The 72,089-nt window shown below is 37.2% G+C and overlaps 1 long non-coding RNA gene and 1 other non-coding gene across 2 annotated transcripts in view; both read left to right on the forward strand.

The window, feature by feature from the left end:
• The first annotated feature begins 23,506 nt into the window (after positions 1–23,506).
• On the forward strand, positions 23,507–23,613 carry LOC145151743 (small nucleolar RNA R71). The gene has a single exon (XR_013732300.1). It is a non-coding gene; the product is annotated as a small nucleolar RNA R71 (small nucleolar RNA).
• Positions 23,614–72,088: 48,475 nt separating this feature from the next.
• Position 72,089, forward strand: part of LOC145161568 (uncharacterized) — a 244-nt gene continuing 243 nt past the window's right edge. Inside the window, exon 1 of the long non-coding RNA XR_013738532.1 lies at position 72,089. This exon is cut by the window's right edge and continues 112 nt beyond it. This is a non-coding gene — a long non-coding RNA (uncharacterized LOC145161568).

Genomic DNA, 72,089 nt, shown 5'->3' on the forward strand with positions numbered 1-72,089 from the left:
TGTATTTATATATGATAATACACACCTTGCTCAGCAAGTTACAAGGTGTAAATGAGTTAATAACAATTTGCTAGTTTTATCCTTTCTGTTCCTGTTCTTGGAATAATTATAGAAAATTCATACGGAGTCAAAAACTGATTCCGTAAATTCTGAGAGTTTAGAAATTGTGTCTAGTTTGTTCATAATTTTTCTCATGATTTTTAGAAGTCTAGAACTGGTGTGAAAACGTTCATATTCATAGACTGGTCCGAAATCGTAGCTACAGTGATAGGCAGTTTTGTAAAAATCACCATAAATTGTAGAAAACAGTCTGTGAAAGTAGTCATTTTAAAGTTATAAACCTGAACTATTTGAACCTAATACAGTTTTGAAAACTAAAATGTTTAAGTTGACCAAAACAGTCCGTGAATGAAGTTAAACTTTTCTGATGAAAGCTGTTGGATGAGTTTAGTTGTGTTCTTGGTGTTTTAACTGGTATTCCTCCCCTTAAAACTTAATAAAAACATGAAAAGATAGGGGTATGAACTCACCTTGAGTGATTTCAGTAGATGGATGATGGAGAAAATAAGTGTTCAGCTCAAGAACACTTGGGAGATGCTTGAAGATTTGAAGATCTAACAACAAATATGACGATATTTGTGTAAGTAATCTATGATTTGGATGAAGGTTAGTAGAATATCTAAGTGTAGGAGGAAGATACTTACCAAATGTGGAGGAAAAACCCAAGACCAGCCTTTGAATCTAGAATTTTTAGAGAGAGAAAGTGGAAGAGAGGTGTTTGTTCTTCTTGAGAAATAGTGAATAAAGTGGGAGGAGAGAGAAGGGTATCTCCAGCTTTTGTTCAAGATTATGGCTGAAAAAGAGTGGGAAAAGGACAATGATTGACTAGGTATGGGTGAATAGTGACTAGGGGTTTTACTATGAAGGTATGGGGAGGTTGCTTGTGTCCTTGTCCAAAGGATAATCAACACTCCACCTAAATATCTCACCAAATAGATTTTATTCTTAGGCAATGATTTTCCTCAAAATATGATTAAAATATGAATATTTAGGGTTTTATATGTCAAAATACGAGTTTGGGTGAGAATCCCACGTTAAAATAATTAAAAACGAGCTTAAAATGGAGTCGTGGTCGAAAACCGGGCAAAAAGGCGAAAATCCAAAATTGGGGCCGAAGGTCGCGAAGGCTCGGTCTTAGCAGCACTAGAACCGAAGGTAGAAGAGGAACCGAGAGTAGGGTTCGGCTGCGCAGGGTCGCCTCTCGGACCGAATGTGGGAAGCGGAGAGCCGAAGGTCAGGTCTCGGTTCGGAATTGTCAGGGGACCGAAATAGACCGAACCCTCGGTCCATTTCGGCTGAGAGGGTTTCGGTTCTGATGCAAGGTTGCGAAAATCCGAAATTGGGGCCGAAGGTCGCGAAGGCTCGGTCTTAGCAGCACTAGAACCGAAGGTAGAAGAGGAACCGAGAGTAGGGTTCGGCTGCGCAGGGTCGCCTCTAGGACCGAATGTGGGAAGGGGAGAGCCGAAGGTCAGGTCTCAGTTCGGAATTGTCAGGGGACCGAAATAGACCGAACCCTCGGTCCATTTCGGCTGAGAGGGTTTCGGTTCTGATGCAAGGTTTCGGCTCCTAAGAAGGTTCGGTTCCTAAGAAGGTTCGGCTCCTTAAGACTGTTTTTCGCGTAGACTTCCGTTTTCGAGCTGTTTTCGTCAAATTCGAGGGTCGGGATGCCCCGAGTGATTATAAAATTTTGAGAGAGATTTGGGAGAGATTTCACATTCTTGGAGAGATTTCTCATACAGAGAGAGATTTGGGAGAGATTTCACATACTTAGAGAGATTTGGGAGAGATTTCACATGGAGAGAGATAGAGTGAAAGAGATCGAGAGAGACTTCGGTTGCGACCTTTTTAAGTGTTTGGCTTCGTAACGCAAGGTTCGTACATCCCGTTAAGTCTCGATATGATTGTTATATGCCCCCGAGGGTTAAGGAATAAGGTTTTATCGAATAGATTCATCACTTGCCCTGATTAGGGTTTAAAATTTCCGAACACGTGAAAACTCTAAGTGATACTTTGTATTAAGATTGCGAGTAGTACAATATGAATCATATTGGAAACCCTAATATACCAGGGTTAAATGAATTAATCGGTTTGACTTGTTGACTTTATTTGACTTTGACTTCACCAGAAATTGACGATTGTCACAGTACGCTTAACTTGTTGAATTGACTGAATTTCTTCTTCCATAAACTTTTCCAACTCTACAAGCTCATTTTCTTCAAACTTCACCTTGAGCACAATTTTTCTGAAATCCATCTTCTACTCCAAGGTAACTTCTGTTGGATTAGGTGTTTAAGCCCATAACTATATTTGGTATGTACTTGACCTGATAGTAGCATGATCCTTTTGGGTTGCCTTCACCAAAGCAACTGGATTGGATGATTAATGGAGAGAGAGTGAGAGGATAATATAGTTTATTAATATATTATAAGATTAATATATTAAAAGAGAAATCATATTAGTTAATTAATATGTTGTTCTAGAATTAATTTAGTGATCAAAAGATATTAATTGAACTTATGGGGACTAGATTGCAATTATTGGATAATTGAATTTTGGGCTGTGAAACCTTAAGGAATAAGGGGGACGAAAATTAGAGGGAGCCCATCTCAATTTTCGTCCAAGGCCTTGATTCTAGAAGGATCATTGGACTGCTTAAGGCCTAAGCTATCCAATTAGGGTTTTGACTGAAACCCTAGCAACACAAGTATATAAGGACCCCTAGTGCTATAGAAATCGGCCACTTGAAACCCTAAGAAGCCTTGGAGCCAATTTTGTGCCTCTCATCCCCTCTCTTCAAGATCATTCTTGCCTTGGGGTTTGTAAGCCATTAGACACATCGCATTTGAGGTGTTAGGTTCTTACAAGCTTTGAAGATTCTTACTACAATCAAAGAGGTAACATTCTTACTTGGTTATTTATGTAGATCTCGAATTTTGTAATATGCTAGTTTAGGGTTTACAAGCTTTGGATGAATTGCATGTATAATAGAGAAACCTAGATCCAAAGCTTTAGGGTTTTGCATGTGCACTTAGGATTGTTCTTTTCTGTATAACCCATCAGTGGTATCAGAGCCTTGATTGGTTTCTATTGTATTTGATGGTTTGTGTGTTCTTCCATTGCTTGAAAAATCAAGATTTTGTCCTTTGCCTGACTGACTCGGCGAGTCAGCTGATGAACTCGGCGAGTCAGCCCAACTCGGCGAGTCCAGTCAGTGACTCGGCGAGTCCAGGGGTCAGACAGAGGGAATTTCGGGATTTTTGCTGATTTTGCTGTGGGATAATTACCAAAATCGATTTTGATTAATAAAATCCCAATTTTATTGATACTATGTGATTATCCTTACCAAAATAAAAGATAATTATCAATTGATTAAATAAATATTGCCTTATAAGATAAACTTTGATTATTTGAATTATTTGATGAATTATCTTGCATGGAATTGGATTAGGTCAAATTTAGATAATCCTAAATTAATTGTTTAATTTAAGTTATTTGCAATTTGATCTTGTATGCTATGAAAAGTTCAAAACTCGCCCTCAAGTTTTGGAAATGTAAATTTTTAATTAAAAGTTTAATTTTGAAATATTTAAATTCTAAACCCTAGAATTTTACAAGTTTAAAATTCATATCTTATACTATTATTATTATAAGATCAATATATATATATATATATATATATATATATATATATATATATATATATATATATATATATATATATATATATATATGTATAAGATTAAGCTAGTCTTACCGTTAGTAGGCCTCATTCACGAAGCCGATCTATAAGGAGGGTATAAAGTTGCTGCCTATAAAATGGCAGTTTAATGGGTGTCCACTCTCACCCACCGCTTCCTTGATTGTTAGAGGGTCGTTAGCCGAACGGGTAGGATAGGGCTACTAATTCCTCATTATAACTATAATGATTATTAAAGTAACAAAATGTTTTTACAAAAATTCTCAATCTTAGTTACTTTAGGAAAAATGTGAAATTGTATGTTATTCTATGAAATTACACTTTGCACCTTGCCAAGTCGTTAGTGCAGCGTGTGTGGCTTACCGGCACACTAACTTGGGACTAGCTTGGGTGGCAAAGGGTGGCTCGATGTTTGTCATATACTAATGGAACGTGTGTGGTTTACTGACACTTTGGTTAGGTGATAAATGACATCGAGAGCACCAAGTACATTTGCATTGTTATTCACACCTTGTTTGTGATCCTCGGTATCCCAGTCACAAACTTGAAGGGCATAACCGAGATTTAAACATGCCATTGAATAGTTCAATGAATCTCAAAAGAATCTAGGAATTTCAATACATTTAAAACTTAAAGTCTTTTTCGTTTTTCATGGTGGAAATTAGTGAATCGCCATTCACCTACCTTCAAATTATTTGCATTTAGATTACGACATCCCTTTTCTAAGTTGTAAATAATGTTGTTGGATCCTAGCCCTAATTTCTCATTTGGGTGTTTAATTGGGGATTTTCATATCTAATCAAAACTTTGTCTCTTTTTCAGATGTCTGCTCAAAACAACGCTTCAAGCTCCAACGCCTCTGGCTCCTTCTCCCTAATTAACCTATATGGGAGAGTGATCTTCAACAGAAACAATTTTAACGATTGGATCTGCAACATAAGGATGGTCATAAGATACAAGGACAAAGAATATGTTCTCGATAAGGAGCTGAAGGAGGTTGATATTGCTACTACTACTCATGAGGAGATTGCTGCCTATAAGGCACATGAGAGAGATGCAATGAAAGTTCATTGCATCATGCTCGCAACCATGACTCCAGAACTCCAGAAGTCCTATGAGGACTTCTATCCATATGAGATGCACCAGGACTTGATGGAAAGGTACCATCAAAGCGCCAGGCAAGAGAGGTATGAGATCATCGTCTCGATGATCACTACCAAGATGAAGGACGGAGAATCTGTCACGACCCACCTACAACAAATGCAGAGGTATGTGGACCACTTGCTGAAGTTAAATGTTAACTTCGATGAGGAGCTGGCGATTGATATCATACTTCACTCTTGCCTCCTTGCTTCAACCAGTTTCGTATGACATACCATATGAACAAGGAGGAGGTCACGTTGAGCAAGCTTCAAGGTCTCTTGCGAACTGCTGAGAGGAGTTTAAAGGACAATTATGTTGCACCAACTCCTACTGCTGCCCCTGTCCTGGCTATTGGGCAAGGAAGAGGAAAGAAGAGGATGGCTCATCACAAGAGCTTCAAGGGCAAGTCCCATGATGGATGCTCTTCGAGTGGGACCAAAGTTGGTCGTGTCACTCCCTCTGCCGATCCCAAGGATGTAGAGTGCTTCCACTGCCACAAGAAAGGGAACTGGAAACGAAGCTTCCCGAAATACTTGTAGGAAATCAAGGATGGGAAGATCAAACCCACCCACGCAGGTATTTATACTATTCAATCTAACAACTCATCACATGCTATTTCTTGGGTTCTTGATACAAGATGTGGTTTTCACATTTGTTCTGATTTGCAGGGCCTAAAAGGAAGTAGGGTTGTGGAGCATGGGAAGATGAACCTAATCATGAGGAATAGAAGAAAGTCGGCTGTGACCAAGATTGGGACTTATTCTTTAGTGCTTAGAAGTGAGTTAGGTTTAGAGTTGAATAACTATTGCTACTCGTCTGAGATGGCGAGAAACATTATTTCATTTCATGGTTTGTATAAACAAGGCTTTAGATCTTTCATTTAATAATGAAACTGGTTCTATTTATGCTTATTTGAATGTTGTTTTCTATTTTTAAGCATTGCTTTGTAATGCTATATATGAAACTGTGATGATTGTTGATAACTTACGAAATAATGTATTGCAAATTGATTCGTCCAATAGTTTGGACAAAGCATGCTTGTGGCATTATCGTCTTGGACATGTCAACAAGAGACGCATAGCCCAACTCCAAAAGGATGGAGTGTTGGAGTCATTCGACCTTAGGGACGATGACGCGTGCGATTCTTGTTTGCTTGGAAAGATGACCAAGTCACCCTTCACTGGCACTTGTGCAAGGGGTGAGGGTTTATTGGATCTCATACATACCGATGTATGTGGGCCCATTAGATCTACCACAAGGGATGCTTGCCGCTTCTATGTGACTTTCACCGATGATTATTGTTGGATATAGTGTCTAAGTCCATAACTTTATTTGGTATGTACTTGACCCGACTCGGCATGGTCCATTTGGGTTGCATGGCATTGCAATACTTGGATAGACTAAATGAGAGAATAAGGCACTTATGATTATTAATATATTATAAGTTCTAATATATTAATAATAGTATTATTTAATTAGTATTGGTCAAGTATTAATCTAGTATTAATTTGGTGATCAAAGTGAGACTAATTAAATATATAGGGTTGATTATGACAATCATCAATTCTTTTATGGTGGATTAATGATCCATGGTTTATGGGTTTGGTTATAACCATATGGAGCTCCATGGATAGTCCATGGGAGTTACAAACCCATGGGTCATGAGAAATCAAGAGTCATGACAATTAAGGGCATTCATGTGTAAACCCTAATTGTGACAACACTATAAAAGGAACCCTATGGCTAGCAAAATCGTGACCTAGTGGACCTAGTGTTACTAGAGAGGGCATAACCGATTTTGAGTGCTAGAAGTATTCTCTCAAGTTATTCCAAGTCTTGTGGTGTTGTGTGAAGCATTTGAGGCACAACATTTGGGGTGCTAGGCTCACAAAGTCTTGAAGGAATCCAAGCAACAACAAGGTATGTATTTCTACTAGTTTTTATGTTTTATGTAATCCCCATGCCATGCTAGTTAGGAAATAACCTTGAAAAAGAAATTTGCATGTATATAGTGAAAACATAGATTCAAGGTTATTAGGGTTGCATGTACACTTAGGAAGTGTTAGAATGCTCAAAACCCATCAGTGGTATCAGAGCCTAGGATTGTTTTCTGTATACTTGATGCAAAACTGCTTGAAAATCGAAAATTCTGCACTCTGACGACTGGACTCGCCGAGTCCATGGGGAGGACTCGCCGAGTCCATGAACAAATTCATTCTACTCGCCGAGTAGAATAGTGCACTCGGCGAGTAGGAGCGTGCTGGGCAGTTTTTTCGAGTTTTGTTGCTGGAAATGGATTAAGATCATTATCCCAATCTGTTTTGGACTTGTAAAATCTGTTTTTCAAAATGATAATGATTATGTTAACCCATTTTACATGACTTTTATCAATTTTCAAGTATTGTATATGTTTATATGATTTCTTGAAATTGCTTGACATGAATTTGTGTTCTTATGAGTTTTTAGAAGATCATAGGAATTATATGTAACCTCCATGTATGTTTAATTCATGATCTTAATGGAAATGATGGTGTCCATAACTTGTCCTCAAGTTATGGATAACCAAAAGTCACTTCTTTAAATTGTGATTAAAGAACTAAAGAAGTTTCATAAAATGAAGAGTCTTCATTTTATGAACCATTAAAACTCATAAGTTACAAATTGAAGAGACTTGGAATAGTTTCAAATCTTGCCCTCAAGTTTTGGAATTTGAAAAGTCTTACACTTTAATACTTTAATTCCAAATTAAACCTTAGATTTTTAAAAAGTTTAAAAATCAACACTTATACTATTATTATAATTTTATTATATAGATATGTATAAGAATATGTCATTCTTACCGTTAGTAGGCCTCATTCACGAAGCCGGTCTATAAGGGGGGTATAAGGTTGTTACCTATAAAATGGTGACTTAATGGGTGTCCACTCTCACCCACCGCTTCCTTGATCGGTGGAGGGTCGTTAGCCGAACGGGTAGGATACGACTTTAAATACTCGTTAAAAGTATAATGAATTATAAAGTAACTATACATTATAAATTCCCAATCTTAGTTACTTTAGGAAAATGTGAAATTGGTGCTAGCCCATAAAATTACACTTTGTACCTTACCAAGTCGTTAGTGGAGCGTGTGTGGTTAACCGGCACACTAACATGGACTAGTAAGAGTCGCAAAGGGTAACTTGACTTTATTATAGATCGGTGGAGCGTGTGTGGTTAACCGGCACATCGATTAGGTAATATTGTTGAGGGTACCAAGTCAATTTGTATGGTTATTCACACCTTGTTTGTGATCCTCGGCATCCCAGTCACAAACTTGAGAGGGCACAATCGAGATTCAAACATGCCATTGAAAAGTTCAATGTATCTCAAAAGATCTAGGAGTTTCAAAACCAATAAAACCTAATAATAAAATATTTCGTTCTTATGGTGGAAATTGGTAAATCGTCATTTACCTACCTTCAAATATTTTATAATATGGATTACGGCATCCCTCTTCCAACTATAAATAGTTTGTTGGATCCTAGCCTTAATATTTCATTTGGGTGAATTATTAAGGATTCCTAATCTAATGAAACTTGTCTTTCTTTCCTTTCAGATGTCTTCCAACAATGCTTCTGGCTCAAACCCAATAGGCTCCTTTTCCCTTATGAACTTGTGTGGTAAGGTCATCTTTGATGGATCCAATTTCAATGAGTGGATCAGAAACATCAGAATGATTACCCGCTATGAGGACAAAGAATATGTCCTCGATAGGGAGCTTAAGGTTGTGAGTGAAGCCACTGCTACTCCTGAAGAGTTTGCGGAGTTTGTTGCACATGAAAAGGATGCTACTAAAGTAGCATGCATCATGATGGCCACCATGACTCCTGAACTTCAAAAATCCTATGAAGATTTCTACCCCTATGAGATGCACCTGGATCTGATGGAAAGGTACCATCAGAGCATGCGTCAGGAGAGGTATGAAATCATCTCCTCCATGATAACCGCATGGATGAAGGATGGTGAACCCATCACCGGTCACTTGCAGAAGATGCAAAGGTTCGTTGACCGGTTGCTGAAGCTAAATGTTGACTTTCCTGAGGAAATGGCGATTGACATCATTCTCCATTCCTTACCTCCAAGTTATGATCAGTTTCGTATGACTTATCATATGAACAAGGAGGAAGTCACACTTAGCAAACTTCAAGGACTCTTAAGGACAGCTGAAAATGGCCTTAAGGGTAAAGCGGTTGCTACTTCTACTCCTTCAACAGCCCCTGTTCTGGCTATTGGGCAGGGAAAGGGTAAGAAGAGGAAAAACCCTTCGAAGGGTACCAAGGGTAAGACTCTTGATGGTTCCTCTTCAAGTGGGACAAAGAAAGGTCCCATTACTCCTTCTTCAAACCCAAAGGAAGCACAGTGCTTCTATTGCCAGGATAAGGGACACTTCAAGCGAAGCTGCCCTAAATATTTGCAAGATGTAAAGGATGGGAAGATTAAACCCACCCATGCAGGTATTTACACAATATTGTCTAATAACTCATCTAATGCTAATTCTTGGGTGCTTGATATAGGTTGTGGTATTCACATCTGTACTGATTTGCAGGCACTAAGAAGAAGTGAGCAAGTGGAGCACGGGAAGATAAACTTAGTCATGGGCAACAGGAAAGCATCACCTGTTACCAAGATAGGAGTTTATTCTTTATTGCTTAATAATGGGTTAATGTTAGATTTGAATAAGTGTTGTTACTCGCCCGAAATGGCGAGAAATATTATTTCTTTTCATGGCTTGTACAAACAAGGTTTTTCATTTTCATTTGATAATAAAAATGGTGCTATTAATGTTTATTACAATGATGTATTTTACTTTAAAGCATTACCTTGTGATGATGTATATGAAGCCGTGAATATTGTAGACAATCTAGGAAATAATGTGTTGTATATTGATTCTTCAGATAGCTTGGATAAAGCATCCTTGTGGCATTGTCATCTTGGACATGTTAACAAGAAGCGCATAGGCCAACTCCAAAAGGCTGGAGTCTTGGAATCATTTGAACTCAAGTCAGATGATAGTTGCGAGTCTTGTTTACTTGGAAAAATGACAAAGTCACCCTTCACAGGTACTTGTGATAGGGGTGAAGGTTTGTTGGACCTTGTACACACGGATGTGTGTGGGCCCTTCAGAGTTGCTACAAGGGATGCTAATCGCTATTATGTGACTTTTACTGATGATTACAGTAGATATGGATATATTTACTTAATCAAGCATAAGTCAGAAACCTTTGAAAAGTTCAAAGAGTTTAAGCAGGAAGTGGAGAATCAATTGGGCAGGAACATCAAGATGCTCCGATCCGATCGAGGAGGAGAGTATCTTAGCATTGAGTTCCTTGACTATCTTAAGGAATGTGGGATTGTCTCACAATTGACACCTCCCAGGACACCACAGTTGAATGGTGTGGCTGAGAGGCGCAATCGAACCTTGTTGGATATGGTTCGTTCCATGATGAGTCGAGCTTCGTTACCAATCTCTTTCTGGGGGTATGCCTTAGAGACTGCCGCCCATATCCTTAATCTAGTCCCTACTAAAAAGGTTGCCAAAACACCTCACGAGATGTGGACTGGGAAAGTTCCCAATTTGGACCACATCAAGATTTGGGGTTGTGAAGCTTTCATGAGGCGTGAGACTCATGATAAGCTTGAACCTCGAAGTGAGAGGTGTATTTTCATCGGCTACCCACAGAGATCCTTTGGTTACCTCTTCTACAGACCCAGTGATAATGTGGTTTTTGTAGCAAGAAGAGGAGTCTTTCGTGAGAGAGAATTCATAAGCCAAGGGGACAGTTGGAGGCAAATTGACCTTGAAGAGCTTCAAGAGTCAAGTGGTGAAGGAACCTCAAATGCTATCGACCAACCTGAGGAGGAAACTCCTGTTGATCCGATAGATGAGTCTGTACCTCCAAGACGTTCCACTAGGGTGAGGAACACACCTGATTTTTATTATGGTTATCACATCACCACTGAAGGTGATACGTTTATTAGTGATAGTACACTAATAGATTTGGATGAACCTAATAACTACAGGGAAGCCATGGCAGGCCCTGAGTCTGCTAAATGGAAGGAGGCTATGGACAACGAGATTCAGTCCATGTATGACAATCAAGTTTGGAACTTGGTTGACAATGTACCAGGTCGTAAGACAGTTGGGTGCAAATGGATCTTCAAGAAGAAGACCGACATGGATGGGAAGGTACATACTTACAAAGCGCGACTGGTTGCGAAGGGCTTTACTCAAACTCCGGGAGTTGACTATGATGAGACCTTCTCACCAGTAGCTAAGATTAAGTCTATTAGAGTATTGTTAGCCATAGCTGCATTTCATGATTATGAAATATGGCAAATGGATGTCAAAACCGCTTTCCTTAATGGAAAGTTGGCTGAGGATGTTTACATGGCTCAACCAGAGGGTTTTGTCGATACAAGATACCCTAATAGAGTGTGTAAGCTTGATAAATCCATTTATGGATTGAAACAAGCATCTCGCAGATGGAATCTTTGCTTTGATGAGAAAGTCAAAGAGTTTGGATTTTCTAGGAGTGAGGATGAGTCTTGTGTGTATGTCAGGGCTAGTGGGAGCATAGTTAGCTTCTTGGTGTTGTATGTGGATGACATACTTCTCATAGGAAACGACGTCCTAACCTTGCAGGAGGTTAAGTCCTGGCTTGGGAAGTGTTTCCCTATGAAGGACCTTGGGGAAGTTGCCTATATCCTAGGGATAAGGATATTGAGAGATAGGAGTAAGAGACTAATTGGACATAGTCAAAGTACTTACTTGGATAAGGTGCTGAAGAGGTTCAGCATGCAAGAATCCAAGAAAGGAGAATTACCAATCCAAAGTAATGCCAAGCTGAGTAAAACTCAAAGTCCGAGTACAGAGGCTGAGATAGCTGAAATGAGTCATATACCATATGCTTCCGCTGTGGGCTCGATCATGTATGCTATGACTTATACTCGCCCTGATGTGGCCTTTGCTTTGAGCATGGTCAGTAGATATCAAGGGAACCCTGACAAGGCACACTGGACAACGGTAAAGAACATTCTCAAGTATCTGCGGAGGACTAAGGATTGGGTCCTTACCCTCGGAGGCAGTGATGACTTGAGAGTGGAAGGATATAGCGATGCTAGCTTCCAGACTGATAGGGATAATTTCCGCTCTCAGTCAGGCTGGGTCTTTATCCTAAATGGAGGGGCAATTACTTGGAAAAGTTCCAAGCAGGAGACAGTAGCTGATTCTACTTGTGAATCAGAGTACATAGCAGCAAGTGAAGCAGCTAAGGAGGCGATATGGCTAAAGAACTTCATCGGAGACCTTGGAGTTGTACCAGCTATAAAGGAGCCAATGGAAATTTTCTGTGACAGCGAAAGTGCGGTTGCTTTGGCTAAGGAACCGAGAGATCACGGGAGATCTAGGCACATTGACAGAAAATACCATTTCATCAGACATCGAATAGAAGAAGGACTCCCCGTGGCTAAGAGGGTATCATCAGATGAGAACCCGACAGATCCCCTCACGAAGGGACTGAGCAGGGTTAAGCATTTACAGCATGCGAGGCGCATTGGGCTGAAGGATGATATTAGTTTCAATAATTAGATTCCTGAAACTTGTAAAATGTAATTGACATTTGATGATAAATAAAAGTTGTCATTTATTTATGAGTAAGGTGTTACTATCTTGTGTTGATTGTTTACTATGTTTCAATTTTGCATGTTTTTACTTCCGGAATAATTATGTTATTATTCAAACCATCCACAGTCAGTCAAACTTTGGAAGTAAGTATTGATTTAAGACTGTCATGAATTTGGCTTGTATGATTTGTCTAAAAGTGCTTTGGACAATGCAATGGTTGCTACAACATTCAAGAGTACTCATAAGGGCTGAGTATTGGATCCGACCCACGCTCACTTGCATCACTTCATGGAATTTATCTCGAGTGATCGTGAGACGGTAATATCATATAAATCTTCAAACCTAGAGATATGAGTTGTTGACTATGAGTTGGTTATTCATTGATTGTACGAAAACACATTGGTAACTCGATGTTATAAAACGTGCCTTTGTGAATAATTCAACAAGTAGTTAGTACAAGCATATCAGTCAAAGTTTATCTGTTCTTTCTAGAAATAGAAGCGATATCTGGGCCCCTCGATGATTTGGTTTTGACTTATGTACCGGGCCCGGTCAGAACCTAATTGATGTGTTCAATTTAGTTCTATGTCGAAACAAATCAGAGATCGAGAAACAAATGCTGGACAATAAGTAAGACCATGTTCCATGTGTTTGTCCGGCTGATATCATGTGAACAGAGGATTATATGATCACTTATCTTAAATGGCGTATCATCATCATCTCAGTTCCGAGAGACTTTGAAAGAGCTACGATTGCTAGTCGGATTTTGAAGTCATATTTGCAAATATAGTTATTAGACTTATCCAAGTGGGAGACTGTTGGATATAGTGTCTAAGTCCATAACTTTATTTGGTATGTACTTGACCCGACTCGGCATGGTCCATTTGGGTTGCATGGCATTGCAATACTTGGATAGACTAAATGAGAGAATAAGACACTTATGATTATTAATATATTATAAGTTCTAATATATTAATAATAGTATTATTTAATTAGTATTGGTCAAGTATTAATCTAGTATTAATTTGGTGATCAAAGTGAGACTAATTAAATATATAGGGTTGATTATGACAATCATTAATTCTTTTATGGTGGATTAATGATCCATGGTTTATGGGTTTGGTTATAACCATATGGAGCTCCATGGATAGTCCATGGGAGTTACAAACCCATGGGTCATGAGAAATCAAGAGTCATGACAATTAAGGGCATTCATGTGTAAACCCTAATTGTGACAACACTATAAAAGGAACCCTATGGCTAGCAAAATCGTGACCTAGTGGACCTAGTGTTACTAGAGAGGGCATAACCGATTTTGAGTGCTAGAAGTATTCTCTCAAGTTATTCCAAGTCTTGTGGTGTTGTGTGAAGCATTTGAGGCACAACATTTGAGGTGCTAGGCTCACTAAGTCTTGAAGGAATCCAAGCAACAACAAGGTATGTATTTCTACTAGTTTTTATGTTTTATGTAATCCCCATGCCATGCTAGTTAGGAAATAACCTTGAAAAAGAAATTTGCATGTATATAGTGAAAACATAGATTCAAGGTTATTAGTGTTGCATGTACACTTAGGAAGTGTTAGAATGCTCAAAACCCATCAATTATAGCAGATATGGGTATATCTACTTAATCAAGCATAAGTCGGAAACATTTGAAAAGTTCAAAGAGTTGAAACAAGAAGTGGAGAATCAGCTGGGCAGGAAAATTAAGATGGTCCGATCCGATCAAGGTGGTGAGTACCTTAGTCTTGAATTCCATGACTATCTACATGAATGAGAAATTGTTTCGCAATTGACGCCTCCTAGGACACCACAGTTGAATGGTGTGGCCGGGATACATAATCGAACCTTGTTGTACATGGTTCTTTCCATGATGAGTCGGGCTTCGTTACCTATCTCATTCCGGGGGTATGCCTTAGAGATTGTTGCCCATATCGTTAACTTAGTCCCTACAAAGAAGGTTGCCAAAACACCTCACGAGATGTGGACAGGGAAAGCTCCCTCGTTAGCACATATCAAGGTTTGGGGTTGCGAGGCTTTCGTGAGACGAGACACTCACGACAAACTCAAAACTCGTAGTGAGCGGTGTATTTTCATCGGCTACCCACAAAAGTCTTTTGGATATCTCTTCTATAGACCAAGTGACAATGTTGTCTTCGTTGCTAGAAGATGAGTTTTTTCGCGAGAGAGAGCTCATAAGCCAAAGAGACAGTGGGAGGCAAATTGATCTTGAAGAGCTTCAAGAGCTGAGCGATGAAGGAACCTCCAACACTATCGATCAACCTGAGGAGGAAACTCCTATTGAACCAGTTGACGAGTCCCTACCTCTTAGACATTCCAGTAGAGTTAGCCATCCACCCGCGTTTTATGGATTCCATATTATCACTGAGGGTGATGCATTCAGTAGTGATAGTACACTAGTGAATTTGGATGAGCCTAACAGCTACAAGGAAGCCATGGCAGGCCCGAAGTCTGTTAAATGGAAAGAGACAATGGACAGCGAGATTCAGTCCATGTATGAAAATCAAGTTTGGAACTTGGTTGACAATGTACAAGGTCGTAAGACAGTTGGGTGCAAGTGGATTTTCAAAAAGAAGACAGACGTGGATGGGAAAGTGAACACTTATAAGGCGCGATTGGTTACGAAGGGCTTTACTCAAACTCCTGGAGTTGACTATGATGAGACCTTCTCACCAGTTGCGAAGATAAATTCTATTAGGGTAATACTTGCAAGGGCTGCGTTTCATGACTATGAAATATGGCAGATGGATGTCAAAACCGCATTCCTTAATGGGAAGTTGGCTAAGGATGTTTACATGAGTTAACCATACGGTTTTGTCGATGCGTAGCATCCTAATAGAGTGTGCAAGCTTGAGAAATCCATTTACGGATTGAAACAATCATCTCGCAGATGGAATCTTTGCTTCGATGAGAAAGTCAAAGAGTTTGGCTTTGCGAGGAGCGAGGATGAGTCCTGTGTGTATGTCAAAGCTAGTGGGAGTATAGTTCGCTTTCTAGTGTTGTATGTAGATGACATACTTCTCATAGGAAACCACATCCCAACCTTGCAGGAGGTTAAGTCCTGGCTTGGGAAGTGCTTTGCTATGAAGGACCTCAGAGAAGCTGCCTATATCCTATGGATAAGGATTGTGAGAAACAGGAGTAAGAGACTAATTGGACTTAGTCAGAATACTTACTTAGATAAAGTGTTGAAGCGTTTCAGCATGGAGAATTCCAAGAAGGGGGAGTTACCGATCCAAAGCAATACCAAACTGAGTAAGACTCAGAGTCCGAGTACAGAGGCTGAGATAGTAGAGATGAGCTGACTCTCTTACGCTTCCGCAGTGGGCTCCATCATGTATGCTATGACTTGTACTCGCCCTGATGTGGCCTTTGCTTTGAGCATGTTCAACAAATATCAAGGGAACGCTGGTAGAGTACATTGGACCGCAGTCAAGAATATTCTTGAGTACCTACGAAGGACCAAGGAATGATTTCTTGTCCTCGGTGGGAGTGATGACTTAAGAGTACGAGGGTACAGTGACGTCAGTTTTCAGACATACCGAGATAACTACCGATCTCAGTCAGGCTGGGTCTTTACCCTAAATGAAGGAGAAGTAACTTGGAAGAGTTTGAAGCAGGAAACGGTGGTTGATTCAACGTGCGAATCAGTGTACATAGCAGCAAGCGAAGCATCAAAGGAGGTAATATGGCTAAAGAACTTCATCGGAGACCTTGGAGTTGTACCTGCCATAAAGGAGCCTGTGGAGATTTTATGCGATAATGAAGGTGTAGTTGCCTTAACCAAGGAACCAAGTGATCATGGTAGATTCGGACATATCGACAGGAAATACCATTTTATCAGACATCGTGTGGAAGTGGGACTCCTCGTTGTGAAGAGAGTATTGTCAGAGGATAACCCAGCAGATCCCCTAACGAAGGGACTGAGTAGGGTTAAGCACTTACATCATGCTAAGTGCATTGGCCTGAAGGACAATACTAGTTTTTGTGATTAGATAGGGTTTAGAAACTTGTAATAGATAAGTTGTAATCGATATTTGATGATTAAATAAAGGTGTTTTATTTATGAGTAAAGTTACTATCTTGTGTTGATTATTTACTATTGTTTCGTTTTGCATGTTTTAACTTTCTGAATAATAAGATTATTAGAACCATCCATAGTCGATCATACAATGGAAGTAGGTATGAATGAAGACTGTCTTGAACTGGCTTGTAGATTGTCTAAGGTGTTAGACATAACAATTGTTTTCTGCAACGTTCATGAGTGCTTATGAAATATGATTTGAGTATTGGATTAAACCCACGCTTACCTGAATCACTTCATGGAATTAATCTCGAGTGACTGTAAGACGATAATATCATATAGTCTTTAGACCTAGATATATGAGTTGTTGTTTGCAAATTGGTTGTGCATTGATAATGCATAAACACATCAGTAACTTGATGTTATAAAACGTATTGTTGTGTACAATTTGATGAGCAAATAGTACAAGCATATAAGTCGAAGTTTATCTGTTCCTTTTACCTCACAAGGGTAAAAGTGATATCTTGGGCCCGTCGATGATTTGGTTTGACTTATATGTCGGGCCCGATCAGGACTAAGTTGATGTGTTTGTAGGGTTTTGAGCATTCTAACACTCCTAACGTGTACATGCAACCCTAGAAACCTTGGATCTATGTTTTACTAAGATACATGCAAATATGATTTCCAAGGTTCTTAACCTATCTAACATAGCATGGGGAACATGAATGATAAAGCTAGTAAGAAAACATACCTTTTTTGTTGCTTGGATTCCTTGAGAACCTTGTGAGCCTAGCACCTCAAGTGTGATGCCTCGAATGTCTCACACAACACCACAACACTTGGAATAACCTTGAGAGAAGATACTTATCACTCAAAATCGGCTAGCCCTCATATTCTCTTCTTAGTAGTACGATTTTTCTAGTCATGGGGTTCATATATAGTTGTGTCACAAGTAGGGTTACTCCATGTAAACCCTAATGTACATTGTCACAACTAGCATTTTAGCTAGGAAATTCTATTCCTGTGTAACCATTCAATTATTGTAAAGCATATACTCTAAGTAAATCTCACTCAATGCTCATTTAGATCCACCATTCATGTTCATCAAAGAGTCTGAAGCCCTAAGATCCATGGTTTAAGTCCATATTGGACTAGGATTTCCTTATTGGGCCTAATGGGCCAATAAGCATCAAAATTAACCATTTTGGGCTTGGAAACCCTATTTGGATTCCAATTGGACCCACTTCCATAAAAGTTAGCATTTTGGCCCATTTTGGCCCCAAAATAAATTAGTTTACCCTTAATGGGCCTTATTGGGCCATTGCTAATCCAATTAACCTTAGTGAGCCATAAACCCATCCTATTTTTCTATTTGGGCCGTGAATGCTTCCAAGGGCCCAATGGGCCGAAAATTTTTATGTTTAGGTTCCAATGATCCTAACTAAAGTTAATGGGCTCAACTATTCCATCTGTACTTTCTTGGCCCAAAAATCTCGACCCAACATCAAAAAAAAAAGAAAAAAAAAGAAAAAGGGATATGTATTAAGAGTTGACTTAGGAGGTGCCACCTCCATAATGTTCAACATATATCCATGCAAGGACCCCCATACTTCCATGCTAGTCACCTCACCACTCCCTCCCCTCTCTTCTTCTACTCTTGGCCGAGAGCCAAAACACACACACTCAAAAATCCTCTCCAAACATCTCTAAAATCATCCTCTTCTTTCATCAAAGATCTTAAGGTTTTGTTGTGCTTCAAGAGTAATTTTCAAGGTTTCAACTTCTTTCTAAGTGTTTATTATATATAAACACATATTATCCATCTTAATGCTAAAAATCTTTTCTTACATAACCTTGTTTCATGTTCTAACTCATTAGAAGCCCCTAAGTTTGAAAACTACTCAAGGGAGTTTGCTCGGGCCGAAAATCACTTCATTTCTTTCCATTCTTCTTCAAAAACTGAAACATCAAGCAAAGGTGAGTTCATACCCCCTTGTTTTCGGTTTTCATATGATTTCTTGGGGGAGAATGCAAGTAAAATGTATAGATCTATGTGTTATATGCATGTTTTGTGTGAATTCTTAGTTTATTTGGTAAAAAAAATGTGTTAGATCTTAGCAAATCTCGAAATTTTAAGTATTATTTAGCAAAGATCTATGAACTATGACATTATATACATCACATTAACAAGCCAAAAGTGATTATATGTTTGAAAAACAAAAGATTTCAACAAAAACCTTGTTAAAGGTCAAAAATCGTCAAGAAAACAAAAGATAAGGGCAAAAAGTGACATTTTTGCTTTTATATGGACCAAACAGGTCCTACATGCATAAAAAGGTATTTTTATGTTAAAAATACTTTAAAAAGGGCCAAAAATGCAAATTTGAGCTTAATTGGCCAAAACTTTTGGGCCTCACGGTTTGGGCCCAAACTTGTGAAAAAAACGAAGTTGTTGGGATTAGAAATGTTATTTGAGTAAAATTTGGGTCATAAATGTAAATAAACCAAATTTACGGGTGAAAATAACATTTATTTTAAAATTGGACCAAAAATGTAAATTTTTCCAAAATTGGGCCAAAAGTGACAACTTTTGCAAACAAGAGGCTAAAAATACAATTTTCTGCAAAACTAGGCCATAAATGTCAAAATATAAAATTTTGGATTAAATTTGTGAATTTCTAAACATTTGGGACAAAATTGCAAATTTTTATAAATTATGGACTAAGATGTCATTTTTACAAAACTTTGGGCCTTAATTGAATAATTGTAAGATTATTGGCCAAAAATGTCATTTTTACAAAAAGAAAGCTTCTTAACATCAATCTAGTAAACCTCGAGCTAAAACAAACAACGGAACAAAACAAATGAACGAAATACGTCGATAACTATTTATTGGGCTTAATATTCACGTTACTTGGCCATTGGGCCCTAAGGGCCCATTTAAGTGTATATTGAGCCCAATGTTTTCCATGACGTGTTGTTGGCCCTTGCAACCCACTTACATGTTAATTTGGGCCTAAGGTATGGATTACATGTTTATTGGGCTTTTGTGGCCCATTTACGTGCCTAATGGGCCTAAATTACCCTCTTACATGTTATTGGGCCTTTGTGGTCTAATTACATGCTAATAGGGCTTGGAATGGAAATTTCATATGCTAGTAGGCCGTAACTATACCTTTGCGTAATCATTAAACTTCGTATACTTATATATGTACCTTTCGAATACAAAAACATACCACATATACGTAAACATTAAACATAGTACAAAAAGGGGTTGAGAATCTAGAAAGACATGTCGGTTGGCACCTCTAAGTGTACAATCGTAGCCTGTAGTTATGATCAGAGTTTCCTGGTAGGAAAGCGGGAGTTTGTGTATAGATCTATACGGGGTGATTATTCATATACATTTATCATTTATTCACAATACAATGAATCTAAACTACACTCATACAAGTTATAACTATGAAATTCACACATGCATTTATACTTGATTTTCACATCATTTTCAGACAATTTACAGAAAATATCGGATTTTCTGGGTTTTTACGAAAAATACAAAGGCTTTTATTCAACCATACTTATGAACTCACCAACATTATATATGTTGACCGTTTTCAAAATAAATTGTATTCTCAGGTAACCGTTAAGCAGGAAGGATTTGCCAGAATGTATGGATTTATTTTGTGTAGCATCATCTATCGTACTTTTAAAACCTTGAAACTATATAACTTATAACAATGTACTTGATGTGAACAATGGTAGTTGTTATATGTAATGTTGGTGATGAATGTGTTATGTTTCATGTATATTCATTGTGATGATTATTCAATTGTTAGTCACACGAGCCCCCAGACGTTTCTGGCGTTTGGTTCGGGGGTGTGACATGCATGGATTTCCATATTCCATGATCCATGGGTTTATAACCTCCATGGACTATCCATGGAAGCCCTTATGGGTTTTAGCCTAACTCATATAAACCTTGGATCATTATGCCACTATACAAGAATAGATGATTTACACAATCAACCCCATATATTTAATTAGTCTCTTTTAGATCACTTAATTAATTCCAAATTAATTCTTGATCAATACTAATCAAATAATATTATTAATATATTATAACTTATAATATATTAATAAACCTTAAGTGTCCTTTCTCTCATTTAGTCTATCCAAGTGTTGCAATGCCATGCAACCCAAATGGACCATGCCAACGGGGTCAAGTACATTCCAGAAATAGTTATGAACTTTGACACCTAATCCAACAGTGTTCAACTAAGTTCTATGTCGAACAAGTCGGAGATCGAGAAACAAATTGTTGGACAATTAGTATGACTATGTTCCATGTGATTATCCGCATGATATCTTGAGAACGGAGAACTATACGATCCCTTATCTAAAGGACAAAATACAGATAAGATCAGAGATGATAGAGGCTTTTGAGAGCTACCATTGTTGATCGGATTCTGAAGTTATATTTGCAAATATAGTTATTAGACTTATCCAAGTGGGAGACTGTTGGATTAGCTGTCTAAGCCCATAATTATATTTGGTATGTACTTGACCCGATAGTAGAATGGTCCTTTTAGGTTGCCTTCACCAAAGCAACTAGATTGGATGATTAGTGGAGAGAGAGAGGATAATATGGTTTATTAATATATAATAAGATTAATATATTAAAACAGAAATCATATTAGTTAATTAATATGTTGATCTAGAATTAATTTGGAATTAATTTAGTGATCAAAAGATATTAATTGAACTTATGGGGACTGGATTGCAATTATTGGATAATTGAATTTTGGGCTGTGAAACCTTAAGGAATAAGGGGGACAAAAATTAGAGGGAGCCCATCTCAATTTTCGTCCAAGGCCTTGATTCTAGAAGGATCATTGGACTGCTTAAGGCCTAAGCTATCCAATTAGGGCTTTGAGTGAAACCCTAGCAGTACAAGTATATAAGGACCCCTAGGGCTACATAAATCGGCCACTTGAAACCCTAAGAAGCCTTGGAGCCGATTTTGTGCCTCTCATCCCCTCTGTTCAAGATCATTCTTGTCTTGGTGTTTGTAAGCCATTAGAGGCATCACATTTGAGGTGCTAGGTTCTCACAAGCTTTGAAGATTCTTACTACAATCAAAGAGGTAAAATGTTTACTTGGTTATTTAGGTAGATCTCGAATTTTGTAATATGCTAGTTTAGGGTTTACAAGCTTTGGATGAATTGCATGTACAATAGAGAAACCTAGATCCAAAGCTTTAGGGTTTTGCATGTGCACTTAGGATTGTTCTTTTGTGTAAAACCCATCAACTTCTTCATCTCCAACTCTCAAACTAAATTAAGATTCACGAATGTCTACCAAAGCTCGAGCAGTATTGAGTAAAGGGCGAAAAAGAATTATTGAAAAATTGGAATCTGCTTTCATCTCCAAAACAACCAAATCATTTGGAAAAACGAATTTCCCAATTTTCACCGTTATATCCTCCACAATGCCTCATGGATGAGTCACTGAACGATTAGCCATGTGAATCTTCATTCTTGTAGCCTTTAAATACGAAAGATTTGGTTTTGATAGAACGAATAAGGCATTAGATTTATGCTTGCTCCAGAATCATCCAAAGCATAAGTCTTCATGTTATTCCCAAATTCACACGGAAGAGTGAGGCGTCCAGGATCCCCCATTTTCTTTGGTAATTCAACCAATATCACTTTAGAACTTTGGTCACTAAGGAACACCTTGGAATTCTTCTTCAATTGGTGGCGCGTATTGAGTAAGTCTTTCCAAAACTTATCATATTCAGGAACTTGCGACAATGATTTAATGAAAGGAGTATTTATAGGAATAACCTTCACTTACTTCATAAACTTCAAATGTTACTACTCCAGTGGATGAATTCTAGCTCGAGAAGGAAACGGAAGCGAAGGATGATAAGCTTGCACATCAGCAAAATTTTTTTTGATCAGAATCACCCCACGTCATGAGCTTAGAATGCTCACATCGTGAGTTCGATGAATTAGCAACAAATTTTTTGTTGATCTTTGACTTCTTCGGTTGTGGTTCAGGCTGATGTGGCTTTACTTCCAGGGCTTCTAGGAACTCAGAGATAATATCTTCTTCAGTCTCAATTACCATAACATGTGGTTGAGGGTTTTTGTTGGGAAATTGTGGAGATAGTCTTTCATTTACCAAATTAGTTAATTGACCAAGTTGGGCTTCAATGATTTGGATCAATGCTTGATGATTTTCTAATAAAGCTTGCTGGTCACTCATCATAGCTTGTTTGTCTTTCATCATTATTATTTGATCTCTTATTGCCGCATCGGTCTCATCATGTTGCTTTTTAGAAGCCTCCATATATCTAGCTAACATAGACTCAAGGTCGACATTCTTCTCAGGTTGTGGTTGCTATTTTTGATAAAAGTCTCGGCCAGTCTGCCTATATTTTTCTTCATTTTTCTTCTTATATTCATCAGATGGAAACCACTCTTTCTTCAGTTTTCTCCAGTCCTCATCATATTTGTCTCTACTTGAGTAAAATACTTGAGTCTTTTTGTTCCTGTTCTCGTCCAAATGGCAGTCTTTTGTTAAATGTAGACCATTCCATCTCTCACAACCCACACGAATAACATGTATGGATTGATCTATTTTGGTCATTCTCTGGTCCATAGTATTCAACATAGCTAACACAGCTGCCATGTCTTCATAAGCTTCATTCCAAATTCCTTTTGCCCCGTCATGTCTAGGATTATGATACTCACGAGAATGCTTGGAGAACTCTTCAATTAATTCCTTACTTTCTACTGGACTTTTCTTGGTTAAAGATCATTGAGAATCAAGGAGTTGCCTTGTCATAACATTTACCCTATCATAAAATAATGAGACTTCTTATTGCACTTTAAGATCATTTTTGGGGCAATTTCGAAGTAACCCCTTATAACGCTCCCAAGATTCATAAAGTAATTCACCCGGTTGTTGCTCAAAGTTGGCAATCACCTTCTTGAGTTTATATACTTTTGATGGTGGGCAGAATTGTTCTAAGAATTGCTCGTGCATTTGGGACCATGTAGTAATGGCACTAGGTGGGAGTGCCTTTAGCTTATATATTGAGTTTTTGAGCCAACAAACTCTGGTTTCATTACGTTTGGAGAAGCCTTGAGTTATCTTCATGTGGAGTTCTTCTTGAAGGTTACTATGCAAGAACACATTGTTGACGTCTAATTGGTGAAACAGTGGCTAAACAACAAAACATGACCGGATTAGCGATGGGGGCAAATGTGTTGTGATAATCAACGCCTTGTATTTGGGTAAAGCCTTATGCCATAAGGTGGGCTTTGTATTTCTGGATTTCGCCGGTTGGTTTATATTTGATGACATGTTTTCCTTTGGGGAGATCCTAATGACTCCAAGTGTCGTTTTCATCTAGTGTTATAATTTCCTTTTGCATTTCTTATTTGAAGCTTTTCAGTTCATTATTTTTTGTAATTGTTGTTAATTAGGCCATGTGTTAGAAAATTCATCATATGAGAGATAACTGGCAAAAGAGTGTGACATTGAAGAAGTTGAGTGGGGAGTGGGTTGCATATGGTCTACGAAAGGAGGAAGATTCATAATGTAATCCTTTAAATATGATGGTTTGGTCCTGGTTCGTTTAGATCTTTGCGGACCATCCATATGAGTGTATTTTGGTGAGTTGTTGTGTAACACTAAGTTCTAGGTAAATATCGTCCTTAACTTTTGGCAATTCAAGTCTTAAATAAAGAAGTTTCATGGAGACCAATACATGGAAACTGATGCCCCACGAAGTGCTCAAGGCCAAATGAACACATTCATCTTGGCACTAATGACGTGAAATGATGTTGGTCACCAAGTGACGACGACTAGGATGCAAAAGCCTAATTTTCAGGCATGTAGCCCTATTTAAGGGATGTGATGGCTAGGGTTTGGATGCCCTCTACCTTCATCACTTCCTTTTCAACATAAAAGAACCTTTATTCTCCATTCTTGAGTTTTAGCTTCATCACCTCCTTTTCAACATAAAAGTACCTTTAGTCTCCATTGTTGAGTTTTTGAAGTTTTGTGGTGATTTTTGGTGAGAATGAATAAGAAGAAGCCATTCTTTGTGACAACTCTAGCAAGCAAGCTCTTCCTCCACCTCATGCTTCATGTTTCTAGATCTAGGTTCTTTTTCCTCTTTCTTCATGTTTAGGTTAGTTGGTCTGGTTAGAATCCATAAAATTGGCAATTTTATGGATCCTTGATTTCCTTTTTTGATTATATGTCATAGATCTGAAGAATGATTGAGGTTTGAATCCTTACATGAGGTTTTGACCTTATTTTCTGCATTTTTACCCAGATAGAGTTTAAGATATGCATTGGATATGCATGTCTATAAAGCATCGAATTTTATGATTCATTAGGTGTGAGGAATCCTTCTGGAGAGTATGGATACATAGCTTGAAGGATTAAGATCTTAATACATTAAGAAGGCCATAACAGTTCCCATGATGTGGAGGATTGATCTCCATGACCTGAAGACGGGCAGTCTCGGTGATTGTTTTGTCCTGAGGCCAAACAAAATCCCGGCCATGGCGTGACGACTTATTGTCGAAATATTACTACACCTAATTTTACCTACAATTTTGTTGGATAAGGTGTCTAAGTCCATAACTATTTATGGTATGTACTTGACCCGGTTTGGCATGGTCGATTTGGGTTGCATGGCATCATGCATTTGGATAGACTAAAATGAGAGAAATAACACTTAAGGTTTATTAATATATTATAAGTTCTAATATATTAATAGTATTATTTTGTTAGTATTGATCAAGAATTAATTTAGAATTAATTAAGTGATCAAAAGAAGACTAATTAAATATATGGGTTGATTGTGTAAATCACTCATACTAGTATAGTGGGGGCTAATGCTCCATGGATTATCAAGTTGGGCTAAAACCCATAGGATGCTCCATGGATGCTCCATGGTGATTATATAACCCATGGATCATGGAAATGAAAGGTCATGACAATTAGGGTTTACATGGTGTAACCCTAATTGTAACACACTATATAAGCTTCATGTTACACACCAAAATCGGCACCTAAGAGAACAAGTGAGGGCAAGTCGATTTCTAAGTGTCTACATATCTCTCAAGTTTATTCCAAGTGCATTTGGTGTTGTGTGAGACATTTGAGGCATCACACTTGAGGTGCTAGGCTCACAAGGTTTCAAGGAATCCAAATCACTTCAAGGTATCAAATAAATGCTACTATTCAACCACCACCAAATATTACTGGTTATAAATTAAAAAATTACGATTATATGCTAGACATTATACAAGAACAAATGAAAAAAATTACATATTAATACCATAAATAAAGACTCGGATGATGACTCAGATATAAATAATGCCCAAATAAATAAAATTAATAATTATGACAGTAAATTTGCTAGAAAGCCTGTTCAAAGGATGTATTATTATCCAAGGTCAAGCCCTCAAGATGTCCTACATGAAGAACAAGAATATGAAATTAACAATAGTTATAGTGGTAAAAATGTATATGAATGGAACTTAGATGGTTATACTGAAAGACAGATATACAATATGATTCATAAAATGTTAATGTATAGTACAATCGCTAAAAATACAGGAAATAGTGATAGACAAGTAGCTAATATGCTAATTGCCGGATTTACTGGCCAATTAAAAGGTTGGTGGGACAACTATGTGGATGAAAAAACTCAACAATTTATTCTTAATACAATTAAAATAGAAAATGGGATTACTACTCCTAATGTAGTTTATACTCTTACTTGTACTATAATAGAACATTTTACAGGGAGATGGTCAGACAATTCTGAAAACATTCGTACTCTATTAAACGGATTGTTTTGTAAAACTCTTACATCCTTTAGATGGTATAATGATACTTTTTTAAGCAGAGTAATGGAGCTTAATGATTGTAATAGTGTTTATTGGAAATCCAAATTCATAGATGGTTTGCCAAATCTTTTTGCTGAAAGAGTAAAAAACCAATTAAGAATAGATAATACGATTCCTTACGAAGATTATACGTATGGAAAATTAATAGGAACCTGTATACAGGAAGGCTTAACCTTATGTAGTGAAATAAAACTTAATCATCAAATTAAGACCCAACATCTTAATGAAAAACGACAACTAGGAGAATTTTGTGATCAATTTGGAATAGAAACTAATAGAAGTAAGAAAAAACAGAAAAACGATTTTCAACAAAAGAAAAAATTTTACAAAAGAAAACATAATGATTTTAACAAAAAAAGATAAACATATAAAAAAAGAAAATTATTAGAAAAGAAAACATTAATAAAAAACCCCCTACTTGTTTTTCGTGTGGAAAAACAGGGCACTATGCTAATAAATGCATAAATAAAAAGATAAAAAAACAAATAAATAACTTGGACATAAGTGAAGATATAAAGCTGCAATTAATAAATTTGATTGATAATTCTTCTTCAGAAGAAGAGGAAATTTCAGATGATAATTCTGATAATATAATAGATTATGATTCTGATTATTCTTCAAAATCTGAAGAAGATGAATGTCATTGTGATAATTTAGAGCAATGCTCATGTAACATAGACCATCAGTTATACTTACTCCAGTCTCAATTTAAAGAAAATCTAACCATAAATGTAATTAGCAATGATATAGCAAACTTATTAAGAGAAAATAATGATCCAGAAATAAGGCAAAAAATAATAGAAAATTTGAATACAAAGGAATAGAGTATTAAAGAAGAAGGGATCTATTCCATGAAAAATGTACATGATATGCTAAAAGAAAGAAGAAATAAAAGTTATACTAATACGCCTACAGTACAAGATTTACAAGATGGAATTTAATCATTAAAACATGATATATCTAAGATAAAAAATGACCAATTGATAAACAATCAACGAATTAATAAATTAGAAAAACTACAAAATAAACATGACATTGGTACTAGTAATAATAATGATAATAGTTTCCTTCAATCCATGGAACTAGTAATCTCTAGAAAATGGCATGTCACAATCAATTTATTTATTACTTACAATTATCAAAGAAATTTTGTTGCTTTAATAGATAGTGGTGCAGATCTAAACTGCATACGAGAAGGAATAATACCTACTAAATATTTTCAAAAATCAAAACATACGTTGAGAGAAGTATCAGGTTCAAAATTGGATATTAGATATAAATTGACAAATGCAAAAATTTGTACATAAAATATTTGTATACCTATTAATTTCACGGTAATCAAAAATATGACCAGCAATACCATGATTCTAGGAAATCCTTTTCTGGAAATGATACTACCGCTAACTATTGATAAAAATAAAATAATAGGATCTTATAAGAATCAACCTGTTATTTTAAATTTTGTCTCTGCCCTTATTCTATTTGGGTCAATGAGTTGGATTTAAAGAAAAACCAGATAAATTTTCTTAAAGAGGAAATTAGGACTGTTCAAATAGATGAACAATTAAAACAACCTAAATTACAGGAAAAAATTAAACTTTTAACAAACCAGTTTTCTTTAAAAAATTGTAATGAGCATCCTAATGCTTTTTGGGAAAGAAAAAAACATATAGGCATACTTCCCTATGAGGAAGATTTCAATGAAAAATAGATTCCTACCAAGGCAAGACCTTGTCAAATGAATTTCTAATACTTAAATATATGTAAAAAGGAAATAGCTTCTTTATTAGATAAAAATTTAATACAACCTTCTAAATCTCCATGGTCATGTACTGCGTTTTATGTTAACAAACATTCAGAACAAGAAAGAGGAATACCAAGACTAGTTATAAATTATAAGCCACTTAATAAGATTTTAAAATGGATCAGATATCCTATTCCTAATAAAAAAGATTTATTAGATCGTTTACATAATTCTCTAATATTCTCAAAGTTTGATTTAAAATCAGGATATTGGCAAATTCAGATTGATAAAAAAGATAGATATAAGACTGCCTTTAATGTTCCTTTTGGGCAATATGAATGGAATGTTATGCCATTTGGCTTAAAAAATGTCCCTTCAGAATTTCAAAATATCATGAACGATATATTCAATCCTTATAGTAATTTTATTATAGTATATAATAGATGATATCTTAGTATTCTCAAAAAATATTCAAGAACATTTTGATCATTTACATACTTTTGAAACAATAATATTAAAAAATGGTTTAGTAATATCACAATCTAAGATGTCTTTATTCCAAACAAAAGTAAGATTTTTAGGTCATAATATTAAAAAAGGACAGGTCATTCCTATACAAAGAAGTATAGATTTTGCTGCAAAATTCCCATATGAGATAAAAGATAAAACTCAGCTACAAAGATTTTTGGGTAGCCTAAACTATATATCACCTTTTTATAAAGATTTATCATACGATAGTGCAATTTTATATGATAGATTAAAGAAGAATCCTTGTGCTTGGACTAATAATCATACCCAAGCAGTCAAAAGAATAAAAAATAAAGTAAAACATCTACCATGTTTATCTTTGGCTAATCCAAATTGGGAAAAAATAGTTGAAACAGATGCCTCTGAAATAGGGTTTGGAGGAATCTTGAAACAAATCCACCCTAAGAATGGACTCCTAGTCAAAAGAATTATTCTACTACTGCTAAAGAAATTTTAGCATTAGTGAAATGTATTCTTAAATTTCAAGATGATTTATATAATCAACATTTCATTATAAAAACAGATTGTCAAGCAGCTAAATTTATGTTTAATAAAGACTTTAAACATGATGTTTCCAAACAAATGTTTACTAGATGGCAAGCTACATTAGCATGTTTTGGTTTTGAAATTCAATATAAAAAAGGAAGTGATAATAGTCTTCCAGATTTTTTAACTAGAGAATTTCTAAACGAGTCTCAATCATCTAAGACAATTATCTCATGATATTATTAATATAAAAAATTCAATTAAAGAGGCAGAAGCTGAATTATCCAACCTAACTAATAAACCATATTATAGAAGGACAGTAATTAAACTAAGACTGATAGGATTAAAAATTCATCTTAAAAACATTGAAAACAAACTTATATTGCTTTTGAATTAATATTTACAGGAAAAATTATGGGTGACTCAAAATTACAAGTAAAGAACAATCTTCATTGTAAACAAATAAAGGCCTTAGAATCATTTACCAAACGAAATAAAAAGGATAATAGGCCAATAACAAGAATTGACATACAAAGATATAACATTATGTTCAAATATCTTCATAAGAAAATCTCAGAAACCACATGCTAACTTGCAGAATGAATCCCAATCGAGGAAGAGGCCATCTTTCATACAGGGGTGGTTATAATAGAGGTTGAGGAAATCCTACGGCTTCAAGCAGTTCTTATAGAACTGGAGCTTCATCGCAAGCAAACAATCAGCCCCTTCCAGTTCCTGGAAGCCCATTATATGAGGAATTTAAAGCATTTCTGGTAACAAAAAAGGAGAATACTCCTAGCTTCGCTCAAATGATTACAGATGGTGAAACCATCAATGATAATTTTGAATATAAAGAATCATCTCATAAAGACAATATCATAATTTTTGAAAATAAAGATATCATGCTTTATTTTGAAAATAATGAAGATCCATGGTTTCTAATGACCAGATATTTGGATACAGCAACATATGCAGGGTATTCTTATAAACAAAGATTAAACTATGAGAATATTTTAAAAATAACCGGATCGGTTGAATTTTCTCATTTTACATCCGGAGGTAATACCAGCATTTATAATTTTAGCAAAGCTATTATCAAAAAGATTATATCTGCTGAGGAATGGGGTCTGAGCACTCTCAAGGAGAAAGAATTTATAATTCCTCCAAAAATACCGATGAAATTTACATATTGGGATTATATTGAAAGTTTTCATAAAGCTTTCTTATATGAGAATCCTCAAAGAAAGCATACTTGGTTCTTTAAAGTATGTGAAAAGGTTTATAGCCAAAACAAAGATATACCAAATTGGTTTACTAATTGGTGGATCTCATATGGTCCAAGTATAGATATTCTCTCCGGAAGAACCATTCAGAAAATTATATGGTGAATGGCTACCAGTCTCTCCAAGATACCTGAAACAATCCATTCCTTTGAAATCAGAAGGACTAGAAGCAATATCTTCTATGCATTTTTTCATGGAATTTTCTATTCCTTGGATATGGAAATGGTCGCCACATGTGGATTATACTCCCTCTAAATTTCCTTCTCTACAAAGATTATATTTTACAAAATTCTGGCCTAAAATGCTTCATAAAGATCCAGAAACAAAAGTTATTAATGCCCAGGAGACAATTGATCATATCAAACAACAAACCAAAAAATACCAAGATCAGAAAAATTTCTCGGATATAACCCCCTCAACCCCTCAAAAGGTTAACCTAACTAAAGAAGAAATGATCAAATCATTTCGGTTATATTGTCTTGAGATGAAGGAAAACCTTAAACGCCTTGCAGAACATGATAATATAAAAGATGAAGGTTCAAGTGAAGAAATTTCAGATAACATGTCAATTGAAAACCAAAGCCAATCACAATGCTTAGCAGGGGAATCCCAAGCAGAAGATGAAGAAATTCCAGATGGAGAACTTCCTATTGATTGCATGATTGACATGATCGAGGAGTCAATCACCCAAAGAAAGAATCTTTTCAAAAACAAGAGGACATCATCATAATAAACTCAAGGTGACAAATGTGTGAACCAAAATAAAAGAGGATAATATTTCTCAGAACTTATTGAAGACAGAGGACAATATTCGTCAGAAATTATTAAAGACGGAGGATCCAAACAAAAAGTCATTTCTACTTTTTTAAAAGTTGCCTACCAATGCTTAATGTAATAATTTATGTTTTGTTCGTTTTTGAGTCCTCCTAGTCTATTTAAGGAGACTCCTTCTTATGTTTAAGCAGGCTTTGAGCCATTCTATCATTCCCTCTTGTAATCTCCCCTCTGTAAAAAAATCCTTTTGCAATAAAAAATTCTGAAATATATTTGGAGTATCGAAGTTATATACAACAATCTTGGATTCACCTTTCTGGTTAGTCTACTTCCTTAAACTTAATTTTATCTTTAAGCCTAATGCAAGGCTAACTTGTTAATATGTAAGTACATAATCTGCTTGTGTATCAATCAGATCCGCTTGATGGTGCGGAATCCCAATCAAACGGATGATGTCAGATCAAAATAAAAGAGAAGGAGAAGAAGAAGAATTAAGATGAATCTAATGATGTATTCAAAGATATGAGTGATGCTCCATACACATTAGATTCTCTCACACACACTATTCTTCTCTCTAGTTTCTCTCTCTACAATATGCTCCTCTCCTATGACTCTACTCTAGGCCACACCTTATATATATATATATATATATATATATATATATATATATATATATATATATATATATATATATATATATATATATATATATATATATATATATATATATATATGGGCTGCAAACTCAAGGCCCAAACCCAATGCTAGACCGACGCTACAAATAATCCAATACTATTTTCGGCCCAAATAATAAAAAACAATAAATGCTTAGAAAAGAAAAGTATAAACCATATTTTTGCACCAACAATCTCCCCCTTGGTTTATAGCTTTCTTTTCTAACTAACCCAACAAACTCTCCCCGAAAAGTAGCTGGCTTTTCTTGTCAATCTTCATCGGGAGCTTGGCTTCAGCATTAATCTTCAAATTTATTCACAACATCAAGATGAACATATGAATCTTCAATAAATGACTTCATCTTGAGCAGTTGGGATTTTCTACAGAATTTGACATTGAACGTAGATTGGGTGAGGAGGCTTCTTGAAAAGATTCTTGAAAGATGGTGCTTTCAGCTTGAGAATCTTCAGAGAGAATAGAGAAAGAAACTTTTGGATCACTTTAGCAGGTACAAGATAGCAGCAAATTGATTGAGGAGGCTTCAACGCAATCTGTCACATAATCTTCAATTACAGCTTGACCTTGCTTCTAGGGTTGAAAGATTGAATGTTGGAAGAATAATCTTCATTTCTTGCTCCTTCGAATGAGAATTCTTCGATGCTCATGGATGAAGCCTTGGTTCAGCAAATCTCGATACAGTCTCCATGAGTCTCATCTATATCTGAATTCACTTTTCAAGACAAAACAAAAACTAAAAGAAAACTTAGCACATAATATTTTTGGATTTTTCATATTTTCTGGAAAAATAAAACAGAAACAAAAATATTTTTGGATTTTCTGATTTTTCTGAACAAGAAATAACACTATTTTTAGATTTTTAATTTTTTGATTTTTGTTTGAGTTTTTGAATTTTTTAATTCTCCCTCTAAATTTGTGCATAGAGGAAAACTATAAACAAATTTAACAAAAAGAAAAATATTTGGGATCAAAGTTGTGAGACAGCCTGAACTTGTTTATCAGTACCTTCACCTTCATGAATAGATCTGGTCAATTGTCGGTATTGTGGTCCACTTAAACACGATGGATATAGACAAACTTTTCTAAATAAACCATTTAGCTGACGACGACCATGGGTATTGTTGTCCACTTAAATTAAGCAGCGAGATCTACAAACAAACTCTAAATGGTTCAATTTTAGTTGCACTAGAACGTGTTCCCCACTTCCCGATATACCCTTGTTATCAAGAACTTCCTAACGACTCCTTACTTTAGGTGAGTAAACAATTATTAAGGAGGAAGTCAGATTTAGAGATAGATGCATATGTTTTGTCCCACGTCGGATCTCTTTCAATCACGCAGAGGGGACAACATATGGCTAACTAGAATAGAGGGCTTGAGAGGTAGAATGTTGCATATGTTGTGTCCCAGGTCGGATCTTCCGATCACGCAGAGGGGACAACATATGGCTCACAGATAAAGAAGATGCATAGAAATAGAGTTGCATATGTTGCAATCCAGGTCGGATATGTTCCAATCACGCAAAGGAAGCAACATGTGACTGACAGATAGAAAGCAAGAAAATAATTTCTACAGAACTACTTTATCAGAACCCCCCGGTCGCCCTATCAGAACTAGAATTAAGGACATAAGTCCGTACATCAAGGAAAATTTGAACCACTATTCTAGATGCGTATTAATTTAGTGTATCCTGTAGGTTCCCATGTTTATCTCACTGCTCAATCTACCCGAGCGTCGTATGGTCAGTCCAAACAATCCTAACTAAATCCACACTGTCAAATCCTTCGTGCCTACCAGCACATTAAACACAGAGTCTAGACAATTTAGATTCAGTCCTTTACACATGTTTTAGACTGTCCGTTATCACTTTCTTGATATCACTTCCCAAACAATACCTACTAACGAAAAACTATTAGAAAATAAAGTTTGTCTTCGAAATGAATCAGATTAAGATAAACTCAAGAGTATAGAGAAGAAAACTCAAACCGTAAGTCACCGATTGAATTTGCATCTAGAAGGTCTGAGAACAGCACACATAATCTCATAATAGATCCGAAAATTCTTCATGTCGTTAAGCACAAACCCCATGTGATCCCTTCCTTTCTTCCCTTCCCGCAAAGGACACATACTCTCAAACAAAATTCCGAGTGTTATACAGTTGAGAGATGCCTCCTATCATGTGCCTGGAATAGCCACTATCAACAAACCAAAGTCTAATGATATGTCTTCATAGCAGCTCCGACACAGAGCGGGATCAGTTGGTCTTTGGAACCCAGTCCATTTTGAAACTGGGTCGACCTTTGTCATCATTGCAGGGTACTCTCTCCCATGACATATCCTGTTTATCACAAACAGAAGATGAAGAAATATTAGAGTCATTTGTTGTTTTGGGAGATTGAGCCTTCGGAACCCATTTGTAGTTGGGTTTAACCCATTTTTTTTCGATCTGATGGGTGGCTCAGTGCTTGCTTTTGAACTTGAAGTCGGCTTCCGAGATGACTTTGACCTTAGCTTCACGGGAGCATCTCTTGGATTGGACTTCTTGGCCGACATACCCTTCTTGACCTTAGGATTTGATTTCTTGGTCTTGGGAGTTGAATTCTTGGCCTTGTGGGTATTCCAGTTGCCATTGCACGATTGTGACCTCGAATGATTTCTTTTGTAGAATCTCCCACCCTGCGCGTTCTGCCAGCCTTGTGCGTAGTAGGGAACTTATGTGCGATTTGGACAGTTTCGGGCATTGTGTCCAGGTGTTCCACAGTGAAAACAAGTCTTTTTCTTCACTGTGAAGTTGTTTCTTCCTACCCCTGGTGGCATATCCTTGCCTTGTCTCTTATTGTTCCCACAAGCACAATTACAACAGGCACTCTGTTTCACTGGAATTGGTGGCCTGTATTTCTCAACAGCAGGTTGATCAGAAGCAGCTGAGTTCGAAGCAACAGATTCAGAGTTCAAGGAGATGTTGGTTTGTTCAATGGTGTTCTCCTTGTTCTCATCTTCTGCTACTTTACCTGCACATAAAGTAGAAACATTAGAATCTTCAATCTGAATACCTCCTGACACAAATCCAGATGGTTTTCCATAATGAAGATGTGACTCCTTGTTAATTTCTTCCTGTGTCATAGGGATGGATATGTAGTTATGATTGAAGGGAGGAGGAATACCCTCATAACCTAGACCCTTTTGCTGGTTATCCTCAAATTTCATATTATGTTCCATCATGGATGCAACTACCTCACTTGATACATCGAATTTCTTAAATGTAAATTCAGCATCATTATATTTAGCTTTCAATGCATCAAGTTCGGCAGTTACAGCAGCAAGTTTTTTTTTTCATGTGATCGTAATTTTCACACTTGTTGTTGTAATCTTCTTGCAGTTTTCGGAAATCCTTGGTTTTGGTCTCTAATTGAGCTTTCAGAGGTTTCTGACCTTTCCTAAGGGTATAGCCTTCGTATTTGAGGTCCTCATTTTCTCTTTTTAATAAATCGATTTGATCTCGTAGAAATTTAATTGTAGCTTCACAAGATGGAGTACATGAAACTTCATTTACCGGAATAGATGAGGAACTCATTTTTTTTTAATTTTTAATTGCCCTTTGACTTAAAAACCGAGAAAGTCAACCTTAAAAGTCAAATTTAAAAAGTCAAACTTAAAAGTCAAAGTCAAAAAAAAAATTCAAACTTAAAAGTCAAATCGAAAAGCTAAATTTGAAAATTTGAAAGTTAAACGAAAAAGTCAAAATTTAAAAACTAAAATTTTTGGAAGAAAATGTAGCTTAAAAATAAAAGAAATTGATTTTGGGGTTAAAAATGTCAAAAATGCGAAAGTGGGGCAGCGAAAGATTAATATTTCACTTAAATTTCGAAGGCTTGTACCATCTAGCAAGTTAGATCAACTGGTAAGGCGCTTGGATTATAAACCTAGGGACCTGGGTTCGATCCCAGGCAACCCCAAAACTCCCCCGAAATTTTTGAATGAACGCTGCGAAGACGTGCGAGAATGCGAGGATGAGCTGCGAAGCGAGGATGCTGGACCGAGACCGAAGCGAAGACTGAGAACGAGGTACGAAGCCGTACACGTCCGAGGCCGCACACGTCCGGACCGCACACCGAGGACCGCACACTCCTAGCCGCACACCTTTAACAGCTTCGCGAAAAACGACGTTTTTCATCCTTTTTTGCTCTAAAACTCGATCAAAAACTCGTTTTTATGAAAAATGCAAAGAACAAACCCCCCTTATTTTTTAGAGATCTATCCAAAAACGCAAAAATCTTTTCAAAATAAGATCAAATAAGCTCCAGATCTGACAAAATTGATTGATACAATCCAAGCTCTGATACCACTTGTAAGTCCCTAATCTGCTTGTGTATCAATCAGATCCACTTGATGGTGCAAAATCCCAATCAAACGGATGATGTCAGATCAAAATAGAAGAGAAGGAGAAGAAGAATTAAGATGAATCTAATGATGTATTCAAAGATATGAGTGATGCTCCATACACATTAGATTCTCTCGCACACACTATTCTTCTCTCTAGTTTCTCTCTCTACAATATGCTCCTCTCCTATGACTCTACTCTAGGCCACACCTTCTATATATATGGGCTGCAAACTCAAGGCCCAAACCCAATGCTAGACCGACGCTACAAATAATCCAATACTATTTTCGGTCCAAATAATAAAAACAATAAATGCTTAGAAAAAGCAAAGTATAAACCATACCCAACATAATATCACATAGTATTATCATGGAAGCAGTATTATAATCAGTAGATCATAATCTGATATGAGTAAAAAAAGAGTTTGGAGAGAGACAAAGTCGTGTTTTAGCCCGCTTTTGTGGCCACAGTGCTGTTTTAGGGCATTTTACCCATTGACTCGCCTAACTCACCAAACTAATAATAATAATAATAATAATAAGAATAATAATAAGAATAACAATAACAATAACAATAAAAATAACAATAACAATAACCCATTGACTCGCCTAACTCACCAAGCTACTAATAATAATAATAATAATAATAAGAATAAGAATAACAATAACAATAACAATAACAATAACAATAACAATAACCCATTGACTCGCCTAACTCACCAAGCTATTAATAATAATAATAATAATAATAATAATAATAATAATAATAATAATAATAATAACAATAACAATAACAATAACAATAACTATAACTATAACTATAACTATAACTATAACTATAACAATAACAATAACAATAACAATAACAATAACAAGAACAACAACAACAACAACAACAACAACAACAACAACAACAACAACAACAATAACAATAACAATAACAACAACAATAACAACAACAATAACAATAACAATAACTATAACTATAACAATAACAATAACAATAACAATAACTATAACAATAACACTAACAATAACAATAACAAGAACAATAACAATAACAATAATAATAATAACAATAATAATAATAATAATAATAATAATAATAATAATAATATATGAATTGCCTTAACAGATAGGCATATGATACAACAACAAATAAACTAGGTCACCTGCAATCCAATCCATCTTAAGTGTTTGTTTAGTGATTTCCTGAGAATACATGTAGTTTTGAGGGTCAACACAAGGTTGGTGAGCATTACAGGTTTTCTGCTAACCGCAGTAATACTTTTAGAAAGTCCAAAAAGTATTATCTTTGTATGAATAACATTAGTTGAAACAGTGTTTGCAATGAGTCTTTAAAAGTCAAAATGTATCTTTATATAAGTAAATCCATACTTAAAAAACTGTATTTGTAATAAATCTTTGAAAGTCAAGATGTATCTCTGGTATAAGTAAATCCGTACTTAAAAATCCTGTTTTTAATAAATCCTTGAAAGCCAAAATGTATCTTTGGTATAAGTAAATTCATACTTTAAACTGTGTTCGTAATAAACCTTTGAATAACCTTTAAACCAAACTGTTATTGTAAAGCCCGTGTTTCGAGGCTAAGCATTGATGCGATGATGTAATAGTCTAGGTCAACCATTGTAACCCATTTTAAAGTAATATAGATGAATTACTTGAATATTACGTAAATTATATGCTTCTGTGTGCTTATTACTTGTTTATAATAATATAGTAAATAAAAGATAAAAATAAGAATCAAAAATAAAATGTTAGATAAACCCGATATCTATGAAGAAAGTTGTAGTGGTCGTGACAAGGATTTCGGACATATAAAGAGCGCCGAAATCCGAGTTATAACGAAGAAGTTATGGTATGTCGAAGTTTCACGACAAAACCGGCACGACACAGCGTGACGTAAATAGTGAATTTACGATAGAGGACTTTTTAGCCTTGATGATCTACATGAAAGTCATAGTGTTCGTTAAACCGAGAGTGTGCATAAAAAGAACGCCCAAATCTGACTTCGTATGAGGAAGTTATGATTTTTCTAAGTTTCGAATCAGCAGTGCACAGCCCGAAGTTCGAATTGTAGATCGAACGATTTTTAGCCGACGCAACCTAAACGAGAATCGAAGATCTCGTCAATAGGAGCTCAATGGTAAAAAGACAAACGAAAACGGAGTCCATATGTAGAAGTTATGAGTTTTACACGAACGTTAAACATTTTAATCTTCTCATACTATAAAATATAAAATCGGTCGAGAATTAGCCGACGAAGTCTAAACGAAAATCGTAGAGTACGGTACCGCCTACGTGTGGATATAAAGAACTTCGAAAATAGAACTCGTACGTGAAAGATATGAATTTTTGAATTTGGAGTGGGAAATCACGAAGGCTGTGCGAAGGGGTACGCCCAGCATACCTTCGGACGCTCAGCGTTTGCACTACGCCCCGTGTACGAAGGAGGTACGCCCCGTGTATTGACCTTTTCCTCGGTCCACAACGAGCCATGTCACCCCACCGAAGTCTCGCCCCGTGTGTATGGAGCAAGCATTACGACGAGCGTAGGTCCAAGGTACGCCCAACGTAGGTCCAAGGTACGCCCAGCGTACCGAGGCCTCGCATGCTATAGAAGGAGGCCACGGGTTGCCATATTTCTTCACCAATTTACCACTCCTTTCTCTCTCTACTTTCTCTCACTACCTCCCTAACCCCCTCCTAAGCCTAGGTAAACCTCCTAGCACTAGAAGAAGGCCTCGGAGAGCCCGAAGGCTCCGAGAAAAAGAGTTTTTCGGTCTGAAACTCTGCCCGCACAGAGCCCGATTTTCAAGAAAACTTCTCGGTTTCGTCAAAGAAGGTTATTTTTAGAAGCGAAGGTGTTGTCCAAATCACTCTGTATCAGGTGAGTGTATACTCACTTTCATCTTACACATAGATATGAAGTATTTTATATAAATTATGTGCTGTGTATATATATGTTATCTGTTTACCTGAGATGTTTGCTGGATGAAAGATCTATACTTCTTTCTTTCAGATCTGAAACTTTTTCCTTCAGATTTACACTTTCTCATCTCAGATCTAAACTTTTTCTTCAGATCTAAACTGTGTACTTTGATATCTATGTTGGATGAAAGATCTGAACTTCTTTCCTTCAGATCTGAACTTTTTCTTCAGATCTAGACCGTATATGTATTTTATGTTTTGAAAGTTATGCTGGATAAAAGATGTAAGCTTTGTTTTACAGATCTGGAACATGCGTGTATTTTATATCTACAAATATGTTGGTTAGAACATAGGTAGATGAAATAGTTGGTGTGTGATGAAATAAAATGATGAGAGGCCTCGATGTTGACGTTGATCCAGTCATCTAGCGGAGTATGGATGACGACCACGGACTTCTCTAGGAAGTCCAGTGGAACGCTAGCAGGCTCGCAACCTGTAGGTGTTTGTGAACGAAGTGTTCACCGGTGTACTCCATCCCCCCCCCCCCCCATGGTTGCCTTACAGACACTTATGGCTGAGGAATCCCCTTAGTAGTAGTGACCATCCTGATGAAATTCCTTAGGATAGGTCCCTTATGATAGATGCTTTAGGGACGTAAGGTGAGGATAACGGGAACGGGTAATCGGGTTAAGGATTGTTGAAAATAATAAACTTATTTATTGTGGGTTGAAAACCCTATATGCTCATCAGGCTCCCCAGCCTGACTCACACAGTTTCTTGTATTACATGTAGTGGCAAAAGCATAGTTGGATGACTTGACGGGAGATTATGGAATTGAGGCCAGATTATGTTTTGTGGCCTAAGATGTTTATTTCTTTTTGGTTTATGCTTATGGTCTGTATCGATGATTGACATCCCGAGTTTTTGTAATGTAATGAAAATACATTTCTTTAAGAAATGATTTGATCAAATTTATATCATATTTTGTTTTGGGAACAAATTCCGCAATACTTTTCTTAAGAAGTTACTCTGATTTTTATTAAAAAGCATAAACGAAATCGGTCTTTTCTGGCAGTAAAAATGGGGATGTCACAGTTGGTATCAGAGCATTAGTTTAAGAGAACTAAGAATTTGTAGGATTTCTAGACTTAAATTTAGAATGCTAAGCAATGATGGTGAGATGAGTGCCTCCCATATTTTAGACACGAACACTAGTTTATTCTAGGAAAGATGCATAAAATGCTTTTATGTGCTAAATGATGCTTTCCTTATGTGCTACTATTTGGATCTATGGTCTGTTGCCGACCGGATCCGGAAACCTTATGTGTTTAGGATTCTAAGCGTTCGATTACGATATTAGAACTAGCATGTAATGTTTCGGAGTTATAAGGGGAATTTAAACGTCTATCGTGAATAAAGATCTAAATCCACCTAATTTGGTGTATAGATCGAGATGGAAAGAACCCGAAGTGGAGCTGGAAACGTAAATGGAAACAGGAATCAGCAGCCTCGTCCCAAAGTGATTGAGCAGGTGCCGATAGTCGAAGTTGCACCTGAGCCAGTCAGAATGGCTGGAGTTCAAGCCATGATTCAGGCTATGATGGCTGAACAGAGGGAAGAAATGAGAAAACTGTTGCAGAATAACAGAAATGAACCTTCAATGCTTGTTGAACAACCAGAACTGAATAACGGAGAGTCCAAAGAAGGGAATAACAGTCGCACTGTCAATCAAATGGAACCCCCAGTGGTGAGAAGGAATGACCCGGAGAAGGAAATCGATCGAGATGGACGTATGTATAAGAAATTCTTGGGTGCCAAACCACCAAGTCTTTCTGGAAACCCAAAACCTGTGGAGATTATTGACTAGATCTCTGAAATGGAGATGGTATTTGAAAGCTGCAACTGTAGTGATAAGCAAAAAACCGTCTTTGCGGTTCGACAACTGAAGACCGGAGTCTTGACCTGGTGGAAATTGCTGGCAGATATGATGCCACGAGGGGAAGCTTTGAAGATGTCTTGGGAAGCATTCCTGGAGCAGTTGAAGATGCAGTACTGCTCCAAGATAGATCTGATCGATCTAAACAATGAGTTCCAGAACTTGAAAAAGGGGGAAATGAGCATTGATGACTATGCTACTGCGTTTACTGAGAAGATGAAGCTATTTCCATACTTGATGCCGACTGAGCTCGCTAAGATAGAAAAATTTGCTAACGGATTACCGTCAGACTTCGGCCCAACAGTCAAAATGGCAAGCACGTTGAAGGCAGTCGTTAGAGCAGCCAAGAATGTTGATACCCAGTCAAAGCAAAGGGGTCTGGAAAGAACTGAGGTGGGTGAGAAGAGGAAGTTTGAGGGATCTTCGAGATCCAACAAGAAAAGTAAATCCTCGAAGTCTGGTTCGAGAGGAGGAGGAGGCGAAGCGAAATGGTGCGAAAAGTGCAAAAAGAAACACCATGGGAAATGTGATGGGGAGGTCACTTGTTTTAAATGTGGGAAGCCTAGGCACTATGCCAACGAGTGTACGTTCAACAAGAAATTTTGTTATGGTTGTAAAGAGGAAGGGCACCTTTTGAGGGACTGCCCGAAGAAGAACGAGGCAGCAAGGCCTAATGTCCCACCGAAGCCAAAAGCCAAAGCTTTCCAGATGACCCTGGAAGCCGCGAAGGAGGCAGCGGACGTCGCTTCAGGTACCTTTCTTGTAAATGGATTGCCTGCCAATATATTGTTTGATTCTGGAGCAAATTACTCCTTTATATCACATAAATTTGGTGGAAGACTATCATTGCCTATAGAAAAACTTGATGATGCTCTAGTTGTAGAAGTTGTCAGTGGCAAATTCATACTTGTTAGCGATTGCATTAGGAACATCGTCATCGACTTGAACGGAAACGAATTCCACGAGGAGCTGTTGCCTATAGAGCTGAATGGTTTCGATATCGTACTGGGAATGGATTGGCTTAGCGCCAATGGTGCTGAGATATTGTGCAAGAAGAAGATAGTAAGATTGAACCCGCCTGGGAAGGATTCATTTGTGGTCTACGGGGACAAACATAGAGTGAATTCTGGAATCATTTCTCTAATGAAAGCCATAAAATGTTTGTCCAAAGGATGCACATCATACTTGGCATTTGTGATCGATGCTAAGAAAGAGAAGAAGGAGATGCAAAATATACCAGTAGTGTGTGATTATCCGGAAGTATTTCCCGAAGATCTTCCTGGATTGCCCCCTGATAGACAAGTGGAGTTCCGAATAGACTTGTTACCAGGAACAACACCAATAGCAAAAGCACCATACCGATTAGCATCGACGGATATGAAGCAACTTATGACGCAACTTTAGGAGTTGTTGAACAACAGTTTCATTAGACCTAGTTCATCACCCTGGGGAGCTCTGGTGTTATTCGTGAAGAAGAAAGATGGAAGCATGAGGATGTGCATAAATTACAGAGAGCTGAACAAGGAAACGGTGAAGAACAAATACCCATTTCCGAGGATTGATGACCTTTTCGATCAGCTGCAAGGTTCGAGTTATTTCTCCAAGATCGATCTTAGGTCATGGTTCCATCAGCTGAAGGTGCGAGAACAAGATATTGATAAAACCGCATTCAGAATAAGATACAGACACTATGAGTTCTTGGTGATGTCGTTTGGACTGACCAATGCTCCAACAGTATTCATGGATTTGATGAACAGGGTTTGTAAACCATTCCTCGATAAATCTGTCATAGTGTTCATAGATGACATTCTGGTTTACTCAAAAAGCGAGCAGGAGCATGGCAAGCATCTATGAGAAGTGCTAGAAGTTTTGAAGAACGAGAAGCTGTACGCAAAGTTCTCCAAATGTGATTTTTGGATTCGAAAAGTCCAATTCTTGGGTCATGTGGTTAACCAAGAAGGGATCATGGTTGACCCAACGAAGATTGAAGCGGTGATGAAGTGGGAGCGACCGAAAAGTCCCACGGAGATCCGAAGCTTTCTAGGATTAGCCGGATACTATCGAAGGTTCATCCAAGGCTTTTCTTCGATAGCCGCTCCATTGACAGCTTTGACCCATAAAGGAGCAACATATACTTGGAGTGAGAAGCACAAAGAAGCATTTGAGAAGTTAAAGAAGAAGTTGTGTGAAGCATCGATTCTTTCTCTGCCCGACGGAGTTGAAGACTTCGCAGTTTAAGAGATGCATCTGGAATTGGGTTAGGTTGTTTTCTAACCCAAAGGGATAAGGTGATAGCATATGCATCGAAATAATTGAAAGAACACGAAAAGAACTACCCCACTCATGATCTGGAGTTGGCAGCGGTAGTATTTGCACTAAAGATATGGAGGCATTATCTTTATGGCACGAAATGCAAGATTTTCACAGATTATAAGAGTCTTCAGTATCTATTTGATCAAAAAGAGTTGAATATGAGGCAACGACGCTGGCTGGAGTTGCTTAAGGATTACGACTGCGAGATACTTTACAACCCTGGTAAAGCAAATGTCGTAGTTGATGCTCTAAGCCGAAAAGTCAACTTGGAAAGAAAAAGGCCAAAAGCGTGGAGAATAGAATTCGACAATTGTGGAAAGTATCAAGAAATCTCAAGAAGAAGCTTCAGAGAAGAATGACCGAAAGGAAGAATGTTTGGGCCAAACGTTGGAGTTCGGTACAAACAGTCAAGGGCTGAAGGTATTCCAAGATAGGATTTGGGTACCTAAGACGGGAGGAATAAGAGATCTTCTGATGGAAGAGGCTCACAAGACCATGTACTCGATTCATCCCGACAGCACAAAATTGTATAGGGATCTGAAACCCTATTACCGGTGGCCGACGATGAAGCTCGATGTTGCGAAGTATGTGGCTGAGTGTGTGACATGTGCGAGAGTTAAGGAACAACATCAGAAACCATATGGGAGTTTAGAACCTTTACCTGTACCCATGGGTAAATGGGAAGACATCACCATGGATTTTGTCACTAAACTGCCCAGAACAAGGGACGGTCACGACATGATTTGGGTGGTCGTTGATCGATTCACTAAGAGTGCACACTTCATAGCAGCTAATGAAAGATAGTCGATGGATAAGCTCGCAAATGCTTACGTGAAGGAGGTAGTAAGACTTCATGGTGTTCCTTTAACGATTGTATCAGATCGTGATAGTCGATTCACGTCAAGGTTTTGGAGAAGTCTACAAGAGGAACTGTGTACGAAATTGTGTTTAAGTACAACTTATCATCCGCAAACCAATGGTCAGAGTGAAAGAACGATTCAAACGTTGGAGGATATGCTAAGAGCGTGTACCCTAGAGTTCCAAGGTAACTGGGATGAACACTTGCCTCTGGTAGAATTTTCCTACAACAATAGTTACCATTCGAGCATCAAGATGGCACCTTATCAAGCCTTATATGGACAAAAGTTTCGTATGCCGTCTTGTTGACTTGAAGCCGAAGAAAAGCAGTTTATGGACCCCGAGATATTCCATCAGACTGATGAAAAGCTGAAAGTGATAAGGGAAAGGATGATAGCAGCTCAGGATCGTCAAAAGAGCTATGCTGACAAGAAGAGGCGACCGGTGACATTCGAAGTTGGGGATTCAGTTTTGCTTAAAGTCTCACCATGGAAGGGACTTATAAGATTTAGGAAATGAGGAAAGTTGAGTCCACGGTTTATTGGACCGTTCAAAGTTCTTCAAAGGATTGGGAACCAAGCTTACAAGTGCGAATTACCCGAAGAGCTAGATGGTATTCATAACACATTCCATGTGTGTTATTTGAGGAAGTTCACGGGAGAAGGTCCCGACATAATTCCGATTTCAGAGATAAGGATGGATGAGAATAAGAGACTAATCGAAGAGCCCGAGGCGATTGTTGACCTTAAGACGAAGAAGTTGCGACGCAAGATGGTCGACTTAGTGCTTGTGCGATGGAAACATTTGAATGGGCCAAATCTCACCTGGGAAACGGAGAGTGACATGATGAGTCGCTCTCCGCATTTGTTTGTTGATGCATGATTCTGGGATGGTATCATCCTAAGGGGGAGAGAATTGTAATGCCCGTGTTTCGAGCCTAAGCATTGATGCGATGATGTAATAGTCTAGGTCAACCATTGTAACCCATTTTAAAGTAATATAGATGAATTACTTGAATATTACGTGAATTATATGCCGTGCTTATTACTTGTTTATAATAATATAATAAATAAAAGATAAAAATAAGAATCAAAAATAAAATGTTAGATAAACCCGATATCTATGAAGAAAGTTGTAGTGGTCGTGACAAGGATTTCGGACATATAAAGAGCGCCGAAATCCGAGTTATAACGAAGAAGTTATGGTATGTCGAAGTTTCACGACAGAACCGGCACGACACAGCGTGACGTAAATAGTGAATTTACGATAGAGGACTTTTTAGCCTTGATGATCTACATGAAAGTCGTAGTGTTTGTTAAACCGAGAGTGTGCATAAAAAGAACGCCCAAATCTGTCTTCGTATGAGGAACTTATGATTTTTCTAAGTTTCGGATCAGCAGTGCACAACCCGAAGTTCGAATTGTAGACCGAACGATTTTTAGTCGACGCAACCTAAACGAGAATCGAAGATCTCGTCAATAGGAGCTCAATGGTAAAAAGACAAATGAAAACGGAGTCCATATGTAGAAGTTATGAGTTTTACACGAACGTTAAACAGTGTAATCTTCTCATACGATTAAATATAAAATCGGTCGAGAATTAGCCAACGAAGTCTAAACGAAAGTCGTAGAGTATGGTCCCGCCTACGCGTGGATATAAAGAACGTCAAAATGGAACTCGTACGTGAAAGATATGAATTTTTGAAGTTGGAGTGGGATATCACGAAGGCTGTGCGAAGGGGTACGCCCAGCGTACCTTCGAATGCTCAGCGTTCGCACTACGTCCCGCATACGAAGGAGGTATGCCCCGCGTATTGAATTTTTCCTAGGTCCACAACGAGCCACGTCGCCCCACCAAAGTCTCGCCACGTGTGTACGGAGCAAGCATTACGCCCAACGTACCGAGGCCTCGCAAGCTATAAAAGGAGGTCGAGGGCTGCCATATTTCTTCACCAATTTACCACTCCTTTCTCTCACTACCTCCCTAACCCCCTCCTAAGCCTAGGTAAACCTCCTAGCACTAGAAGAAGGCCTCGAAGAGCCCGAAGGCTCAGAGAAAAAGAGTTTTTCGATCTGAAACTCTGCCCGCACAGAGCCCGGTTTTCAAGCAAACTTCCCGGTTTCGTCAAAGAAGGTTATTTTTAGAAGCGAAGGTGTTGTCCAAATCACTCCGTATCAGGTGAGTGTATAGTCACTTTCATCTTACACATAGATATGAAGTATTTTATATAAATTATGTGTTATGTGTATATATATGTTATCTGTTTACCTGAGATGTTTGCTGGATGAAAGATCTATACTTCTTTTTTTCAGATCTGAAACTTTTTACTTCAGATCTACACTTTCTCATCTCAAATCTAAACATTTTCTTCAGATCTAAACTGTGTACTTTGAGATCTATGTTGGATGAAAAATCTGAACTTCTTTCTTTCAGATCTGAACTTTTTCTTCAGATCTAGACCGTATATGTATTTTATGTTTTGAAAGTTATGTTGGATAAAAGATGTAAGCTTTGTTTTACAGATCTGGAACATGCATGTATTTTATATCTACAAATACATTGGTTAGAACATGGGTAGATGAAATAGTTGGTGTGTGGTGAAATAAAATGATGAGAGGCCTCGATGTTGACGTTGATCCAGTCATCTAGCGGAGTATGGATGACGACCACAAACTTTTCTAGGAAGTCTAGTGGAATGCTAGCAGGCTCACAACCTGTAGGTGTTTGTGAACGAGGTGTTCACCGGTGTACTACATCCCCCCCCCCCCCAATGGTTGCCTTACAGACACTTATGGCTGAGTAATCCCCTTAGCAGTAGTGACCATCCCGATGAAATTCCTTAGGATAGGTCCCTTATGATAGGTGCTTTAGGGACGTAAGGTGTGGATAACGGGAACGGGTAATCGGGTTAAGGATTGTTGAAAATAATAAACTTATTTATTGTGGGTTGAAAACCCTATATGCTCACCAGGCTCCCTAGCCTGACCCACTCAGTTTCTTGACGAGAGATTATGGAATTGAGGTCAGATTATGTTTTGTGGCCTATGATGTTTATTTCTTTTTGGTTTATTCTTATGGTCTGTATCGATGATTGACATCCCGAGTTTTTGTAATGTAATGAAAATACATTTCTTTAAGAAATGCTTTGATAAAATTTATATCATATTTTGTTTTGGGAACAAATTCCGGAATACTTTTCTTAAGAAGTTACTCTGATTTTTATTAAAAAGCATAAACGAAATCGGTATTTTCTGGCCGTAAAAATGGGGATGTCACAGTTATGTTACATAAGTAATTCCATACTTAAAAATAGTTTTGAAAGAAACCAATCCCATGGTTGTTAGTGAGAGAGAGAGAGAGAGAGGGATATATATATATATATATATATATATATATATATATATATATATATTCTAGTTAATGTTTTTAGTGAGCCCTATAACCGAGTTATGTTACTGAATGTACCCCCTACAACGCTTCATTGGACGTTGTAGTAAAAATTATAGACACCTATCACCCGCTTCGATTGATTGTTCGAGGGTTGTAACTAGCAACCACAGGTGGGGATGTCAACCATGTATAGATTTATAGATGTATACATATGTATCTGGCTCCGAAGATTAATGGTTACAGTAGTTTGGGTATGCTAAGTGTTTAAACTCAGCTAACGAATAGCGTCTCACTAAAAAGTCATTAACTAAAAAGTTTATGAATAACTCTCAGCCCTAACTTACTTGTGGGTAATTCGCTAGGCATAATGAATATCGTTGTATAAGATTTATAAAAGTCGAATGTGTTTGACATGTATGTAAAAGTGTAATCTGCTCACTTTTATAAAAATGAAAATTATATTTTAATGAACATATGTACATGTATAAACGTGGTGTATTTAAGCATATAAATAAACATGTTAAATACTATAGAGTTTTATAACATACTTGTTATAATATGCAATGTCGCAAAAAAAATCATATAATTTTGTATCGTGTAGCATTTGTTGTGTGAAATGGTTATTTCACGATAAAATAACCATAATATGTATACGAAAAATTTATACTAGATTATTCGTAACAATATGGTAAATTGTTAAATAATAATATTTTTTATAAACTAGGTTTATTGTATTTTCGCATAAAAAAAGTGATTGGTTTGTATAAACAAAATATGTTGGCACGTGTATTCCCCCCGAAATAATTAAAATAATAAAAATGGGCGTAAGCACTCACCCTTGAAGCGTGAGTTCAAATCGTTCGAATTTGTTTTCTTTGAGAAACTCGTCATGAGAAACCGCAAATTCACCATTCTTTAACTTTGAATCACTTTTAGAACCGTTTTGTAGCAAATTTGAACTATCGGGAACTAATTTGTAACTTCACTATAATATAGGGGTTGTTTGGTAAATTTAATTTTATAGATACGACTGTTTTGGTAAAAGGTTTACAAATGAGGGGTTATTTTGAATAAATGGAATCCTTGTTTATGGATTGGGACTTATTTTGAATAAAAGGTTTAATATGGAAGGCATTTTGGTCATTTTGTCGAAATCAAAAGGAGCTTGGGCTTTTATGCTCCGTCTCTTGTTTTGATCGGGGGTATTAGAGGAATGAATGAAGTGGACAAAAGGAAACACGAAGGAAGTTGAAAGGTCCGACTATTATATATATATATATTAAAGCGCATGGCGCATTTCAACAGTAACATTTCAATATTTATAATTTGAACACTATATTTTTACTTTTTCTTAACTTTGCCACTAAAGTTTCAACAAACTTTTCATTTTTATAATTTTGTCATTTTATTTTTACTTCTTCATATTTTTGCGACTAAACTTTCACTTTTACTTCTTTAAAACCATTTTTCTTTATTCTTTTATAATTTTACCACTTTATTTTTACTTTTTTATAATTTTGCCACTAAAGTTTCAACAAACTTTTCCTCTTTATAGTTTTGGTACTTTATTTTTACTAATTTTGCCACTAAAGTTTCAACAAACTTTTCATCTTTATAATTTTGACACTTTATTTTTACTTCTTTATATTTTTGTCACTAAACTTTCACTCGTGCAACGCACGGGCCTTTTCCTAGTTGATGATCAATTTCAAGCGAAGGGAGCAACAACAGCAGCCATTGGTGCCATTGGAGGGGGTGTTCGGTGGGCTTGCTCGACGGGAGGGGAAGAGGAGTGCAAGGCTTGGGTCTCTCAGCCGTCGTCTGATTCAAGAGAGAGGGAACGAACAGAAGCATCACTAGAAACACTATGATAGGATAGAAAACACGAAGGCAGAAAATTTGTTCGCGAAGAGACGGGAGCAGGACGGAAGCAGTGAAGCTCTTTATTATCTAATCTGACAGTGTGATATGAGGGGAGGAGATGGTTGGACCAAGGGAAGCAATCAAGAGGCAACTAGCAACTCCGGTGAGGATTTTGGCAACAATACTCGATAGAAAAAAGGAAGAGGTGTGAGGGGTGGGTCGTTGGTCTCGGTGGATGCAACGATGCGATCGGGGGTTGAAGATGGGGAACCTTCGATGCTTGGATGGACCGAAGAGAAGAAGAAAAGAACATGGAAGCAATGGTTAACAACAGGTAAAGAAGTTCTCCTCTTTCGTTTGTTTGTTCTTGATAGAATCGATGGAGAGTATGAATATTTGGTTTTTGATAGAAAAGGGTAAGAAAATAGATGTTTGGGTTGTTGTGTGACAGTAATTATGAATTGATTGGGTTGTTTGATTTTTGAGGTGATCGAGAGGAAAGAAAAAAGTGTATCGTCTTTGCAGAAGACGAAGAAGAAAGACAACATAACATCGATCCAAGGGGCTATTTGGATGCTTTGTTCGATTCTTACAGGTTTTTCCCTTTTATTTTGACAGTTCCGATCACACATAGTTAAGAGAAATGATTAATACTATTGACGACGGTGAGTCTAACCGTCGTCCTCAAAATCATAGCCGTCTAAACTCCACGTTCTTTCAATCTCGTCCGCATAAACATTTTGACTGTTTTTTGCGGTTCATGGCCTCCTGGTTCTTCTCCCCCACGTTCAAAGGTTCTTCTCGCTTAATTGCAGCTTCGTCTTCAACTTCCCACGTTGTCTCCTTCCCATGTTCTTCAACCTCCATCAAGATCGAAGCCTGAAACTGCAAATCAGTTTTCATGATTGCTAGAAATCAGGTAGTTTTCGCTAACCGTTTAGGCTATATAAGAGTTTGCTTCAATCGATTCTCCATTTTGCGACCTCAAATCCAGGTGCAATTCTCTCCCTTTTGTGAAACTACTTCCGTTCCTATAATTGTCCTTCCATATTTTAATTTGTTTCTTAAACCCTATGTTTTGCCATTATTGATTGAATCAATCAATTTCTTTGTTGTGTTAGGTTTTAATTTTTGTTTATTTATATCAATACATTTATGAATAGAACATTGAAGAGTTAATTAAGGAATCCTCTGGAGTGATGTCACATCTGGCTAAACAGTCTATCATAAAGTACCATAAGAAGCTAGAACTTAATGAACTCGGTAATGATGAGCACAGGTCATTGCACCTTCATTGACGAACTCCGAAATAATGAACACAGGTTTGAAGTTTTCGATTGTTATCTTATAAATGTTCGCTAATCGCAGATCAAAAAGATCGTTCTGAACTTTCTATGGAAAGTGTTTCATAAAACCTTCTTTACCTCTAACAATTATTGAAAAGAGTTTTGAAGTGTTCTTTTGAGACGTAATTAATTGATTCCTGACTTCCTTTGTTCCCTTTTCTTCCATAATTTCTCTATCCAGTCTTCAGGATTACACAAATTGTATCTCTTATATACCAAGTTCTTGTACTATCTAACTTAATATTGAACTCTATTCAGATTCCAATTTGTTTTAGTTTCTTCAGACATGAGTAGGTTATCTGATTCCCGACTGGTGGTTGTTATGGTCACCCTATTTACCCCACTAATTTCATGGCATCCAAGGTTTGAATAATCTCTTCATGTTCTTGGTTGTATGATTGCTTGAAAACCAACTTATATTTTGAATTTTGTATATGGGATTTTTGTATAGATACATTTTAACATATGTAAAATGTGATCAACTCATTCAGTTAGTTAGTATTCATCTCTGATCTTCTTTCAATATATGAATAAGAAAATCTAATTTACATTGAATTAATTTTTCTTAAAGTATAATTTACTTAATAGTTACATGTCTTTTACTTCCTCTCTGTTTTCAAAATTGTAGTTATTTTATCAATTTAGGTCAAATTTTATTGATCATTTGTGAAATATTGACCAAAGATCCATTTATTGAAAAATTGAGGGCTAAGAGGGTAAGAAACTGATGGCACTCTTGGTAGGTATGTCATTATTTTCTTTTTAAGTTAATTTATTATTCATTGATTTTTAGGCTGAATGAACTCTATCGATCATGAATGACAAGAGAAAAGAGATTGAATCCCTACAGAAGGCATTGGGAAAGTTGTGGGCTCCAACCAATGGTGGCACAGATAGAAGTTTCATTTCTCATCTTAAGAAGAGCTAAATGATGTAGTAAGTCCTGTCTTTTAATATTACCAAGTTACCCTTGAACATATATAGAATATGATCGCGATCTTTGTCCTTTTATCTACAGATCAAGAGTCTGTAACACTGTGAGATTGATGCATACAAATTAAGTTTCAGTTGATATAGTAGTCTCTCAGAATCCTAATAAAAGGTGTCAAATTATGAAGAAAAGACAATAGAACTTGGTTTTAAATAAATGCCCTTGCTCCAATAGTGTTACAGACTCCTTTTTCATCTCCATTTCAACAATTTTTTTTTCCAGATTTCAAACAGAAATAGGTATTTAACATCTTATGTTTGATTTCATTTTATTAGTTATACATAATTCTTGATGGTTTTTAAAAATTTTGCATTTAAGATCCTTTGGGATGTTTGTTTTACATTCATTTTTATGTAAAGTTCTATTATGCATACAATCAGAGCAAGTAAAGGCAATAGCCCAACTTATCACATCATTTGATAAATATAAAAACTATGGAAAACATGAGTATAAAATATGAGAATTTTTCAAGTATCAACCATTACACCAGAAAAATAAATTAACATTACTATGTAAAAGGATCAAGAGCTTTCATTAGTGAGTGGCAAAACCACAACCTTTTATTGTAGTTGGTACCCACTGTTGTATTAGTCAAACATGTATGTCCCTTTTTTTCATTTCTTGAATTTGCACCCAATATGCTATTTTAAGCACAATCATGAACTTTTATCCTCCATTATTGTCTTGGTTAATGTAGAATGAGCCCTTTGAATTTAATGGACCATATATTTTCTATTATTTAGATTTTGAGGTTTCATTTATGTTTGGGTGTTTTTGAGGTAACCGAAGGATTGAAGAGGAAAGGAGGCTGCAAGGTTGAAGATGTGAATGTGTAATAGTGTAGATTGACTCAATTTTATTATGTCATATCTATACATTTAAAGTTGTTTTTAAGGGATTGGATTTCTCATGTAGGTCTAGAACAATAAACGACTAAGTATTGGCTTGACATTAAAAGTTGTCTATAATCTTTTAATTTAGTATTACGTGAATTGTTGTCTTTAAAACTTTAATTTTGCAATGTACTTTGCTTTATTTATGTTTCTTGAGTGTGGAAAAACTTAAGGATTAAATATGATTTCATTTACTCTTTAACTATTATATATATATATATATATATATATATATATATATATATATATATATATATATATACTTTTTGCAATGTATTTTCCTTTATTTACTATGGAAAAGGTTATGATTTAATTTTATAATTTACTTTCATATTTTACTGTCATAAAACTTTTTAAAATGGCTTTGAAAGGTTAGATTACTTATTTCAATCAAATTTAATCAACAACACCATAACTTAAAACCACATATTTCTATTCGTGCATTCAACGATTTGAAACAGTTATAGAGCAAATTTATGGTTGTATCAAACTTGCAACAATGTACACTTTTTTGTGAATATAAAACTTGAGATTTTCTCAAAAAAAATACAATGAATAGCAAAACACTTTCTATTTTTTTTTCTTATTACTGTATTGTACTTTCGTGTTTGCTAATTGTCATTTTTTTAAACATGAGGGTTAAACAATCATTTATTCAAATTTAAACAATGCATTTAGTAACCATGACAGTATACTCTTTAGCAAAAAACAAATGCACATGTAATGATTAACTGTTTAACTTTTACTTTACCAAAAAAAAACCTTGTGAATACTACTAAATGGCTATTTAACTCTTTACCAAAAAAATCATAATATTCATCATTTCAAAGTATTTATATGTGAGATGAGTTGATAATACATGGTGGAGCTCTTCGGGTATGTTTTTTGCTTATCATATATTGATCCATTTTGTATCATTCTTTAACAAAAGTATGAATTAGGAATCATTTTAGAGCTTTGGAGCTTTTAAATGGTTACTATTGTGAATTGCATTTTCTTTTTGCATCTACTGCATTCGAATTTTTATCCGATTAAGGAAACAAGTAGGATATGTAGATGATATGAAATTAATAGTAACATACTTGTATTTATTTGTTTATTTCAACATCCTATTTTAAAATCATTGTATTATAGCAAAAGAACACAGTGATGAGCCTCAAAGTCATCTATCTTTTTTAAGTGGGCTTAGGAAGAAACACCAAGATAAAATGTATCATTCACGACATACATGACAAAAAAAACTACATAATTTTCGGCAACACATTTGATCATTTGGATCAATACTTTATAATGTAGTTCTCTATAGGTGAAGATATAAAGTATACATAACTTATTGTTTTTATGTCAAAGTATCTTGCTATTAAAGATTTTTTTTCCGGCCGGTAAAAGTTGCTTCTAAATAGTAGTGTCGATATGGAAAAAATTAATATACAAAGATGCATAACTCTATACGTTTATCTGAGTAAACACTAAACGAAAATTTAATTATTCGCTAACCTATCCAGGTATTACAATAGGCTTTTAGTCGTATAATTAACAAATATGGTATTAAAGTTTATTTTAATAAAAGGTTTTGTTAAATTTCTTATAATGCACAATAGGCGATAATTTCATAAGTGAGAAACCACATTGATATGTCTTTTAACCATGTAATTTAAAGTAGGTCTTATTTTGAATATTTTGTCCCCACGTCGACGCAATGTACTGTTTCAATATAATTGGATGGATTTGTCATTCTACATTGCTAACGTGGGAACGGATGAAAGAAGGGTGCTATAGAAGATAGTAAAATCAATCTAATGTTTTTTTTTTCAACCTGTCCATCGGTGGTTTTATCTGAACCAATAAATAGAAAATGTTGACTTTCAACTCTATACTGAATAATATTTCAGTTTTTTAGCCTTAAATTGATTGTGTTCTTTATTTTATGTTATGTATGCAACATAATTATAGATATTATTTGAAGAGATGGAAAGATAATTTGGTAGATTTGTCATGTACATAGCTAATATAGGATCGAATGAAAAAAATATGCTATAAAAATAAGATAAATCAATATATTGTTTATACATTTATCAACCTGTCGACCGGACGGGTATGACACTAGTTAAGAATGTTTTTGGTTTGCTGTTTGGCAGTTTCAAAAGGAAACACACGTTTCAGTGTTCTGTTGGGTTGAAAGAGAGGTGCACAAGATGTGTTCAACTGTTGTGCAGGATATATTTTTATCAGTTGATTTTACTTATATAGCTTTGTATTTCTACAATTGTGTTGGAGTGTTGTATTGCCTAATCCCTTTGTGTGTAGTGTTGGGTAAATGGAAATGTGGAAGGGACTTCATGCTTTTGCTTTTGAGTGTCAATGAGAGTAATTTGTGTGTGTATTTGATTTCATTTAGTATGTAATTGTGTATGGATTTTTTAGAAATTTTATTGGTTTTATTAATACGATATATATATATATATATATATATATATATATATATATATATATATATATATATATATATATATATATATATATATATATATAAACTAATTCGTTAGGAAATGTTAAAATTTTTAATTTGTTAAACTTTGGTCACTTAAATTAAAAATTGACATATATCTAATATATCTTTAGGAAAATTTGATCCACCACATATAATTGATTATGACATATGTCTCACACACACACACACACACACACACATATATATATATATATATATATATATATATATATATATATATATATATATATATAGTGTTATATAATTTTAACCATATAACATATATGTATTGTGATATACATGATTAATTTGGATCTTTTGAATTATGCTTTCGAAGTCGCATTCGACACCGGAAATAGATATACATATATAGTGGCATTGTCATTATACCATTTATAATTATTTTTCACAATAATAACTACAATACATTTTATATATATTTATTTATCGTGATGCGTACTTCGATTCTCGTGCCCTCTTATCGATTCATATAAGATTTCTAAAAGTGTCTGCTTAGTGTTTAGGTCGTGGTGATTCCAAAAATTCAAACATAATTGAATTCTGTTATATTAATCTCCGTGAAATGACGTTTAAAGTTTTGCGTTTTAATTAAGCTGAAAACATTTGATTTTTGACTTTTATAAATATTTTTTTTATCAAGAATATTTCAAATATGAAATTAAATATTAGGCTATAGCCTAAATCCAAGAATGCTTTCGGAATTTCTATTTGAGGTGTGCAAGTCCCTCAACGGATAGAAGCAGTTTTAAGAAAATCAGTATTATACTGATTTTGGATTCTTAAAACGGTCGTATCTTTTGCATATGAACTCCGTTTTGGATGTTCTTTATATTTTTGGAATTAGGAAAACACGTACTACGAGACTAGAGTGTTTGTATTGCTTACAATCAGTTAATGTAGAATTTTAGTTTTTCAGACGCATTCCTAAGGTTGTTGTTTGAGCTATTTGATTTGTTTGTCATATTAGAAATTTGGGTGTAAGATACCATCTGGTATCTTATAATACTTGAAAAACTCATTTATTTTATATTATATGCACTAAAACTCAATGAGTCAAGCTACAAAGAGATTCACTGTGAACTTGACCATTCACAGTCTTTGACTTAAATTCTGGGATGTCACATTGTCTCACCGTTAAGGGAATTTCGTCCCGAAATTATTATGTTCTAGAATATTTTGTTCCACTATCATTTCGTTCCATTATCGTTTCGTTTCATTAGTGGATGGAGCACCGCTGAAAAATTGCGGATACTTTATTTTCATTTGATTCTCATGTTTACAAATAAACATCGGCTCTCTACAAGAGTTTCATTGGGCTTTTACTATAGTTATTCGGCTTTGTTTGAGGCTTTTGATTTCTCGATTGATGATCTCCCCCGGTTCCTCCATGAAGTGAAGTTTAGTGTTGACTTGGATCTTATTGAGAGAGATAAGGTTCTTATTAGAGAGAAACTTCTTAAGATTTCACATGTGGAAGCTATCGTGAACTTTATTTAGTTCTTGATGTGAATTGAGTTTGTATGCCACCGGACCACTCCTTGCTAGTATTTCAAAATGTCTGATGTAACGGGGTTTTGGTTTACCTCGTTTTCCCAATCGAATGACACTTTCCAATATTACGAATTTTAGTAGGACACAGTCTCTTGTTTTTGAATTCTAATGGTTTGCGTTTTGTGTCAGCGTAGCTTTTCTGACGACTATGTGTGAAATTTAATTTTTCCTTTATTTGGAAGATTTTCTTCGTTGTTTCATGATTGATCTCCGGACCAGTGTGTAGAGCATCTCTAGCATGCGTTTAACTAGTTGGTTATCTCTAACTTCCGTTTAGCATATCAGAGGATGACATTTGCGTCTGTACAAGGGCTAAAACAGAGCGGCCTTTATGCTAGTATGATAGCTATTATTGTATGTATACTTAACTGGTGGCAAGTGAGTATCCCATGAATTACTGAAGTCTATCACCCAAGCACGAAGTATGTCTTCTAGAATTTGTATCTTTATTTTGCTCTGGTCATTTATCTATAGATGATAGGTTGTACTCATATCGAGTTTGGTTCCTAGGAAACTTTATATTCACTGCCAAAGTCTAGAAGTGAATCTAATATCTCTGTTTGAGATAATAGATATTGGCATACAATGCAGTCTGACTATCTCCTTGATATAAGTCTTGGTGGGTTTTTCTATCTTGTCAGTTTCTTTGATGGCTAGGAAGTGGGCAGACTTGATTACACAGTCAACCATTCAAATAGGGTGTCATAACCGTTTTAAGTTCTTGGCAACTTCTTTATGAACTCCATGGTTATCTATCCCCACTTCCATTCTTAGATTGGTGATTGTTGTGGTAGACAAAATGGCTTCTGGTACTCTACTTTGACTTTAGGGCAAGTCAAACACTTACTGTTATAGGTGGCAATCTCCACCTTCATGTTGGGTTACCAATAAAGCTTCTTGAGATCAAGATACATCTTAAATGATCCGAGATGTATTGAATATCTCGATTTATGAGCTTTGTTTGGAATTAGACTCCTGACTTCACCAAACTTTGGGGTCCAAATTTGGTTCAAGAAATATTGCGTTCCATATTCGTTGAGGTTGAACTATTTGTCCATACCTCACAGGTTCTCTTCTATGATATTCTTGGTTTTGAGCGCTTCTAGCTGAGCATCACGAATTTGGGTTGTGAGATTGGAGTGGATGGTTAGGGTTAGAGCTTTTTCACGAAGTGGCTTTGCTTGTTATTTCCTGTTTAAAATGTCTGCTACGACATTTGCTTAACTAGGATGATAACGGATTTTGCGTTCGTAGTTATTTAGCAATTCGATTCACCTTTGTTGTCTCATGTTTGAGCTACGTCTGATCGAATATGCGTTGAAGGCTTTTATGGTCGATGAAGACGACACAATTTGTTTCGTACAGGTAGTGCCTCAAAATCTTTAAAGCAACACTACAGCTCCAAACTCTAAGTCGTGAGTAATGTAGTTGGTTTTGTTTGGCTTGAGTTGTCTGGATGCATAAACAATGACTTTGTTTATGTGCATCAGTACGCATTCTAACCCTTGGTGTGAGGCGTCACAGAATACTACAAAGTCTTATGTTCTCTCTAGAAGAGACAAAATTGGTGCACTGCTTGATAATTGATTCACTTTATGGAAGGCAGACTCTTGTCTTTCTCCCCAAATGAACACTTTGTCTTTCTGGGTTAGTACGGTGAGCGTTTTGGCTATTTTGGAGAATTTCTCAATGAATCTCCGCTAATAGTTTGCAAGCCCTATGAATTGGTGTACTTCATTTGGCGTCGTTGGTTAGTTCGAATGGCATAACCAGAAACTAGTAGTGACCGTACCGAGTACTGAATGTAGTCTTTGTAATGTCTACTTCTTGAACTCTGAGTTGATGGTAGTCGGATCTTAGATTGATCTTTGAGTAGTAACGGGATCCTTATAGCTGGTTGAACAGGTAATGTCACACCCCTAAACCTGAACGACGGAAACTTTCGGGGGCGGAGGACGTCATGTCAAGTATCATAACAAAAGAATAGTAAAGAGAGTACACACCACCATAATATAAATATATTTGAAAAGTTTACATGATTGTATGTGTTACATGTTTGCAAATGAAATCAAATACAATATGGTGATCCAAAATATGTTACCAACGCCAGCGCGTTAGTCTTCAAAAGTAGTTGCTACCTGGTTTAGCGGTTTCCTGAGAATAGAAGTTATTTCAAAGAAAAAGTGTCAACAATAAAGTTGGTGAGTTCATAAGTAGTGTTTTGAGAAAATGAATGCCATTCGAAAGTTCGTGTATATTTTCCAGAAAATCATTATTTTCTATTAAATGTATGATATGAGTATGAAAGATCGTTGTATAAACTGTATGTATTTGAAACAGGAAAATCCCTTATTTTCCTAAAAGTGAAATGTAGTCTCGAATGACCAAGACCGTAAGTTGTAAGCAACTATGACATGCTTAAAAGAATGATGTATAGTCTTATTATAAAACAAAACTATAAGAAGATCGTATTTGTAAATGAAAAAGTGACCGTAATAGTCACTTTCCCCGTGAAAACATAATACCATAATAATTGTCTATCCAGTGAGTTTTTATAACCGTGCTATCATAATTTTCCTGTAGCGACGTTCTTCAGGCGTCGAAATGAGATGGCATTTGTCACCCTAGGACTGTAGCTAGCAGTCAGGGCGTGGGATCATTAGTCTCGTGTAGATCTATACACACTTGCCACGTTCTCCAGACGGGAGATTCTGTTTGGTTATAAACAGGACTTCTAGTAATACCTTAATAGGTATAATGAAGATGAATGTCTCACAGATTCTCAATTAAGTCCAATATTAAAATGAATAATGTTGTTTCTGAAATGATTATCCTTTTTCACAATGTTATCAAAGGCATAGTGAAAAGTGGACGTTCTGTATGTATAAAAATGGTATACTGAAAAATAGTTACCCTTAATATGATGCAAACGTATAAATAAGCTTATAGTATTTATAATCATGTTTTATTCCCAAAGGTTAAAGTAAGGTACGATGTTTTGCATGTTAACAGATCCATATGATAGTTATTAAAAACAAATCTGAAATGTATAACGAAAGATAGATGTTTTCACACAAGATTAACCGTGTGTTTACTTGTATTCTCCCCTGTAATGTGTTAAAAGCATTTAAAAAGTATTTAAAAGCGTAGAAATGGGGGTATGAACTCACTTGGTTGAAGAGACGGGTTGAAGAAGATAAAGCAATAATCGAGCAGAACTTCGACAGGAGAAAGCAGATTTCTCGGGATTCTCAGGAATCTCGGGAGCGTAAAACTTCCTTCGGGACTTGGATATGAAAACCGGGACTTCGGGATGGCTCTGAGGGTTTAAACGCAGAGCTTCGGCACGAGAAAGAGAAGAAATGAGCAAATAATCCCAGAACCCTTGCACCCTTTTTATAGGGGCTGAAACCCCCTCGTACGCGGGGCGTACTCACCCCACTTACGCTGGGCGTAATGAGTCGTCATTGCATGCGTAGCTCGGACCTGATGGCCGATGGGAGAGCCTGCTGGTTGATGGGACGAGGCCCTTATCGCCTGGTACGCGGGGCATAATGTGATTTTTCCAACTTCTAAATTGCGTAACTTTTGCGTACGAGCTCCGTTTTTCGCGTTGTTTATATCCACGCGTAGGTGAGAATGTACTCTACAACATTCATTTAGACTCCGTCGGCTAGTTTTGAATTTATTTTTAATTATATGTTTTTAATAGGCCGGGACACGAAAAGTCCGTTAAAAATCCATAACTTCTTCATCCGACGTCCGTTTTCGTTTTTTTTTACCGTTGTATTGCTATTGTCGAGACCTTCAACCTTCATTTAGGTTGCTTTGGCTAAAAAAACGCTCGATCTCTATTTTGAGGTTTTACCTGTCTACCGCTATCCCGAAACTTTGAAAAATCATAACTTCCTCATACGAAGTCAGATTTGGGCGTTCTTTTTATGTATGTTCACGGTTAAATAATATCTACGACTTTTATTTAGATACCTAAGGCTAATAAGTATTTTATGGAAACTTCTCGTTTTAGGCTTAACAGTGTTTTACCGGTATAGTTACGGATCTTCAAATGGTCATAACTTCTTCGTTATAACTCGGATTTTTGTGTTCTTTATATTTTTGGAAACATTGATACGATATCTACCACATAGTATACTCAAACTCAGCTTTTTGAACATTTTATTTTTGACGCTATTTTATTATTTCACAAAGAGATTACAAAAATTGACTTTTAGTCATTACAATGATCTGAAATAATGGGTTGTTACATCATCCCCCCGTTAGAGGAAATTTCGTCCCGAAATTCATTACAAAGCAAAAGCTTATGAACTATGGAAAAGATGCGGTTACTTTTGTTGCATCTGATCTTCTCGCTCCCAAGTGAATTCGGGTCCACGCTTAGCATTCCAGCGAACCTTCACTATTGGTATGCGACTCTGCTTAGTTCGTTTGATTTCCCTATCCATGATTTCGACGGGTTCTTCCACAAAGTTAAGATTTTCATTCAGCTCGATTTCCTCGAGTGGAATTACAAGAGTTTCGTCGGATAGACACCTCTTCAAGTTAGACACGTGAAACACCGGATGTACTTTGTTAAGTTCGATTGGAAGTTGAAGTCTATATGCTACTGGAACAATCCTTGCAGTAATTTCAAAAGGTCCAATGTACCTTGGTTTTAGCTTTCCACGTTTCCCGAAGCGTATCATGCCCTTCCAGGGTGAGACCTTCAGTAGAACGCGGTCACCAACCTGAAATTCCAAGGGTTTTCGTCTTTTGTCGGCATAGCTCTTTTGTCTATCTCGTGAGGCTTTCAGTCGCTCTCGAATTTGAACGATCTTTTCAGTCGTTTCCCTTATGATTTTCCAGACCAGTGAGAGTACTATCAGGGACTAGACCTTTCGCTAACTGCGTGTCGCCCACCTCCGCCCAGCACAGAGGTGATCTGCACTTGCAGCCGTAAAGGGCTTCGAATGGAGCAGTCTTGATGCTAGTGTGATAACTGTTGTTATACGAGAACTCCACCAATGGCAAGTGGACGTCCCATGCTTTACCGAAGTCGATTACACATGCTCGCAACATGTCTTCTAGGGTTTTGATCGTCCTCTCACTCTGTCCGTCAGTCTGTGGGTGATAGGCTGTACTCATGTCGAGCCTAGTTCCCAAAGCTTTCTGCAGCGTCTGCCAGAACCTTGAAGTGAATCTACTGTCTCGGTCCAAGATGATAGATATTGGTACTCCATGAAGTCGCACGATCTCTCGGATGTAGGTTCTTGTTAGTTTCTCCATCTTATCGGTCTCCTTGATAGGCAAGAAGTGGGCAAATTTGGTTAACCTGTCGACGATCACCCAAATGGTATCGTGACCACCCTGCGTCTTGGGTAGTTTGGTTATGAAGTCCATGGAAATATGCTCCCACTTCCACTTAGGTATTTCGGGCTGATGGAGTAGTCCTGAGGGCTTCTGATGTTCTACTTTGATCTTGGCGCAAGTCAAGCACTTGCCCACATAAGTAGCAATTTCTGCTTTCATGTTTGGCCACCAGTAGAGTTGCTTGAGATCCAGGTACATCTTATCTGAACCTGGGTGTACGGAGTATGGGGTCTTGTGTGCTTCGCCCATAACCATTTCTCTGAACCCACCGAACTTCGGTGTCCAGATTCGGTTCATGAGGTAACGAACTCCATCACTCTTGATCTCAAAATTCTTGTCCATCCCTCTGAGTGCTTCACCTGTCATGATTTCGGGTTTCAAGGCTTCCAATTGAGCTTCCTTGATTTGTGTTGACAGGTGTGAATGGATCGTCATGGATAATGACTTCACTCTTTGACCAGAGTATTCCTTACGACTAAGGGCATCTGCCACCACATTGGCTTTTCCCAGATGATAACGAATCTCGCATTCGTAGTCGTTGAGTAGCTCAACCCAACGTCTTTGCCTCATGTTGAGCTCTTTCTGATCGAATATGTGTTGGAGGCTCTTGTGGTCTGTGAAGATAGTGCACTTTATACCGTATAGGTAGTGCCTCCAAATCTTCAAAGCGAACACCACTGCTCCAAGTTCTAAGTCGTGAGTGGTGTAGTTGACCTCATGTGTTTTCAGTTGTCGTGAGGCATACGCAATAACCTTTCCTCGCTGCATTAACACACAACCCAGCCCTTGATTGGAAGCATCGCAATATACTACGAAGTCTTCTGTCCCCTCTGGAAGGGACAAGATGGGTGCACTGCACAGGGCTTGCTTCAAGGTCTGAAATGAGGTGTCTTGTTTTTCTCCCTATTTGTAGGCTACACCCTTCTGAGTTAGGGAGGTAAGAGGTTTAGCAATGCTGGGGAAGTTTTGTATGAACCTATGGTAATAGCCAGCGAGACCTAGGAATTGGCGAATCTCGGTTGGCGTTGTGGGCGCAGCCCAATTCTTGATAGCCTTGATCTTAGAAGGGTCCACGTGGATTCCCTCCTCGCTGACCACGTGCCCTAGGAAGTCCACTTTCCTAATCCATAATTCACATTTTGAGAACTTTGCATAAAGTTTCTCAGCTCGTAATGTCTCTAAGACTTGTCTCAGGTGTTGACCATGTTCTTCTCTACTCTTTGAATAGATGAGTATGTCATCTATGAATACAATCACAAATTTGTCCAAGAAGGAACGACATACTCGATTCATTAAGTCCATGAACACGGCAGGGGCGTTGGTTAGTCCGAACGGCATCACTACAAATTCATAGTGACCGTATCTTGTTCGGAAAGCTGTCTTGGGAATATCACCTTCTAGGACTCGTAGCTGGTGATATCCCGATCTCAGATCGATCTTAGAAAAATAGTTTGCTCCTTGGAGTTGGTCGAACAGATCGTCTATTCGTGGTAGGGGATATCGGTTCTTGATGGTAAGCTTGTTGAGTTCTCAGTAATCGATACACATTCTGAACGATCCGTCCTTCCTTTTCACGAACAGTACTGGCGCTCCCCAAGGCGAGAAACTTGGCCGGATAAATCCTTTGTTGAGTAGCTCGTTCAGTTGACTAGATAGTTCTTGCATTTCTGTCGGGGCTAATCGATACGGTGCCTTGGCTATAGGAATAGCTCCCGGAATTAGGTCGATCCTGAACTCCACTTGTCTTGTAGGGGGTACTCCTGGAAGATCCTCTGGGAAAACATCGGGAAAATCACATACGTCGGGCACACTCTTGATGTCTTATGCTTCTCGTTTCATATCTACGACATGAGCTAAAAATGCATGGCATTCCTTGCGCAAGCACTTCTGAGCCTTGATGCAGGAGATAATGTGTAGAGTGGTGCTAGGCTTATCACCATAAATTAAATGGGTTTCGCCATTTGGCATATTAAGGCGAACGGCCTTTTCGTAACATAAAATGCCCGCACGATGATCACTCAGCCAGTCCATGCCTATGATGACGTCGAAACTTTTTATTGAGACTGGCATGAGGTGGACCGGGAAAGAGTTGTTGTTTAGTGAAAGGGTACAATTTAAGTATATTTCTTTAGCACTTTCTGTTTTACCGTTAGCCATTTCTACTATAAATGTTTCACTTAGCGATTGAGGTGTTGATTTGAGTAGATTTTTAAAACTATGGCTCACAAAACTCCTTTCCGCCCCACTATCAAACAAAATGCATGCATATGAGCTATCGAGGAGAAACGTACCCGTAACAACAGTGGGGTCTGCAACGACTTCCTCCTGGCCTATTGCGAATACCCGGCCACTCCCGCCAGAATTCTTGTTGTTTGCCTTTGGGCAGTCCTTTCGGAAGTGTCCAGTAGCTCCGCACTCGAAGCAGGTGCGGCCTACCCCGACATTTGCTGCTGGAACTGCTGTTTGGGCTGGTTCTTTGCAGAAGTGGACGGTGTGTCCCTTCTTGTTACGCCGAGTGCACTGAAACTCACGGCAAGGTCCGTGGTGATGAAAGTTGCACCGGTTGCACTTTGGCAGTTGGCCTTTGTATGAGCTTGTTGGTGTAGGGGTAGTAGGGATAGTAACAGCGTGATCCGTCACTATCTGTTGTTTGTTGGGGTTTTCTTGCATGGATTGTCCCTTTCTCTTGTTCCACGGTTTCCTTTGGCCCTGTATTTCCTTTGGTGGGTCGGCAGTAACTGCGGTAGTATCCTTTTTGATCCTGTGATCGATCAAACGTTGTGCCAGGCGCTTTGCGTTGTTGAATGTTATTGGGTTGGAGGCCAAGACATGCCCTTGAATCTAGGGTGACAACCCCCAGATGTATCTTTCCACTTTCTTCGGCTCCGGGTTGACCATTCCCGGGCACAGGGCTGCCAAATCACTGAACCTGGTCGTGTAGGCGGCTAGGTCAGAACCAACCATTTTCAGGTTCCATAGTTCCTGCTCCAGTTTTTGAATTTCGCCCCTCGGGCAATATTCTTCTAACAGCAGGACCTTCAAGTCCTCCCAGCTCATGGCGTTGGCGACTGGAAGATATACAGATTTCACATGGCCCTTCCACCATGTGAGGGCTCGGTCTGTGAAGGTACAAGCAGCAAACTTGACCTTGCTTGTTTCTTGGCATGAACAGATTTCAAAGACCGTCTCGGTCTTTTCAAACCATTGTATTAGTGCAATGACTCCTCCAGTGCCGTTGAACATTTTCGGCTTGGCGTTCGAGAACTCTTTGTAGGTGCATTCCCTAACATGACCATGACCAGCACCATGGTTCTGATGATTTATACTACTCCCGCTCCCCCCAGCTCCATTACAGTTTATTTGGGATAGCGCAGCTGCTACTGCTGCGGTGATGGCAGCATGTACCATAGCGGGATCGTAAGTTGGAGGTGGTGGTGGCGGTGGCGGTGTCGTATTTCGGTGTGCTGACCTACGAGGAGGCATCGTGCTGTCAAAGAAGAAAAAAAATGAAAGAAAAAATGAAAGACAATAAGTCTCAAATGTTTGAAAGTCGTGTGTTAATGAGCTAGTTATTTCCAACATTTCATGAATTAGGTTCGACCTAAGCAAGGTTTTCGAGTTTGATTCATAATAAGAGTTTATAAATAAACTTATGAATTCGAGTGATATGCAAGGAAATTAACACACAAAGAAATACTTCATTATATTAAACATATATTGGGTTACATTTTGGAGTCAGGAAAATTTTGACCTTTCTAAAGGTCTCCGATTACAAAAGTTAGAGAAAAGTAAGACTTTTAGCCGAGATCCTATCCTATAACAAAATTTTAGGAGTCGGGCAACTACTACTTGCGATGTGGTTTACGCTTGGAGCTTGACTTTGTGTCTGATTGCTTTGCCCCCATAAGACGCCTGTCAAAGGTGGCTTGTTGCTCCCTTATTTCCCTTATCTCAGAGAGGGTTGTGTTTAGTTGGTCTTGGAGTGTGTCGGTGTGGAGTTGGGCATTTTCCTGCAACCTGTCCAGGTGGCGGATGTCGGCAGCGTTACCTTGTACCTCCACGTTGATTTCGCGAATCCGGTTTGCTTGAACTCCCGATTGGTAGGACTGGTTAGCTAGTTTGCCCACAATTACTGGGAGTGCTTGGTCGGCTGAACTTCCATTGCTGACATTATAGAAGTCCCGACACATGCCGTAGGGAGGACGCACTCCTTGTTGTTGACTCCAGTGGTGAATGTGGCTTCCCCAGACGGGAGTAGGTCCTTGAAAACCTATCCTAACCGCAGGAGGTCGGACGGCTGGTGGGTTGATTACATCTGGCTCTGAGTCTGTTCCATCATAGCCTTCCTCTTCTTCCTCTTCCATGGGTTCCTCCTCCTCTTTCGAGTCGTCTTCTACCCAACCTCCGTTGCCTTGGTTGGGGTAGTAGGGGTCCCCTGGTGGATGGAATCCAGCCATTGTGTCTGCGCGAGAATTGAGATATGAGAATTGTCTAAAAAATTAAAACATGTAAATCTAAACATGTAAGTTAAACTATTGTATTTACCAAAATACTCCTATAGTATTTAGATGTTAGGCTTGATTCTAAAGTTTATAGGTTTGGTAAGTTTTAGACTTGTTGTCCACTATAGCTATCCCCTGGCATATGCTGGTCGGCTCTCGGACAAATATAGTTGATCAGGCTATATCCATCCCAGTCCTGATTACATATTCTGTATTGCACAACTCATCTATAATACTTCTATATTGTTTTCATTATGATACTGACCCTGCTATACAATGTATGTATGTATACTTTATAAAGTTTCATTTTAAAAGTATAAATCTCACTCAGAGTGTTTTTGCCCAGTTATGTTTATAGTTGTATATCAAAAATGGTTTTGATATACTTAGTTCACTATAAACAATGCTCTGATACCAATCTGTCACACCCCTAAACCTGAACGGCGGAAACGTTCGGGGGCGGAGGACGTCATGTCAAGTATCATAACAAAAGAATAGTAAAGAAAGTACACACCACCATAATATAAATATATTTGAAAAGTTTACATGATTGTATGTGTTACATGTTTGCAAAAGAAATCAAATACAATATGGTGATCCAAAATATGTTGTTGACGCCAATGCGTTAGTCTTTAAAAGCAGTTGCTACCTGGTTTAGCGGTTTCCTGAGAATACAAGTTATTTCAAAGAAAAAGTGTCAACAATAAAGTTGGTGAGTTCATAAGTAGTGTTTTGAGAAAATGAATGCCATTCGAAAGTTCATGTATATTTTCCAGAAAATCCCTTATTTTCTATTAAATGTATGAGATGAGTATGAAAGATCGTTGTATAAACTGTATGTATTTGAAACAGGAAAATCCCTTATTTTCCTAAAAGTGAAATGTAATCTCAAACGACCAAGACCGTAAGTTGTAAGCAACTATGACATGCTTAAAAGAATGATGTATAGTCTTATTATAAAACAAAACTATAAGAAGATCGTATTTGTAAATGAAAAAGTGACCGTAATAGTCACTTTCCTCGTGAATACATAATACCATAATAATTGTCTATCCAGTGAGTTTTTATAACTGTGCTATCATAATTTTCCTGTAGCGATGTTCTTCAGGTGTCGAAATGAGATGACACTTGTCACCCCGGGGACTGTAGCTAGCAGTCAGGGCGCGAGATCATTAGTCTCGTGTAGATCTATACACACTTGCCACGTTCTCGGGACGGGAGATTCTGGTTATAAACAGGACTTCTAGTAATACCTTAATAGGTATAATGAAGATGAATGTCTCACAGATTCTCAATTAAGTCCCATATTAAAATGAATAATGTTGTTTCTGAAATGATTATCCTTTTTCACAATGTTATCAAAGGCATAGTGAAAAGTGGACGTTCTGTATGTATAAAAATGGTATACTGAAAAATAGTTACCCTTAATATGATGCAAACGTATAAATAAGCTTATAGTATTTATAATCATGTTTTATTCCCAAAGGTTAAAGTAAGGTAAGATGTTTTGCATGTTAACAGATCCATATGATAGTTATTAAAAACAAATCTGAAATGTATAACGAAAGATAGATGTTTTCACACAAGATTAACCGTGTGTTTACTTGTATTCCCCCCCCCCCCCCCCGTAATGTGTTAAAAGCATTGAAAAAGTATTTAAAAGCGTAGAAATGGGGGTATGAACTCACTTGGTTGAAGAGGCGGGTTGAAGAAGATAGAGCAATAATCGAGCAGAACTTCGACAGGAGAAAGCGGATTTCTCGGGATTCTCGGGAATCTCGGGAGTGTAAAACTTCCTTCGGGACTTGGATATGAAAACCGGGACTTCGGGATGGCTCCGAGGGTTTAAACGCAGAGCTTCGGCACGAGAAAGAGAAGAAATGAGCAAATAATCCCGGAACCCTTGCACCCTTTTTATAGGGGCTGAAACCCCCTTGTACGCGGGGCGTACTCACCCCAGTTACGCTGGGCGTAATGAGTCGTCATTGCATGCGTAGCTCGGACCTGATGGCCGATGGGAGAGCCTGCTGGTTGATGGGACGAGGCCCTTATCGCCTGGTACGCGGGGCGTAACACATTACGCGGGGCGTAATGTGATTTTTCCAACTTCTAAATTGCGTAACTTTTGCGTACGAGCTCCGTTTTTCGCGTTCTTTATATCCACGCGTAGGTGAGAATGTACTCTACAACATTCATTTAGACTCCGTCAGCTAGTTTTGAATTTATTTTTAATTATATATTTTTAATAGGCCGGGACACGAAAAGTCCGTTAAAAATCCATAACTTCTTCATCCGACGTCCGTTTTCGTCTGTCTTTTTACCGTTGTATTGCTCTTATCGAGACCTTCAACCTTCATTTAGGTTGCTTTGGCTAAAAAAACGCTCGATCTCTATTTCGAGGTTTTAGCTGTCTACCACTATCCCGAAACTTCGAAAAATCATAACTTCCTCATACGAAGTCAGATTTGGGCGTTATTTTTATGTATGTTCACGGTTAAATAATATCTACGACTTTTATTTAGATACCTAAGGCTAATAAGTATTTTATGGAAACTTCTCGTTTTAGGCTTAACCGTGTTTTACCGGTATAGTTACGAATCTTCAAATGGTCATAACTTCCTCGTTATAACTCGGATTTTTGTGTTCTTTATATTTTGGGAAACCTTGATACGATGTCTACCACATAGTATACTCGAACTGAGCTTTTTTGAATATTTCATTTTTGACGCTATTTTATTATTTCACAAAGAGATTACAAAAATTAACTTTTAGTCATTACAATGATCTGAAATAACGGGTTGTTACAGGTAATCAATCCTCGGGAGTGGATATCGGCTCTTGATGGCGAGTTTGTTCCTCTCTCGACAGTCGATGCATATCCTGAACGATCCATCCTTCTTTTTGACAAATAATACCGGAGCTCCTCATTGAGAGAATCTTGGCCAGGTAAAGCCTTTTCCACGAAGTTCTTGAAGTTGACTGGGTAGTTCTTGCATTTCTGATGGAGCTAGACGATAAGGAGATCTTGCCACTGGTGCTGCACCCGGGACCAGGTCGGTTCAGAATTCGACATGTCTGACTGGAGGTATTCCAGTTAGATCCTTTGGGAATACGTCCGGTTGGTTGCACACTTGCGATATGTCTTTGATTTCCTTACCCTTGTCTTGCATATCTACCACGTGGGCCAAGAAAGTGAAACATTTCTTCTACAAAGACCTTCTTGCCTTCATGCAAGTGATGACTCTTAGGTTCTTTCCCGATTTGCTAGGGCTTCGTTGCTGGGTAAAGGTATTCATACGACTTTTTCGTGACATAAAATCTCTATGTGATGAAGTGATAACCAATCCATTCCGATAATGAATAACGTCTCACTAAAAAGCCCTTAACTAAAAAGTTTGTGAATAACTCTTAGCCCTAACTTACTTGTGGGTAAGTCGTTAGGCATAATGACTATCGTTGTATAAGGTTTATAAAAGCCGAGTATGTTTGACATGTATGTAAAAGTGTAATGTACTCGCTTTTATAAAAATGATTTTTTTTCAATTTAATGAACATATGTATAGGTATAAACGTGGTGTACTTAAACATATAAATAAACATGTTTAATAATAGCTTGAATCCATGAAATACTACATTGTTTTATAACATACTTGTTATAATATGCAATGTCACATAAAAATCATATAATTTTCTATCGTGTAGTGTTTGTTGTGTGAAATTGTTATTTCACGATAAAATAACCATAAGACGTTGACGAGAAATTTATACTAGTTTATTCGTAACAATATGGTAAATAGTTAAATAATAATATTTTTACAAACTAGGTTTATTGTATTTTCGCATAAAAAAGTAATTGGTTTGTATAAACAAAATATATTGGCACATCTATTCCCTCCTGAAATAATTAAAATATTAAAACGGGGCCATAAGAACTTACTCTTGAAGCGTGAGTTCAAATCGTCTGAATTTGTTTTCTTTAAGAAGCTCATCGTGAGAAACCGCAAATTCACAATTCTTGAAATTTGAAGAACTTCCAGGAACGTCTGTGGCAAAATTTGAACTACCGGGGACTGATTTTAACTTCGCTATAGTATAGGGGTTGTTTGGTAAATTTAATTTAATAGATAGGACTGTTTTGTTAAATTTTTTACCAAATGAGGAGTTATTTTGAATACATGGAATCCTTGTTTATGCATTGGGACTTATTTTGAATAAAAGGTTTAATATGGAAGGAATTTTGGTCATTTCTTCGAAATCAAAAGGAGCTAGGGATTTTATGCTCCGTCTCTTGTTTTGATCGGGGGTATTAGAGGAATCAACGAAGCGGCCAAAAGGAAACTCGATGGCAGTTGAAAGGTCCGACTATTGATGATCAATTTCAGGCGAAGGGCGCAGCAACAACTACGATTGGTGCCATTGGAGGGGGTGTTCGGTGGGTTTGCTCGACGGAAGGGGAAGAGGAGTGCGAGGCTTGGGTCTCTCGGTCGTCGTTTGATTCGAGAGAGAGGGAACGAACAGAAGCATCACTTCAAACACGATGATTGGATAGAAAACATGAAGGCAGAGAATTTGTTCGATGATTGTAGATTTATCGCGATGAAAAGGGAGCAGGACGGAAGCAGTGAAGCTCCTTTTTATCTACTCCGGCAGTGTGATATGAGGGGAGGAGATGGCTGGATCAAGGGAAGCAATCAAGCGGCAATTAGCAACTCCAGCGAGGATTTTGGCACCAATACTCGATAGAAAGAAGGAGGAGGTGTGAGGGGTGGGTCGTCAGTCTCGGTGGATGCAACGATGCGATCGGGGGTGGAAGATGGGGCACCTTCGGTGCTTGGCTGGACCGAAGATTAGAAGAAAAGAGCATGGAAGCAACGGTTAACAACATGTTAAGAAATTCTCTTCTTTTTCTTTTGTTTGTTCATGATAGAATCGATGGAGAGTATGGATGTTTGGTTTTTGATAGAAAAGGGTAAGAAAACAGATGTTTGGGTTGTTGTGTGACATCAATTAGCAATTGATTGTGTTGTTTATTTTTGAGGTAATCGACAGGAAAGAAAAAAGTGTGTGGTCATTGCAGAAGACGAAGAAGAAAGACAACATAACCTCGATCCAAGGGGTTCTTTGGCTACTTTGGTCGAGTCTTATAGGTTTTTCCCTTTTATTTTGACAGTTCCGATC

Source organism: Lactuca virosa, chromosome 1 (genome assembly GCF_052849685.1).
Source record: "Lactuca virosa cultivar CGN04683 chromosome 1, Lactuca_virosa_CGN04683_v6, whole genome shotgun sequence".
Lineage (NCBI taxonomy): Eukaryota > Viridiplantae > Streptophyta > Magnoliopsida > Asterales > Asteraceae > Lactuca > Lactuca virosa.